The sequence below is a fragment of the Pollachius pollachius genome (genome assembly GCF_949987615.1).
Source record: "Pollachius pollachius genome assembly, chromosome: 10".
Taxonomy (NCBI): Eukaryota; Metazoa; Chordata; class Actinopteri; order Gadiformes; family Gadidae; genus Pollachius; species Pollachius pollachius.
This window is the reverse complement of record NC_136943.1, coordinates 13,388,517-13,445,730: the sequence shown is the minus strand read 5'-3', so window position 1 is coordinate 13,445,730 and position 57,214 is coordinate 13,388,517. Positions and strand designations below refer to the sequence as shown.

The window sequence follows — 57,214 nt, the reverse complement described above, 5'->3', positions numbered from 1 at the left end:
GATGTGTCAATTTCCAAAGCTTTCAATTGTCTACGATTCACTCTTTGGCTGCCTCTCTGTTGCATCTAAAATCAATAATCAGTTCAGATTGAAAAGTTGTTACCGCAACATTTAATAAAATCAGCATTTCCTTGATCGGATTCTGAACCTCGGGGTAGGCGATGTCGGACGTAATGTTATCAGAAAATGTGTCCGAATAGCTACCCTCCTGAGAGCTCCTGCATCAGTCAGTGAACATAATGATGGGACAAAAGCAGTCCCTGGGGACGAGCCGGAGAACATGGCTAGAGTCTGAGAAACCGCTATTTGGAGACCCTGCTCTCTGTCAAGACATTGAAGGTTCATAAGACTGGTGAGCCAATTTGAAGCCAGATGGCAACCTTTGTATTAATGGATGTAGCGTGTTACACACTTTTATATGCTGTTAAAGTGCTGTTTATTTTTTCATTTTTATGCTCTAATATTGAGATAGACAGGAGGGTATGTTAGATAGAGGGGAGCACACGCAGCAAGGAAACAAGGGCAGAAATCAAACCCGGGTCGATGTGATCGGAAGTAAGCCATAACGGTACGCATTGTAAGCGGTTAGCCACTGGGGCGCTTCTGTGGGGCTGTTCTTAGTGTTTAAATAGGTAAGTATTTCCTCTTTGCATCCTCTACACCTTTCCCTGCCTGGTAAGCAAAGTGCAGTGGATCAAGTTCACCATCCACAGTTGACATAACAATTAGAGATCCAGAACTCATGTTAATTCATTTTTGTAACTCTTTATTGGAAAAAGAAATGGCAAGCTTTTAAAATATAAAAGCCTTTTCTTCAAGTTACAATGCTGTGTAGATGTCCAAAAGTTACATAGAACTAAAAATCCTATCAGAAATGACGTGCAGTGATGTGCTTATTCAAGGCATGATGCCCGACTACATGGGCTTAACACTATTCACATTGACCATCTCAATAGAAGGTTACAAAATGCTTTACAAACAAAGCTAGTTCCACAAAAAGTGGGTTAGATATACATCATTATTAAACATTTTAAAATCAAGAAACAAAACAAAAAATGCCATTGCCGAATCATGGCAGACATGGTTAGCTAGTTGCATGAAGGAGCATCCGACCAATGAGGGTATTGATGAGTTACATGGTATAACAAGCCAATCAGTGGAAGGCATTCATTTTCATCTGAAACAAAAGTGTCTCAGGTGCTCCAAGGGTCCTGGCCTGTGTGCTCCTGAAAGACAATGCAAAAAGAAGAATTAGTTTCCATGGTACAGTAGAATTTGGGGTAACCTGATAAGCACATGAGGTCACAGGAGATCATGTACTTACAAGCTACAGATATATGAGATGATGTACTTACAAGATACTGATATTTGAAAAGATCATATATGTAACCACTCTGCTTACTGATTCGTAGCCGCATGGGAAGTAGAACTAATAATTGTGTGTCTGTAGTGCAATAATAAATGTACTTCTGGTAGTGTGAGGGGTGTCACCTTGTATCTCTGGTAGTGTGTGAGGGGTGTCACCTTGTATCTCTGGTAGTGTTTGAGGGGTGTCACCTTGTATCTCTGGTAGTGTGTGAGGGGTGTCACCTTGTATCTCTGGTAGTGTGTGAGGGGTGTCACCTTGTATCTCTGGTAGTGTGTGAGGGGTGTCACCTTGTATCTCTGGTAGTGTGTGAGGGGTGTCACCTTGTATGTCTGGTAGGGTGTGTGGGGTGTCACCTTGTATCTCTGGTAGTGTGTGAGGGGTGTCACCTTGTATCTCTGGTAGTGTGTGAGGGGTGTCACCTTGTATCTCTGGTAGTGTGTGAGGGGTGTCACCTTGTATCTCTGGTAGTGTGTGAGGGGTGTCACCTTGTATCTCTGGTAGTGTGTGAGGGGTGTCACCTTGTATCTCTGGTAGTGTGTGAGGGGTGTCACCTTGTATCTCTGGTAGTGTGTGAGGGGTGTCACCTTGTATCTCTGGTAGTGTGTGAGGGGTGTCCCCTTGTATCTCTGGTAGTGTGTGAGGGGTGTCACCTTGTATCTCTGGTAGTGTGTGAGGGGTGTCACCTTGTATCTCAGGTAGTGTGTGAGGGGTGTCACCTTGTATCTCTGGGAGTGTGTGAGGGGTGTCACCTTGTATCTCTGGTAGTGTGTGAGGCTGCTGCAGTGTTTGATCTTGGCCTCGTCTTCGTCCACGTAGATGACCTCACAGAGGTTACAGAAGTAGCCGACGACGGGACGGACGAACTCGGCACCTGTGGCTCACACGACGAGGAGAAGAAGGCCAGTTGGTTTTAGATCCGAGAATTGTGAATAAGGGAGAGCTGGGACAACGGTATCGCACCACAAAGGTTTAATTTGTGGCAAATTATCTTTACAATGATATTCACAATTTGAGTGAGGGTTTATTTCAAGCACAGCTATTTTTAAAGACCCAGATCAAGACCCTAACCCTTTTTAAGGGGCAATAATTGCATTTACCTAATACCAGGGAAAGATTGCCCACACATGGACTTACTGGTCACTGTTGAGAACATCACTGTATCTCCTTCTCCAACTACCAAAAACCTTGGTGTAGTGTTGGACAATCAGTTATGCTGCACCGCAAACATCACTGCGGTGGCCCGATCCTGCAGATTTGCACTTTACAACATCCGCAGGATCCGGCCCTTCCTCACAAGGGAAGCAGCTCAGCTTCTAGTCCAATCACTGGTCATCTCCCGCCTCGACTACTGCAACTCGCTCCTGGCTGGACTCCCTGCCTCTGCGATTAAACCCTTGCAGCGCATCCAGAATGCGGCAGCGCGCCTCGTGTTCAACCTACCAAAGTTCTCACATGTAACCCCCCTCTTCCGAGACCTCCACTGGCTCTCTGTAATAGCTCGCATCAGATTCAAGATGATGGTACTGGCATACAAGGCAGTCGATGGAACTGCCACTGCCTACCTCCAAGCATTAGTAAAGCCACACACCCCAGCTCGATCCCTCCGCTCAACTACCTCAGCTGGACGTCTGGTACCGCCATCGCTAAGAGCAAGCAAAGGTCGATCAGCGAAGTCACAACTTTTCTCTGTTTTGGGACCTCAGTGGTGGAACGAACTCCCTACCGATGTCAGGACCGCAGAGTCGCTCACCAGCTTCCGCAAACGACTCAAAACTCACCTGTTCAGAGTTCATCTCGACTCTGCATAGAAACCAATGCACAGCCACCATTGAATGTTGTACGTCCTGGCACTTGTACATTGCACTTATTCAAGGTACTTAATTGTGTAGCATCTACAGTAGCTGCTATCGCTGCTTTACACGGGGAATGGGTTAGCCTAGCGATTGTAATACTTGCACTTGGTTCTATGAACATCTTTACTGTACCGACAGCGATATATTGTTTCACTTCTTATGACAAATGTACTTATTGTAACAAATGCACTTATTGTAAGTCGCTTTGGATAAAAGCGTCTGCTAAATGCCCTAAATCTAAATCTAAATCACTACTAGAATCGAGTGACATGCCTGTATGTTAGAAATACCCCTTATTATTCTCACACTGTTAATTTCTGCAAAAGCAATTTCAGTGTCTTTCAAAAATGTTCTGCTTTGTATCATGTCGAATTAAGGCCCCCCTCCCGAGTAGCCCAGTCTGTTGTGATTTGTCGTAAAAAAATTGGAAATGCGTTCTTCTCGCCTTTATATTACTTTAATTTTCTAAAGCCCTCTATGAGTTCAACACGTGCTATTGCATGAGGTACCCCATTCACTCAGACATTCTGGTTACATCCCTCCCCCCAAATCTGATGGTCACTAGTGAGAGTAGCTTGTGCAAAAGCCAAAACCTGAACAGCAACATGGCCCTTCCCCTAAGTATCGGAAAAAAAGTACCAAAAGACGGCGAGAACGCATTTCCATTTCTTTTTATGTCGGGCGGAGACTAGCGCCAAGTTTCTCCTTCAAATAAACTTCAACATGCCAAAAGAGTTAAGCCTGTTTACAAATAAGGAAACGTAAAGGAGAGAAATGGCCCTTCCTCTATGTACTATTCGTACCGATGGGTTTGGTGAGTTTAGCAGGCTCCACGTCGCCCCCTGCAGGCCCTGGCTGGGGTTGACCCAACCTCTCCGCACAAGCTGCAGTCTGCTTGGTCTCCACAACTTCCAAGCAAACGCCCTCCGAGTTCTGTATTGAAACATGACCGTAGCATGCATGTTAATATCATGAGAATAATTGCATAGCCAGTAAAAAATATATATCTTCAAGGAACCAAATGTGACGTGAAGTATAATCAATTTAATATTGTTTATGACTGATAATTTATGCAGGTCTTCTTGGTTTGTCGACTCCCCTAACCCACATTCGGTGTCTTGTTAGTCATCACATCACTGTACCTCATCTGTCTGTGGCGTTTGTCCATCTGGAGTGAGTGTGGTCTTGTCCCTGCCGGCCTCGTCTGGTTGCTCCTGATCTTTACTTCCTGGTTCGGACGCCACATCTTCCGAGCCGTCCACTTCCTGTGTTGGAGTGTCTTCCCGGCGAGGCACTTCCACTTCCTGTTGCTCTGCAGAGGACTTCCTGGAGGAAGGCGGCGACTCCTCCTCCTCAGCGCTGATGTGGGAGGACTCCTCTGTCGACGCGGTGGGTGGTGGAGGCGGCGACGCTGCAGGGCCGGATGTAGTCTTGTCCAGCACCTCCTCCCCTGAGCTCCCTGAGTGGGAGCTGCTCCTCCTTCTCGTTCCCTCCGCCCTCTCCTCGTCTGGCCCAGAGTCTAACACCTTCCACCTGGGGGCAGAAGGAGAACCCACGAGCCCCTTTTATACCAGCAGTTTGCACTATTCATGTTATCTTCTATTTGTTATCTTACGTTACATATTGCACAGTGCAGGATGCCTGAAATTCAAGCCTTTGATTCCCATTAATGTCTTCGACTTGTTCTTTAATGTGCATATGCCGACGAAACAAAGCCAAAAGGAAAAGTCGGGCCCCTTCAATGCAGGTGTGTTGTGTTTGGGAGACAATGGATTTGATTTAAACGTTCACAAACAGAACTTCAACATGGATAGGACAGCCTTACCCTGCGGACACACTGGGATATGTGTTGGTCAGTGTTAAGTCCATCACAGAGCCTTTAAAGCTAGGGTTGTTCCCCAGCTCCCTGGAGGCCAGTATGGCTTCAGACCCGCTGGACATCTGGATGAAACCCTGCGATAGACAACCACCACCCCACTGGTTAAAAGACGGATGAGGAAATGCATGAATTCAGAGGGAAATTTCTTTCTCCTTCATTAAACCATCGAACTCTTCGCAAGAGGAGAGGGGCAGCTAACAAGAACAGGGGCAAAGAACAGAGACACAAGCGGGCAGAGGAGAGGGACACAATGTAAGCCACAGCCATCCTCACCTCTCGGCGATCAGGGACGAAGAAATACCGGACCGCCTTTCCTTGGTCTTTCACAAGATCCACAAACTCGCCGTCGGTGAAGCACGATGATGGGAGGTTCCTGAAGTAGATCACCTTGGGAACAAGACACATTTTTTCAATATTGCACGAACTGGAAGTAGCAGAATGAGCAGCAAAGACCCATTCCCCGTTCTCCTTTCCTCACCTTGGATTCCCCTTCCTCCTGCTTATCTGAAAAGCAAAAAACAACAAATGTCAACAGCAGCACCATTCCTACAGAGAGAACACATGATAAGAAAGCTTATTTGGCCTGAGGGCATCTGCAGTGATCCAGGTTGTAGATATGAAACGACTGCCTGCCTGTCACTTCTGGTAGTAGTACCTTCATAATTACACTCCTCTTCCTCCTTCTTCATCTCTTTCTCATTCTTCTCCTCTTCCTTGTCTTCTTCGCAGAGTTCATCGAGAGTGATGCAGTTCGCAAGGAGATCCATGAAGTTGGGCTCCTCCTCCTCCCCTTCCTGGAAAGATAAAAGACTTAAAGGAGACATATTACACCACCAGGTGTGAGTGTGAAAAGCCGTTTCAAAAATCGGCCCCATATGACATCACTAGTGGGCATGTCCACCTAGATCTGTGCTGGATAGATGAGCAACGTTTACTTCAGTCCACTGGGTAGGCTGGTAGACTGATCTATCCAGCACAGATCTAGGTGGACACGCCCACTAGTGATGTCATATGGAGAAGATTTTCGAAATGGCTTGTAAGGCTAATCACACTCACAACTGCTGTTATGATATGTCTCCTTTAAGAATCGAAAAGAAACATACTTTTCGTTAAACTGCTACTAGCTATTGACTTGATCAATAGATCAAATTTGATCAAATGATTCCAACAGTAGGGAAAAAACTATTACACATCAGAATTTCCACGACCAGAACGAGAATTCCCTATGATGTTTGATCTATCTTTGTGTGGTGACACTGTCCATGTCGCCAGAGTTAAATTCGACCAAATCGGACGCTGTCTTAATACAGGAATAATTCTGAAACCCCACCCAAGGCTAAATGAATACCTGGTGGCAGAGAGCTGAAAAAGGATAATAAAGTTGTTTGTACGACATTGATACTAAGCATAAATTACTACATCTAGAACAACAATAATTATTCACGGAAAATCTAATATAACAATACAATAACCTCATCCACCTCCTTCGGGTTCTTAAGCTCAGGTGCAGAGGCCGGCTCATTCTCCTCGCAGATCTGCGTCTCTTCTTCTGGTTCCTCCTTCACTTTGACTGAGGAAAAGCACGACATCACGTATTAGATTGGACTCTAGTGGTAAGTAAATTAATCCGTGTTTTCTTTACGTCTTATTTGTTTACATTGTTCGGGGGGACCGGATGTATCTGACGTGCCATCTCCATCGTCATCGGCAAGGCTCTCCCCGTCCTCTCCGATCACCGCCATCCCCTCGATGTCGCTCTCCTCCTCAGACATCCTGCAGCCCCCAGTGTACATCCGCTCTCTCAAATCAAGCTCCTAAGGTCTCCCAGCAGACGGGCTCCCGTCTGGGTCAACTGGAAGGTTCATATTCTTTCGCCTCGTTCGATTGGGGACTAGGGCTGAACGATTCATTGAATTCAAACCGACATCGCTATGTAATAGAAAATCTGAAAGGTTGCGATATATATATATATTTTTTGTGATATGTTGCCGTTACTGACTGGAGATCATTAGGATTAGTATTTATTTGTCAAAAGTTAAATAAAGATAAGATTATCAATTCCAGCATCAATTCATCTCAATACATAGGCCTGGCCTAAAGGAAAGAGCAGTTTATATGTTTACTGCTTCCAATGTTGTGGTGTTCATACTATAGAATGATTTATTGCTTGTGTTTAGTGAATAATTTACATGAGGAACTTTAAAAAGAAAAAAAGCACACTGAATCGCAATATCGGTCGAAATAATCGCAATTCGATTATTTCCCCAAATCGTTCAACCTTAACGGGGGTGGATATACATCAGGGGGTCCGACCCCCCATCTGATTCAAAGCATGCAAGGTTCTACTCAGCTTAAAGCCCGACGGTAGGGACAACTTACTCTGCCATGTCGTGAGTAGTCCCGGCTTCGTTGGTATCCGGATCAGATCCAGCTGGGATCCCGACCTCAGCCTCCGATCCTGGTTGTGCTAAAGCAAGAGGGGGCAAATACAAAAAAACGGCATGAACACTGACAAGTACGGTCCGTCCATCCTCTTTAAATTTCAACAGCAACAAATGATATGCTGACAAAAAAATAATAATCTGGTATCTGTGGTTGTTGCAGGCCTGGAATAAACCTGTCCAATCATTTAATTCAGGCCGAATCATTTAATTCGGCCTGAATTAAATGATTGACGTCACAGCACTGCCACCTGCCCGCACCCTGCCTTTGCAGTCACAAGGCTTGATAGACCTATTGCTAAAGCTAGCGAGCTCGTCACGTACTTTGGGGGAGAGGCTTTGGAGGGAGGCCTGAAGGGATGGGCGGGATTTATTCAGTGGAATACTTTCAAATTCTAGCTTAATTTACAAATTGCCTACTCTAGCTTCAACTGTAATTGATCATTAATTGTGAAATATGATTATTATCTCAAGCATTAAACCCCAACACACACATGAGGTTTGCCCTGCGAGGGCTTCCTTACCAGGGGGTGTGGCTGTGTCTACCCCCGCCTTCTCAGTAAGGGACACGGCGTCCGAGGCGCGGGACGGCTGATCGCTCCCCTGCCTCCTCTCTCGGAAGGGCGAGCTGCTCCTCCTCTTCTTCTTCTCCTCTTCCTCTCCGGCCGTTCTGCTCCTCTTGGGATGGCTCTCGTCTGCACCCGGGCTGCTCCCCTTCCTTGGGATCGGGCTCCCGGAACGCTTGGTAATGGAGGAGCCACCTCCTCCACCTCCTTCTGCTCCTTCCTCCTGCTCCTCGTACTTTTTGGCTGTGGACACTCGCCTGGGGGGGGGGGGGGGGGGGGGGGGGCAGTAGAGACACTGAGCTGTCTGCTTCTCTCTCGGGCTGTGTCTGAAGTCACTCCCTTGTTCTATCGTTCCCAAATCCTGTAAACTAATGGTGCTACCCATTTGTACGTCATGTGCTCTAGCGAGAACATGACGTCATTTCGTGGTTCGTAGCACCTTAAAGCGTTCTAGTTTCACATTGACGCCTTATTGTTAGCTAATATTAGCCTCTTTTAGCCTCTCTTTTTAACCAGCTCGAAAACAAACACAACTTTACATTGAATTGCACGCACAGCAAGGCCGTGCATTGCATACATTGGTGACCGGAATAAAGTAGCAATGTAATCAAGTGTGTAAGAGCATTTAGATCTACATTAAAATGACCAACGTGGTACAAATACAAAGAAAATAATTCTCTTTACAGGCGCAGCCATTTTTGTTGTTGAGTCGTACGATCAGCTTCACTGAACTCGGTCTACTATCAAAACATTGAGTGGGAAGGTTTGTACTACGATCAAAAGGGGCGTGCCTCTGTGAAATGCCACAAGAAAGCTGGGAGATTTACACCTTACGACTCGGCTGGTGTACCATATGTAGTGAACAGAATTAGGACACTACTTATTATGCACCTGAAATCTATTGGCGTGATGTGTATTGGTCACATAACAAGCAGAAACATGTTGGAGGCAGGAAGGAACTTACATGAGTGTGTTGTACTCTCCGGAGAAGCTGACCTTGATCTCTGCCCCGTTCACCTTCAGGCTGTTGGTGGCATAATAGTTGACCAGCTTCTGGGCTTCTGCCTCGATCTTCATCTCTATAAATGCCTGGTGAGACCAAAACCAAAGCTTGCATTACATTGAGCTGTATGACATTTGTAAACGGTATCCAACGAAGGGGAACTCCCACGCTAAGCCATTTTTGGAATATAAGGGTACTACATTGAGTTGTGAAAATAATTCACATTATGTGTGCTTCATAAACGCCGTCGGAAATAGCTGGGCCGCACGTGTTCCTCCCCTTTAAGTTAACACATGGTATCCTTTTGAGCCAGCTAAGAGTGGCAATCTCGAAGGTTTTCATGTAAATAAACGTCTGCCACTATCAATTGCCAAGTGAGGTAACAAAATGATTATTGTTCCTGTGGCCCACTATAGGCTTGTATCTGTTGTATCCTGAATGCTACAAACTGGCGGTCGGTGGCCACTCTAAAGGTGTTCAAATCACATGCGGCGCAGTAAGTGACTATTGGTTAATCCACCAGAGAGGATAGGGCTTGCTCCAGTCTAGATACACTTGCGGGTGAAGCTGCTTACTGACGTTTTGTCCGCCACAGGTGCGGCCAAAGCGGATGAAACCAAGACCTTGAAGGTAGCAGAGTTGTAACATTTTAGACGGCTTTAATACTGATAGTATCCATGAATGTCTCCTGTTCACCATGGTTGCTGAACTAAAGAGAAGGCAGCTGAAGGGGTTCCTCACCAGTGAGGGCAGGGCCAGTGTGTACAGGGGAGCCCCAAAGCGTTTCACTATATTGATGAGGTCCGAGAAGCCGTCCTCTCCCGGAGGAGCCGGCGTGAAGCTCAGCACCCGGGAACTCTGGGAGAGAACGGAGAATAGAGTTGAATAATGTCAAAATATAGAATATGTCTCATGTAGAACATTCAATACAGAACATAAGGGTGACACTGGATATAGACTTTGTATCTCTTTTTGATGTTATTGAGAGAAAATGAATTCCAATTTAAATATAAATGTACACGTCTCGCTCCCCTGTAACATCAGAGTCCAAACGTATTAATTATTCCATTTCATAATAATACAAACAAATGTACCTGCAGGAAGTTGAAGGTGGAGGAGAGCTCGAAGGTGACCTCTTTGCCCTGCACCGCGGCTGGGTTACTGCTGTAGTACTTCTCCAGGTCCCTGGCCTGGTAGTTGGAGCCCATCTCCACAAACGCCTGGGGGTCGGAGGAGAGGGGCGGATTAGCACCACGGTGAGCCCAGCCTGGCTGAAACGGTGGCTACAGAACGGGCTAGAGGCTACTGGGTAGGGCTGTGCAATTAATTGACATTTTGATAGTGATTTCAATTTTTTTTTAATGTAAGTATATTTATTCTATTCATTAAATGTTTTATAGAAATTGCAGAACAGCTGGATACATATTTGTCCATTATTTTCTATTTGAATATTTTGTGTATTTTTCAAGGGGAAATTTCAAAGTGTTTTTTTGGGAGAGAAATGCTGAATAAATGCATCATGTTTTCAAACTCAAAAAATAATCGTTTAAAAACTGGATTTCAATATTGACCACGATAATCATGATAATGATTTTTTCCATGATCGAGCAGCCCTACTGCTGGGTATAGCAAGGGCTGTAGGGGTTGGGTTTTGAGGACTAGAGGGAGCTCTAATGGCTTGCTGTAAGGGAGAAAACAAAGATATTGAATAACCATCAGCATCAATGTTTTTGGATGGAAATCAGTGTTTTTCTTTAAAAGACGGTACCTTATTATTCCCAGACAGGAAAATCAGGACGTTATTATTCACTGTATTTATATTTCACTTAAAAAAATACACTGAATATATAATCAGGTTTTTCCTGTATAAACACACATAAAGCGATATAAACAACATGCATTATATTAGAATAAAGTTTATAAAATTCAAGTTTTTAACTAGATAGCTAGCATTTTTCATTTCTTGCAGCTACTCCAATATTGACAGTAGGCTTTGATCTCAGCCTCACCTGTTTCACCGTCTCTTTGGATAAAGGCACACTGCTTAAAGCCTACATATAATGCATTGATGCACACATGGCAGGAGATTCATCAAACTTACCAAACAAGGGAACATCAGAACTTTGACTATCTTCCCGAAGGGTTCGATTAATGTCCTGAGGCACACTTCGTCAACGCCCTTGGCCTCAAATTTGGCACACACCACTTTGCTGTTCCCCCCCCCGGTCTAGAGAAACAAACAAGCAGTTTTATTTAGACTTTAGCGTAAAACAAACGGCACATAAACTACTATAAACAATCCAACTTTAAAGTTGGAAGCCTAACTAAGTGGTTTTAAATATTAGCTTGGTTACCTTTTTTGCCATCCTTTTATTCCTTTGGGGCCCTATGAGAGGATGCAGAGTTAGATAACTAGAGCAGCCAAATTATGACATGGAATCTAACACTGGATTTAGCCTTACCAGGTTCGTGGTTGGTTGTCTGAGGGCAAAGGGTGGGTCTTTCTTTATCTTTTGGCTTTTCTGGTTCATCATTAAACCTTAAGAGATTAAAAGTGTTTTGCTACATGCTTTCATACAAATGCTATTTTTATAAAATGTTAAATAGGTGATCATGTGTTTAACCAAAAAAACAAGTGTCATGTTCTCTTCAATATAAGTCTTGTTGAAACCCAACCCACACAATATTTTGGTCTTTCTCAGACAAGCGATAAGGTGAATGAGATAAAAAAGGTGGCACAGATGAGAACTAACCTTGATTTTCTTCCCATGCGACAATCCCAGTCAGGGTACCTTGAAGAGAAGACACAGCAGCGGACAACCATTTAAAAATTACACCGATAAGTGTAATACATAAGAGTAGGGTAAGTAAAAAATATATAAATACTAGGTTTCAAGATCACAAGAAAATTAAAAAAAATCTTCTTCTACAACATAAATCACAAAAATATAGTTATATTTCATAATCTCGCAGACCCTTGCATCCTATGTAACATTTTAGCTGTATTTCATTAATCAGTAGGTGCGGTCTATAGACAGACTGCGGACATGGGGGTTTGAACCCAGAACCTTTTCTGCTGTGATATCTTTTATTCCTCAAGTTGCACCCACACAATTATCAGGTGTATATTTGAGTAAGATTACCCCTGAGTGCAGACTATCTTGCTCCCATTTAGTATGCGTGTCGTCTAAATGCATTTCTCTGGAGCGAGAGAGAGAGCGGGCTACAGACCTCTGTAGGAGGGCCAGCTGTTTGTCGGCATGGTGGGATCCGTTGATGTGTTGAGTCCAAACCTGGAGAACCAAGCAAGCAGTTGGTTTGAATCAAGTTCCTAATAATAATAATAATAATAATACTAAGCGATCTTAAAAAGATCAAACATGGAATGTTTGCCAGTTCACGTTAGATCCATTCTACATCTTGTCGAAAAAAACTAGGAAGGAGGCATTGCAGGATATCCCCATGGCAACGACTTGGTATAATGGAAGATGTATGAAATGCGACACACACCGTGGCGTTATACTTCACGTGTCCGAGAAGCTTAACCCCCACTCGGACGCAGACATCAAAATAAGCCGCTGCTCAGAAGGAGTTTCACCATCCACACACACACACACCGTAGTGTTATGCTTAGGCGTCTGGGAAGCCTGACCCTCCGTTGGACTCGAACATCAAAATCAGCCGCTGCCCAGAACGAGCTCCACACATCCACAAGTCCATCCAGCACACACCGTGGGGTTATACGTGTCTGAGAAGCCAACCACTTCCCAGAGGGCTCTACATGCCCTTTACGGAAAAAAATCGCACCTGCGCTCGGAGCAGAGTGGAACATTCACAAACTGTTTGAAGCAGACCAAGTTGTACAGAGCTACATGAGAAAGAAATATTGACCTCATGCATTCTGATTGACTGAAGTAAATAAATGGAATTCTTGAAAGTAACGTACAATTTTGTAAGATAAGTGTGCACTAAAATATAACATTAGATAACTTGGTACAGAACATCATCAGCTCAGGTCCAACTCTCACAATCATGTGGCTCATGAATAAATCCCTCTGAGTCAAGCTATATCATTCCTGTCTTCTCTATTGGAGTCCATGGGGCACATAGACCACTATCAGTCTTTTAGTGTTGAGGCTTTACAATCCATTGATAATGAGTCCAGTAACTCCTTCAGCCAGTTATGTTTGTTATAGCTTTCCAATTTACAGTATTTTAAGTATTGCCCACTTCACAAAAGGAAAGGCTAGTGTGACAATACATTGTGTAGTTCTTCTTGCGTATCTATTTTCCAATATTTTTCCTAATAAACATACACCAGGGCATTGGGGAATATGAACATTCATCATCACCTGTAAAACGTAAATTATCTGAGTCCAGAATCATTGGACAGGACACAGCAAGAGTATCAATGCCCCCATAGCTACACCAGCCCAATTCAGAAGCATTTGGGTCCGTTTGTTGAACTTGTATGGTGTACTCTAAGCCCTTTGTATGACTTGTATGACTATAGTTTGGATAGTTTTATGTTTTACACAGTTGGACATAGATTTTGAGTGTTTCAATTTTGCTTCCTAATGACATTTTGTGGGGATAGTGCTGTCAGGGAGCAATAGACTAACTAAGTATAAAGTTGAGACCGTTCTTTGCTAGTAGCAACATCCCCAAGTTCCTTTCGTAATTTCAGCTTCTAATGTTGCAGCAATGCAGAAAGGTTTGGGCCCAACAGCTTTATAGACTCATGGAATGATAGAATATCCGGTTATAACCTGTCCAACCTGAGTGATTTTTGGTGTTGCCAAGTGCTGTTCACCAGTGTTGTACCGCTTGTTGTTCAGTGGATTATTCCATGTTGGACAGGAAGGTAGGGACAAGCCATTCATAAACAATTGTTTGTGTGTAGAACTACCTCTTAAAGACACCTCCTACGTTCTATTTGTCGAGGAAAACCACTCTCCTACAAATGGAGGCGACTCACAGCACTCACACCAGGTCTTCTTAATTAACAAGGGTGCTGTGGAGAAAATGGGATTCAACACAGGAAACAAAAAAAGAGAACCCTGCTGTTAGTCCATTCACATCTCTTACCTACCTGCCTTCCTTCCTTCCTGCTCTGGAGACGAGAGAACGAGGAAAAGAACAAAAGCTGTGGAATGAGGAAAAGGTGCCCTCCCCTCCCACCCCCACAGAGACCACTCGCGGTCAGGGTGAGCCCTGGGCAGCACCCGGGTCATGCAGGATGGATGTTACTTACCTTAGCTGAGAGGGCGAGGACATCGCACAGCGAGCAAGAGTACGGGAATGCTCCTGGTGGCGAGCCGTGGAAGTCCAGGGCCTCCTTCCTGGTGGGGGCTGCAGGGGCCGCGGGGGCCGGCCCGGCGCCAGCCCTGCAGTGGGGCAGAAGATCCCGCTGGGGCTCCGCCCGGGGCTGGGCCCTGTGGGGGTCCCTGGCGGGCCCTGAGCCGTAGCTACCTGCAGGGTCGGACTGAGGGTAGCGAGGAAGGGCCGTCCTTCCTGAGGCTGGCTGGCCGTGAGCGGGCCTATCGTACCTGTCAGCTCTCCCTTGCTTACCGTGAACCGCAGTCCTCCCCTGATGGCCATAGTCCAGCGTGTAACAAGAAGAGGTCGAGGGAGGCGGTAGGGGTTTCTCTGCGCCGGAGGGATGCTTGTTGGACCCTGCAGCAGGTGCCGGCCTGGGATTGGCCCGGTGGTCCTGCCGATCGCAAGAAAGCGGCTCAAAAGAACGACTCTTGGCCGCTGAGAGGATGTGCCCGAGCGGGTACTGGACCGGTTGGTTCCGGATCTGCGCCCACTGGTCATTGGCGGCGGGGGCGGAAGGAGCGGCGTGACGGGACGCACCAGGGTGACGAGAGGAGAGCGGAGCGATGGCGTTCGCCGGCGAGGGAGGAGGAGGCCCGCTGGGCGTCTCTCGCCTCTCCTTGAGCTGTCGGAGGAGGTGAGGGAGGCTGTCAAGGTTGAGCATCTCCTCGGGCAGCTCCGCCAAACGGGCCAGGTCGGTGGGATCCAGCCCGTAGCTCCGCAGGAGGCCCATGGCCACGTCCGAACCCTGGGCGGAGTGGGGGCTTTCAGTAGAGGAAGGAGACAGCTGCTGATGGGCCAAGGACCTGGTCGGCTGGGGCTGTCCATAAAAGTCAGACTCCCCCCCTGCTGGCCGGCGTGAATCATAGTCTGGTGGAGGCGTCTCCGTCTGAGCAGGAAATCTCCGGTAGGGGAAGTTGTGAGACATGATGAAGGGAAGCTAGAATGAAAGATGGGGGATGGTTCTCTGCAAGAAGAAGTTGCTGGAGAGGGAAAAAAGGCTTCTTGGGTGACTTTTGCATGAATTGGGTGATTTGAAGATGTTCACTTCTATAAACATGTCACCGAAATGAACACGGTACCATCACAGAAATAAGACTAACACATAGCCTTTGACAAATACATATTGCCACTGACATGATTACAATATGCCCAACAGTTAAACCAGTTGAATCTGGTTGAGTCAAAAAAACCAAGGACTAAAACGTAGGACTATACTCGATTGCAGAAAATTAGCAATTTTGTCATGTTTGTTTAATTTAGTTGTTAATAAAACGTTTATATTGTTGAAGAAGAGGTAAACCCTGATAACATCGATCTTTATTCAGTACTTACAAAAACATTTGACCAAGGCCGACGTTAACGTCATGGAAGTTGACTCTCTTTTATAGTGTTACAGAAGATGAAAATGCATTTGAGCGAAATTCAATACCCAGATCACCAAAGATGCTAGACCTGTTCCCAAATCCCTTTTTGTTATGATCCCGTTCCCGACCATACCTGATATCAGGTCCATAACAAATGTTCAACACTCTTTCAATACACTATGGGTTTATCTTGGTCTTACCTTTGATCGTAGACGTTAAATACAGGGATATTCCCTAATGGAAAGTAATAAGCAAGCATGGAGGTGCCTACAGGCATGGGTGTTTATCAGGGGATAAAATATCAAAGTATTTTCTGCATGTTTTTCACGGACGCGAACCATGAAGCACTTCCGGGTGAAGATGGTTGTGTTTGGTGCGAAAACTAACAGCGTCGGCAACAGCATGAATTAAAACTTGATAAAAAGTAGAACAGCGTTGATGTGATCTAAGGATTTAGAATATGGTACTTAGATTGAGTATTGCAACAGAATACGTTAGAAATTATATTTTAGGGCATTTATTCTGTAACTGAAACTAGTAGCTAGTTGTACTGTATAGTTGTTGTAAGTTTACTCTATGAAAGTAAGTATGTAGACTACATGAAAACAGTATGAGTTGTAAGGAGTAAAACATGGAAAGCAGTGAAACTACAATGACTTTCTTTATTAAACAAAGGTGCACAAAAAGTATGAAAATGAGATGTGAACTAGGGATGGGCAAAACGATTATTTTCCGGCAAACAGTTTTTTCGTTCACTATCACGATTCGTTCGTTTGATTCGTTCGTTAAGCCAGATGGTCTGTTACGTCTTATGCCAGGGAATCGGAAATTATGGAATAAATGTTAAGCAACATGCATGTAGCCTACTACTTTCTAATGTTCTGGCGAAATTACCCAGGTTAAGTGTAAATATTAAATATAAAGCACATACATGCCTTTTTTTCATAAATATCCTTAATACATAATGGGGTGCAGTAAGAATTAAATGGCGTCTTCCAAGTAGTGCTAATGAGCAGTGAAGCACGTTAGCAACTACACCAAACGAGACTCGTAATGGTAGGTAAAAACAATACTTTATTAAAGCATGCAATTGTGATGTAGAACAAAAGAAAAAGAAAACATAAAGTGCTTGCATGATATTGAAGCCTACAGCGATCGTTAGCCCCATGCAGCCCCGACCCCTGATGGGCCCGTCATGACCCCTTGGATGGGGCCGCATTGAGCCCATGATCCCCCATCCACGACCAGAACGCTTGCAACATACCCTAAGGGAAGGCCCCTACAAGCCAAGGACAATGGTCCGAGGTCCCTCCCCAGGCAAGAACCAGCTGTTCCAGGTCCAGAACAGAGAGTGGATTAAGATCAACAATAACAGGTTGAAAGGCCCGGGATGGGCGTTTAAGAACGGTTGCGGCCTCCGGCTGGGACCCCGAGGGTGGCCCCCAGTGGACGGGGACTACCAGTACATTTTGCCCCTTACCTCCATTACAGAAGCGGACCACCTGGTGCCGGCCTCCACTTTGATCGCCAGCTCCCCATCCCAGGAGGACACCCACAGGAGTCCAGCCCTGGGCATCATGCACATGGCCCGGAAACTGTTTCATCATAACCCCACAGGGAAGAAATTCTGTATCCTGGAAAGCAGCGATGGACAACACACCATCTATATTGAAAAACACAAAGCCCCTTACATATGGAATTGAACTCCGACTTCTGCACATATAAACAGAAAATAGTGACACCTCAACTCGAGTACCCTCAAACACGCACACAAGAGTACACAGATACACATACACTGGTACGGCGGAGGTGCACAGGAGGATGACGTGTGTCCCAAAAGGACCCACTGTATTGATGCACATAGCCCCTCCATAAACAATCATGAAAAGGACACAAAACCACGCTGTCAACAAAGGTTACCGCACATATATACTGTATGTGTGCCTTATATATCTTATATAAATCTTGGGTATCTTGTACATATATATATTATATATATGTATATATAGACACAATCTCAGTTATGGCTGAATAAGCTGAAGACTGAGATACAAAGTCTGTCTTTTTAGTTTGGCTAAGATCTGTTCCTTATTTGATCTTGCCTATCTTACATTTATCTTATCTTTATCTTAACAAGCACTCTCTCAATCTATACTCTATTGTTAAATATATTTTGTTTATTGGACCTAAATAAATCTACCTGACTACATTTGTAGTAGGTTAAATTACCCTTTGAGTCCTTTACCTGTCGACTCATCGGCCCGGCGAAGCAGACCGACTCGCTCTCCAAGCTGATCCCTCACGGTAAGGAGATCAGGAGAAGGAGAAGAGAGAGCAGCAGTGAAAGAGGAGGACTGCTACAGAAGGAGAGACGACGAGAGCAGCAGGAGGAGAAGGAGCAGAGGGGAGAGCAGCGAGAGAGGGAATAGCAAAGTGGTTTGGGAGCGGTTTGGAATAGACATCAGGGGGAGAGACAGTAGTACAGAAGGGAGCGCGAAGAGAAGAAGGAGCCGGGACGAGGGGGACAAGCATGGGAGAAAAACAGGAGAAAAGGGCCAGACGGGAAGAAGAAAGAAATAGAAGAACTACCGGTGGTAACAAGGACGGGGAGAACACACCAATCCAACTGGTGGCCAACACTGCCTCAGAAAGAGAACCAGAAGAGTCTAGAAGGGGAGAGTGGGAACAAGAAAGAGCGAGAGGGTTCCTCTCACCTCCCAAGGGAAGGGTTCCATACCACCCGAGAGAAGGTTTCCAACCCCATCGATGACATTGCAAAGAATAAGGACATCGGAGGAACCAAGGGAACCCAGAAGAGACATGAAGGGCAAGAAAAGGCGGTGAAATGCATGAATGCGGACACATCCCCCGGAGATGCCTCCCCCTGTGCCGAGTAAGGACCTGCATGGGGCGAGAACACAGGCAGAACAGGTCCCTAGCATGAATGAAGGTCACACAGGGACCGCGGCCAGGGAAAAGCTAAATGAGGAAACAATAGAAGAAGTAGAAGAGGCCGGAGAGAAGCCCATTCCCTCCGAGGAGCTGTGGCCAACTTCGATCGTGGATCGTGTCAGACCACTACATCGGCCGAACAACACGTGTGTAGAAACACAGATCCTGTGAAGAACATGCTAGACTCCTCCAACTGCACCAGGGCAGAGGAGGAGGAGGAGGAGGAGGAGGAGGTTAAGGAACAGGAACACAAGACGGCCAATTCAAAGAGCCCAGACCCAGGATCTGCTCAGAGCGTTATACCCAGAGATGACCGGCAGACTGGGTCAGATCTGGTCTCAGTTTCTGAGGCAGATCTACCTGCCAGCGGGTCAGAATCACAAAATGAGACCCCAGAGACACCCAGCAGACAGGGTTAATTGTAGACAGCAGAGATGTTTTTGTTATTTTCTTACTGAAGTTTATGTGTGTATTTCTATTTCGTCAGGCAGCGGAGGAATGCCTCGGCAGGCCCGGCAGTGGATCAGGTCCCCAGAACCACCAGGGGAAGCGCTCGGATCAAAGGTTCACCTCCACCAGAGCCAGACCCATAACCAGACCCCAGGGGGGCACTCCCTGAAGAGATGCCCACGGAGGAAGAGGGCTCTGGGGGGAGGGAAGCCAAGAAACACCCCTCTCCAGTGGGAAAACCTGCCTAAGAAGTAGTCTGAGGGACAGAAGTTAGTCCGGAAATCCTCTGATACTGAAACCGTGGGCCAGGCCAAGAATTGTGTTGATGATGATGATGATGAGGAGGCTCCAGACTCTGTGGTGGTGAAAAAGGCCTCAGCGGTAGACCCCACAAAGGAGCAAGGCACCATCAGGGGTACCAGGGGACAAAGCAGGAGATGCCCCCCGCCGGAGGGGAGCAAGAAGCCGGCAGCAAGGCAGACCAGTGATGGGATGTTTACGGCCAGGGAAGATCGTACTGAACGAAACACGAAGGACACACAGACCCATGAAGAAGCCTTTCAGGAAGAGAGGTTCAAGGCGAGGACAACATTGAGACTTTAGTGTTGAAGCAGGGCCCGCCTGACACCCCAGATCCCACTTCAACTGCTAACATAGTGGTAAAAACATCTCACCTCAGCTTGCATTTGCTGCTGTTACTCTCCTTTTAAAATATAGAATAGAAATAGAAGATGTTGAGGTAAACGCTTTTTGTCCAGGTTCGACAATGGTTATAATTTGTATCGTATTTTTGGTTGTATTTATTGTATTATACTGTAGTAAGTATAACTGAGGTCACATCTCATTGCTGTTGCACTATTGTAATCAGAGTGGTTTTACAGCTCAATGTTAGCAACCACAGTTAAAGGCTAACTATCTGATGGCCTATTGATTCTGATGACAGCAACTCTGACTGCCTGTGCATATAACATAAATTGAGATAAAAAAAATAGGCTATTTAATGGAATACTTATAAAATGCCCAAACATTGTAGCCAGCTCCAACGCTCTGCCCTAAAGCTGAAGGAATCTACGGAGGCCGCACCAACGAAGAAGACAATGACTGAGCCACCACTGGAGAAGCATCCAGAGTCTGAAGCAGGAAGGAACACTGCAGCCCACAAGGGGATCTATGGCTCCTCTGCTGCAGTAGACAGGGGTCAAGCTCAACCACCACAGACGATTGGGGAAATTATTTCACAGCTGGATAACCATGGGGAGGTATCTCAAGAGGAGAACAATAATCAAGCAAAGGAGAATGAGAAGGAAAGGGAGCCAGTGGAGTCCCACGAGGAGGAGGGGAATGAAACTGAGACATGTGACCTGGTCAAACCAGCTGGTAAGAACTAACAAATCTGACAACATTTTACTGCACTCCGTGCCCGCTTTACTATAATTATATGCTTCTGTATATTCTATACCAATGTATTTCTTCCTGCACCAGAGGAAGAAGAGGTTCCCGTGGAGAACTCTCTGGAACCCCAAGGGAAGAATCACAAATCTCAAGAGGAGGTTGTGGAACTAGGGACGGAACCGCCACAGCTCGGGCAGAAGTTAAAGCCACCAGAGCCAGCAAAAGAAGAACCCAAGGTGAAAGTTCTACATTCTCACTCTGAGCTTGTTGTAGAATTAGGGGAAGAGGTTCTAAAAACCAAAGAGAGTTCTAGAATCGAAGAAATCGGTCATGGAACTGGGGGCAGAGCCACAACAGCCAGGGGAGGAGCCACCACAGCCAGGCAAGGTGGAGCTGAAGATTGGACACGCACATCCGACAGAAGAGGAGGGGGGCTCTGCGGAACGTGACCTAGCCCTGACGGACCTCGGCGACCCAGTCAGTAGCACCAGAGAGGAAGGCGGTGTTCACAAGCGTCACAGATTAGGAACAACACAGTATGTGAAATTAAACAACAATAATAATGATATGTTTCTCTGGTGTTTTTCCAGGAACGGAGTTCATCCAGCCGGTGACAGGCTTCTACTGTAACTTGTGTCAGGTCACCTATTCCAGTGAGAGGGAGACCAAGGAGGGCCACCGCAGAAGACCCTCCCACCGCAGGGTGGTCCAGGTAGGCTGTGTGCTGTGTGTGTGTGTGTGTGTGTGTGTGTGTGTGTGTGTGTGTGTGTGTGTGTGTGTGTGGGCTGTATGTGAGTACTATGTGTGTATTTGTATTACTTTATTATTAAAATAGCTTAATTTGATTTTCAGATTTAATATTTTCCTTCAGGCAAGTGCTGGGTCCATGCTATGATGGTGCTGACCTAAGAGTCACCCCCCTGTATTGCTGAAGTCATCGGGGGCATGGTTGCTGATCAGCAATCAATCCTCCTCCTCCTCTAGAGCGGGGGCAGGGTCTCAGGTTGCCATGACTTCCTCTATGTGGTGGTTCGGGTCCTGGAATGGTGATTAACAAACAACTGTTGATCACAGAAAGAAACTCTAATACATAAAGATACTGGCAACATCACGTGTGAGCCTTCTTCATGTCCAGTCGACATTTTAGTTTAATTTTTGTTTTTTGAAGTTCTGTTGCTGTTATTTGTTTTCAGGATCCATTTTTATCTCTACTTTTATTGCACTTAAAAAGGGAACTTTGTTGAACTGTGTTTGTTCCAATTTATTTTACTACTGATATTAAAATATATTTATTTACTATATTTGTGTTATTTCTAACAGCTAATATGCCGTATGTATATATATTCATATATGCATTTTTCCATGCAGAACAGTTTCTGTAGTTCTACAATGTAGTTCGATTGAAATCATTTTGTTAAAAACACTTGCTAAATTACCAAATATATTAATTGAGCATACAATTTAATAACTGCAACAGAGGAACCAACAGCAATCTCCCCTTCAGGAAGCTATGCACCAAGGTGCCATGCTGTATTTAACCTATGGGGGCAGCACAACTTCTGCGCGTCCCGTAGTGGAAGCCTTGTGTCGTCACTTCCTTCCAAGTCGTTTCTATGGTAATCAGAGATGGCGTCCGGTAAGTATCTAAAATAAAAGTATTGAATGGTCTGATTTGAACCTAACCTTTTCGTAAACCAAATATTCTCACATCTGAAATACGTATTTTCTGCTACATGGTACTCAAGCTAACATAAACAACTTTGCTTTTTAATCCTTTTAGGGAGACCAATTGTATCCTTCAATGCAAATCACAACAGTATGTCCCTAAGTTAGCTGGTCAGACTTTATTAATGTATAAGTATTATTCAGATGGGGCTCCATTAAATACGATGCTTTCGGCAATAAATACGCCACGGTCTGATCATGTTAATATCAAGTGCTTGTGTTTTTTATTATTAGCATGTTTAGAAACGTTCAGGATTTCAAGTTTGTATAATCAGGTGGTTAATTGATCGCCTGTCGGGACGAGTTGTCATTAAATCGTATTTGCCGTTCTGTTTTTTTGCTGCTGCTGTCCGCAAGGTACAATAAAGATAACTTGCATATTAGACAAACATGAATCCAGCGTTATCGATTTTTATATTATTATTATATTTTTTTATCAGACACTCCTACTGTTTTGACAGACGTCAGTGAGGAGCATCTTTCTCAGGGATGCGTACAGGAAGGCAATGGGGTTTGAAACTCATGACCTTTCGGCTGTGATTCAAACACCCCGACACCTAGAAGAGCTGCTGCCCATCACGTCTGTAGGCCTACATTATTCTGTGTACAATGTGATAGTTATTCCTTAACTATCTCCAGTTATCGTCCACATCACTGCAAGTCCTCCTCTACCTCAACTGTTGGTACTTTGCAGCATACTTCCTGGCAGAGTCTCTCATGTTTGTCTACAAAGGTCAGACGTTTAACGTTCATGTGGGGATGGATGGATCGGTGTTGTTTAATGGTTGACAAATGCCATTAGGTAACACATACATCTTAAATGTTCTTGGAAATGTTCAATTTGACCTAAGAGTTGGTGACATAATCAACCCCAGTGCTTAAGATCTCAGCTTTAGTATGGTCTACTTATTAGTAACAAAATGTGCCTATAATAAGCTTATAGAAGTAATTTTGAAATCAATAAATCTAGGGTTCCTAGGTGACCAGTGCAAAAGCTTAAGTTGCAGTGTGTATGATTGAGCACCTTCCCAGTTGGTTCAGTTCAGCACAAAAACACTTCAGTTGCACAGCTAACAGTTCCCTGTTAGCTGTGCAAATGCTTGACGCAAACTAACATAGCTTGAGTTTTTATATAAAGATTCCTGTCAACAAAGTGAGAGGTACTAGCAAAGTTTACTACCTCTAGGCCAAGGCCAAGTTCAAGGCCAACATTTTCTATTTGGAGAATATATCAGTTCTAGGTTGGGTTTTAATTGATAATTCAACCATGTACATTAAAACCGGAGGATTTAAACTGTACCTTGTGCATTTTTTAGGCCTCTTACTGCCGTATCCATCAGATAATTTGATTCTGGACGTCGTTCTGCATATCCTGTTTCTCTGCCTAGAGAGCCTCAGGATCTTCTATGGTAGGTGTTTGGGGAGAAGAGAGGAGAGTGTAAACATACACATGTAAATGTTGCAGAGCTTTCTCTTTGGCTATGATTTCTCTCTCTCTCTCTCTCTCTCTCTCTCTCTCTCTCTCTCTCTCTCTCTCTCTCTCTCTCTCCTCTTTGCTCTATCTCTCTCTTCTTTCTCTGTCGTAATGATTGCGTCTACTGTATGGTTGATTATCTAAATGTCTCTCAACACACTGAATTGTCATACTGACCAATACTGTAATGGATTATAATAAACAAAAAAATGTAGGTTTTGTATTAGTGGCATACAAACAAATTGCATTACTGCCACCTTGTGGGCCTAAACCGATTTTCAGTCTGCTTGAAGGATACATTAGCACATTTTCTCTGCTTAATGGTTAAACTTAGGTTTTGCTAGTTAAGGCTTTATGACAGAATTAGCAGCCACAATTGCTGCATTTATTGTGTATAATGAGTGACCATTAGGCCATTGCTTCACCAAGAATAAACCAAAGTACATTCTTTATAACACCGTTTTATTCTGTCCCTGTCTCTAAATCAGTTGTTAAAAACTTGCCTCTTAGGTTGTGGCTATGAATCATTTCCCAAGCTGTTATATATGGGATCTTTACAGGGCCTATTTTTTTTAATCAAAAACACACCATCTAACATCCATAGCTTATAAAGCAGTAAAATCCCCCCCATGCCTCATTTGCATATCAGGTGACCCCAGTGGTATCCTAACCCACGGGTTGGGTACCTCTGTTATAAATGGTATTTGTATGGTTGTTGTCTAGGTTGGAAGGGGAATCTGTGTGAGCGATCCTTGGCCACCAGTGTGTCTCTGCTGCTCCTCCTACCCTGTCTGGCCCTCGCTGTCTACTTCCTCCTCCTCCAGACCTTCGTCCTGCGCTTGGGGTTCATTCTCACCGCCGTTCTCCTCTGCTTCTACGGCCTAGAGTTCCTTCTTGGCCTGGTCACCGTGTCTCTCTTCTCCAGGTATACAACACAGCTGGTGAATGAGAGTTGTGTTGCCGAGTAAGGGTTCAGACACAAGGGGTTTGCTGTGGTGTTTTTCTTACTGTTAGTAGTATGTGTTGTTGCTATTACTTCCAAACATCACCACTGTCAGGGTAACAAAAATGAATGTGTGTGCATGTGTGTTTGTCCACCTACAGGTCTAAAATGTACTGAAACCACATCAAACACAAAGAAGAGATTCTCCTGGATTCCTAGAATGAGCCCTTCTTTTCAACGCAGATGTACAGAAATCGACCTTGAATTTGTATAATAAAATATTATTTTTGTATTGGTAAGTAAATATCTGATCAATAGGCCTATGTATGAATTATGTATATATTTTTACTTTTTCAAGGTTAGAAATAAACGTAAAATATAAATACGGTTTTGTGTGGTTTTTCATTGTCATATATAAAATATGGGAATTGTCAATTATTTTTTATGTATATTTATCCAAGTACTTTTCAAATGTAGACTACTTTTGGAAGAATGTAGTCTACATTAGAACTACATAGTCCAGAATCAACCCGTGTGTTTGTTTGAGGAAGTGCAAACGGTCACGCAGATACAATAAGGAAAACAAGGACATGAATGCATGATTACGAGTCTCGCTGCCACTACTAAAATGCAGTTGTGTGTACTGTATCTCGTTTTACTTTTAAATGCCTGTTGCAGTTTTGTCTCCTGCTTGTACTTGTACATGGGACATACAGAGACAAAATGTTTTCTCCAAGACATTGCTAAGGAGATTAAAGTATTCGGTGAGCATATTGCACATTTATTTTATGTATTATTTGGGTAGATTGACGATGTATAATATTATTTTAAAAGTAACGTAAATATGGCGTCATGTTTATATTTTGTGTAGGCCGTCTTGTACAGTTGGGTAGACCTACTTTGGTTTACCTGTGTCGATTGACAGCTTGTAAACCTGCCCTAAATGGAGTGAAAACCATATAGGCTACAGGTAATTCGATTTAAGTTACGATCCTCACCCATCGTGGGTGAAGGCTTCTCAAAATCTCCGGGAGTCACTTTTCATCCCTATCTGATAAAAAAAGGGATAGTTTGTTATTGATGTTGTTGGCCCATGTTGAAGGCCTATGTGACATTTGACGTTGCGCGGAAACACGATAGGCTAGTTCCCAGTCGTTCTCACGAAAAAGAAAGTGACAGCAATACTTAACAGTTTTTTCATTCATATTTTGTACTTATTTACTTCATTTTATTGTTATTAACTATGTTTCAGGGAACTATAGGGCCCAGTTAAAAGGAGGCCACCTGCCTGCCCCACAGTTCTTGGGAATGTTGGTTGATGTCAAAGACACCGATAAAAAGGTAAACCAATGCGCGCGCGCGCACACACACACACACACACACACACACACACACACACACACACACACACACACACACACACACACACACACATGAAGTTTCGTTTTTAAGTTTTGCTTCAGATTATTTTGATTAAATTACGAGAAAATCATGTGTAAAATCATTGCTCAGAATTACAGGACAGTAAATAATGTTTTACTAACAACATGCACCCCATAAAACACATCAAATATAAGTAAATACATAGCTTAGCTAAGTGTGTGTGTGTGTGTGTGTGGGGGGGGGGGGGGGGGGGTTGTGTGTTTCCCCTAGGTGATTCTGTCCGGTCAGTACGGCTCTGAGGGAAGTTTCACCTTCATGTCCCAAACTTCTGGAAAACACCAGATCTGTCTCCGCTCCAACTCCTCGTTCGCCGTGTTCCCTGAAGCCATGCTGGTAGATAAACCCATATATAGGGAACATCTAGAATCCAAAGCTTACGGTCGTTGACATTACCCACCGCCATGAATAGCATTGTATTAACCTTTATCAATGTGGTTTAGAGTTTTTCACATTTTTTAATTTTGGAATTGAAATGTTTATAAAACATCATTTACATCATATATTCTAATATTCATTTTTCAACATACATTTCCACAGAACCTAAGTCAATTCAGTTCATGTATATAGGTTTCTCTACTTCAAAGCCCCCAGCCCCCTTGTTGGTTTCTGATTGGCTCCTTAACTGTGTTCCGCGGCAGTGGGTGCATCTAGACATCCATGTGGAGAAGAAGAGGCTCAAGGATAGGCTGAATGAACTGCAGCACAAGATTGAAATGCTAACGGAGCAGGTTAACCAGATAAATCTGGAAATTAACTACCAAAAGGTCAGTGACTCAAATGAGACACAACCACATCAATAGAGACAACAGTTAGAGCTAGAGTGAAGGGCAAGTATCCCATTGAGAGTGATTTGTCATTTATTCATTCTCCTCACAAAATGATACGCTGTGGCCTTTTATAGAGATTTAGTATAGAGGCTTTTCTGGCTCCTCTGTCCACCGGCTTAAAGCTCTCTACATTGAGATTCTACTTGCCTTTGACTCCCTGTGGTTGGTTTATTATTAAGTATTATAGTATATTATCATGGTCAAGTTCGTTTTTTGGTCTGTGTGTGCACATTCAATTATAAAAAATATTTTAAAATTGATTTGCGGCAAACTTTCCACACATTAGGATTAACCGTAGATGCCAAATGTATGTTGCTCTTTAATTGTATCAGGTTAGAAAACGTGAAATCTTGGCTTTATTCTCAGTACTCGTTCTGTATGCAGTTGCATGTGTGCTGCCAGGTAAGTCTGTTTGGTTTCTGTTAAGAGTCTGTTTAGAGTCTGTCTAGAGTTCTTTCCTGGCCTCACAAGTCCATGTGCGCTGCTGTGTTTTCAGTACCGTAAGGAGCGCTTCAAACAGACCAGTGAGAGCACCCTGAAGAGAGTGTGGTCCTCCATCCTTTGCACCCTCATGGGCATAGTGGCCCTTGCTGTCCTGAATTCGAGACAATTCAAAAGCAAGTAGCACCCTAGTCACGTGCTTTCCAACCTTGTTTTTTTACAGCATGTGTAGCCTTTTGCATGTTTTTAGGGACTAATTTGCCTTCCAGCCAACATAACGGTATATATTATCTTTCAGTATTTTAGATGTGTTGGCAAACATTAAAAACACACAGATTTAAATTAATTATTCTGAATGTATCGTACAAAATTACATGAACTGATTGTTTCTATCACTGACAAATAATACTGTGATACATATTTGGTGGATGTTATAACAGTTTTGATAATGTGTGTGTGTGTGTGTGTGTGTGTGTGTGTGTGTGTGTGTGTGTGTGTGTGTGTGTGTGTGTGCGCCCGCGGTTATAGGTCTAAACGTCATTGAACCCAAGGATTCTCAGACGTTTTTGAAACCCGACATTTTCATCAATCTCAAACCCAAGGGATTAATTATTCCAAAGTCTGCTTCTTCTCATGTTTCTTATTCCCGATTGTAATAAATTCAATTGAGCTTTGTTATTCAATAAAGGAAAAATATGTATATATATTTTATTTAGCCTTCATCAATTCATCATAATTACAACAATCTCAAACAATTGTTAAATATAGGTTGGAACACATTAATTTAGCCTGGCGAGAATTAAAATGTGCCATTGAAATATTGTACTATATACGGTACCAAGAATTCTTAAGCGAACTCTGATTGGACGAGGTTAAAGCGATGGGGTTACGTGGCATTGATGACTTCGCGCAGACTCAGACGAGAACTCTCCCGGCAGAGCAAGATGGTGGCCATTAAGATGCAATCGTGTGTGTTTTCCGTATTACTTTTAAGTGTATATTACAGCGCGGTTTCCCCACTGTACTTTCACATAGGGGAGACCGAGAAGAAATGCTTCATAGAGGAAATTCCAGACGAAACAATGATTATTGGTGAGTGATTACAAGTTAGATTGCTGCTTGCCCTGAGCTGGGTAGACAACTATTCGCTGATCGCATGGAAAGTATCGTTGAATACATAACAACATGAAAGATGTTTAATCATCGCTTTGGTAAGCTTTTTGCTAGGTTACATATAGTACAACGCATCCATCAACGTAGTTATGGGGAAGTCGTGGTTGGAGAGGTGATTTAGCAGAGCCATATGTAGAGTGGGCAAGTGTCACACAAGTATGTCCGGGTTGAGCTGCAGTCCAGTTGTAGTGAGTGGAGGAGTTGAAGGTATTGAGTAAACGAATGTCACTTGCATATTATTACTCGAATACCTAATTACCATGGATATTTCACACACAGCAGACACAGCAGAGTGTAATATGGATATTATTTCTATGTCATTATTGTCACGTATGAATTCAAATGGAGCAAGAACAGCGTTGAATGAGTAATCAATAATGAATGAAATCATGAATATTAATATTTATATTGCAAACATGAACTACTTTCAAGATACCCATCACTCTTTCAATGCCTGGCGTCAGTATAACCTAGTACACCGCCCTTGATGTGAACCACTGCTCAGGTCATTCTCAATTGCATTTGCACTCTGCCATTATTCACCCACTGAGGGAAGTAAAGTGAGGTGTAGACATTCATTAAGCTGACACTTTTTTCCAAAGCGGCATACAATATGTCCATTAAATTATGAAGGCACAACCCAGAAAATGCAGGAATCATTCGAGTACATCCAAAGAATAAAATAAGTGAACTGCTTTAAGTGCTACAATATAGGCAATTAACCCCAGCATGCAAAACCCAATGCCACTACCAATTAACCCCAAAAAGATAGTGCAGATTGCTTTGGAGGAAAGTGTTTGCTTATTGGCAATGTTGACAATTATTAAAGTTGTGTTTTTGGTTTGCCTAGCAGCATCCCCAAGTCTCTTCTGTCTCTGACCTCTTGTGTGTGTGTGTGTGTGTGTGTGTGTGTGTGTGTGTGTGTGTGTGTGTGTGTGTGTGTGTGTGTGTGTGTGTGTGTGTGTGTGTGTGTGCAGGAAATTACAGAACCCAGCTGTATGACAAGCAGAAGGAGGAGTACCTGCCTGCTACTCAGGGCCTGGGGATGTTCGTGGAGGTCAAAGACCCCGATGAGAAGGTACTCCACCACAGTCCACACACAGCTGAAGCAGTCTATATCGCAATCAGACATCAGGGACATGCAGAAAACACAATGAAATGCAGAAGATCCCAGAGTCGATAAATAGTGATTTTCAGCAGTCGAAGGACCCGTTAAAAGTATCCAATTGCTTCTACCTTTAAGTGATATCACCCTAGGGAGGAAGGCTGGGGGAAGAAACCATGGCATTGTGATATTTTGTGTGGAAATATTGTATAGGTACATGGGACCCCAAGTATCAATGTTCAATGTGTTTGATGACTTTAAATTGAGCTACCTTTGCTATATGGAACACTTCACTGTTATGCGTGTCTTTTATTGCAAACACAAGTTAAGATTTCTGGTACTAGATCAATCAAATAAATTGCCCTTTAGTCCACCATATGGTGCTGTTTCTTCTGGTGAGGTTAGAGGTCCTGATTGGTAGGAATTTGGTCAAGACAAAGATGTAGAAACTGAATGTACTTACTGAAATCAGAAAACTGCCTACATTTGAGTGTCTGACTACCAAGATGTATGATGGAAGGATCAGCCTACCAGCAAGCAGATTCCACTAGGTAGGCTGGTAGGCCGATCCATTCATCCTACATCTGGGTGGACCGACACTTGCCAGTAGGGTCTGTTTTTGAAAGGGCTTGTATTGACTGATCACTATCACACACCTGTGGTTCAAACGTGAGCCCTTTTACCGCTGGTACCAAGGGTAGTTAATGTGTGTGTGTGTGTGTGTGTGTGTGTGTGTGTGTGTGTGTGTGTGTGTGTGTGTGTGTGTGTGTGTGTGTGTGTGTGTGTGTGTGTGTGTGTGTGTGTGTGTCCCAGGTGATCCTGTCTCGTCAGTACGGCTCCGAGGGACGCTTCACCTTCACGTCACACACTCCTGGCGAGCACCAGATCTGCCTGCACTCCAACTCCTCCAAGTTCGCCCTGTTTGCAGGAGGCATGCTGGTAGGTACCGGGCTGCAGTCTAGTGGTAAGGGTGTTGGACTGGTCTGTACTGGAAGTCTTTGGGTTCCAACCCCAATGACCGGGGTCTGAAGCCTGTAGGTAACCTTGAGAAAGGTGCATCCCTTTCATTATTTGAAATGTTCTTTCAGCATTGAGAAAAGTTTATTTCTCCTACAAATTTTCAATCCCATCAAAATTATCTGATATTTTTTTCTATACAATATATTGCATCTGTTGTTTATTAAACCCAAAAATGTTCAGACATTTAGCCATTATCATTTGATTTGCATATTTTTTCAAACTTTATCCAGGTTACAGTTTTTTTACAAGCAATCTGGGTACTCTGCTTTAAAGTCCCACCCTCTAGCTTTCCTTTGATTGGCTCTCGCTCTGTGTTCTGTGTACAGCGGGTGCATCTCGACATCCAGGTGGGCGAACACACCAACAACTACGCTGAGATCGCTGCCAAGGACAAGCTGACGGAACTGCAGCTTCGCGTCCGACAGCTGGTAGAGCAGGTGGATCAGATCCAGAAGGAGCAGAACTACCAAAGGGTCAGTATATGGGGGTGTGGGTGGGGGGGTTTGTCTTAAATTCGAAATGTTTGAGGGACTCTATATATATATATATATATATATATATATAATATCTTGAGCTTTTATCTGTGTGCATGCAATCGTAGATCTGAGCGACGATAAGACTCGATTTTGGTGGCGGTGACCGTGATAGAAAATGATGAGACCACAAGCACAAATACAGAATAGTTCTTCCATGACCCAATCGGAGTAGTAGAAGTGGAGATGCAATAACAGGTGTGCCCCGAGGGGATTGACGTTATGTTGCGTCTGTGTTCCAGTACCGGGAGGAGCGCTTCAGGCAGACGAGTGAGAGTACCAACCAGCGTGTGCTGTGGTGGTCCATCGTCCAGACCCTCATCCTGGTGGCCATCGGCTTCTGGCAGATGAGGCATCTCAAGAGCTTCTTCGAGGCCAAGAAGCTGGTGTAAAGGCTCTGGTCTTGAGGACAGCGGTGGCTGTGAAGATGTTTATGATCCTGAACGTGTGTGTGTGTGTGTGTGCGCTTTTTTGTTAAGTGGGTAAAGTGAGCGATTTCAGTAATGACAGCCTCCCACCTCCCCCCCCTCTGATGCATCACACACACACACACACACACACACACACACACACACACACACACACACACACACACACACACACACACACACACACACACACACACACACACACACACACACACGGATGCTGGAGATGAAGATGAAGAGTAAATAGTTGGCAACTACACAGACAAATCCATCTCTGCGGTTTGGTTGGCTTTAGGGGGTTTTGTCATAGAATACGTTGTCTTTGTTTTTGTTTTCCTTACCGTCCTGATTGTTAAGATGTCCCTCATGTTTTTGACCAACAGGGTAGAGGCTTATCTTTATTTATTTAACTATTATTATCAACCCACAGCCACCAAAATAATGCTTTGCTGTCTTGGATTTTGACAATCTAAATTCCACATAGTATAATTTTTTTGTCCTGGATGGGCACAAACCCCGGCTCTTGCATTACATATTTCTTTTTTCTTCTTTTTTACACAAACTATCATTTTGCAGCACTGGGTTTTAAAGCCAATCGACCTACCAGGTTACTCTACCCATTTAAAACACATTAACCATTCATTTGTTACTCTTTTCGTAGTTGATTACATGTCCTGTTACTGGCCAATAGAGATCCTCCATGCTCTGGAGGGAAGACATGGAGCCGGTTTGGTCCCCGTCAGGTGGGAGTCTTTGGCAAATGCAATTGGTTTTCCTAATAAGAGTTACAGAGACATGGGTGCAATTTATATCTACTGCAACTGTTTCTGGTGTTCACTGATCGCAGTTCAGAATGATATTGCTATCGCACATACATTCTTTATTCAAGAGGTGGGGGGAAATGCAGATCATAATTTCTACGGGTATTTGATCTAACCTGAAATAGGTTTTATTTGTTTTATCCTTCATTTATTAATTTGGTAAATTAGGAAACTCCAGTGTGAGTGTTTCAGCACTGCGGTCAGGGCCCTATTAAAACATCTTCCAACTGTCACTTGAAGCTGAATTTCCAATGACTTTGTGTTGGACTGCATATGCCAGTTGCATTTATTGAATAAACCCATCTCGCTGGAAGACCACCTGATGATGATGATAAATATTTTTAAGTTGTATGTTATGTCAGCCTTGCGTTATCTGGCCATAATTGAATGTGTGTTTCTAACTGTCTAGGCGTGGGCTTTTCTGGGTTCTTGGAATCATCTAAACTATCCTAGATTAATTTACTGATCAGAATGTTTTTTTATTCATGAGTCTACTAATAAAAAACAAAGTTAATTAAAAGTGTCCGCAGTGTGGTCTAGGCACATATGGTTGCGCGTTTGTGCAGCCTGTGGCTTGATGAACTCTCTAAACGGTATTTTAACTTGAATCCTGCTACTAAATAGACTAAAGCAATAGGGTTTGTTGTGAAAAATTACAATCATCCCACAGAATAGTTAATATTCAACAGAACGAACAGATCGAATTCCCATTCTGCAGCGTTATCGTTCGAGTCTATCCACTTTAGGATGTCTGAAGCCATTTTGAAGGCTTATTGGCTAATCATTTCGATTTGGTATTTCTAGTAAAAACAAGAAGTTATATGAAACTTTTACATTTTATGCGACCAGACATATGCAAACTTTTGTACTATTAATATTGAACTTGTGTTCTACCAGATCATGTTTTATTTGTTTAACATATATTTGTATTTAGAAGCAACAATCATAAACCATAGTGGTCCAAAACTTAAGCTGTTGATATTTGTGGCTAAAGCATAATAGAATGTACAAATGGATAATTATTTTGTTTCTGTGATTGCCTTCCAGCCTCGGGGCAGAAGTGTTTTTGTCATGGAGCTTTCAACTTTGATTGAAAATAAAGAGATTATATATTAAGGTGAGGTTCATGTGATCATGCAGTAGTTATTACTTAAATTGTATTTTATAATTCATACTGAATGTACCGGTATTTCCGCTTGTGCGCTGTTGAACTCAAGAGTAGGAACCTTTATTTAGTCGACCTGTTCAATCGGGAGTGATTAAACGAGGGTACCTTAATACTTCTATGGCTTTAACACGACTGTGCGAATATCCTCAATATATAGATATTTTTTAAGGACTGTCGATTTTTCTAAATGACAAACTGAAATTAAACCATCGCAAAGCGTTGTCTTGGGAGGGAAGCGACGCTATGTGGTCCGTCTAGCGTCCATCTAGCAGCGCAATGCTACGTGTACAGTGTCGGCTGAGTGTGACGCCAGAGAGCAAACACACAAGATGTAGAAGATGGAAAGGACTACAAGGGTGTCCACATTTGTTTTGAGTTGCTCTAAATCGCACACGGATGCATCTTTTCGTCTGCAACGACATGTTTGTCACGAACGATGCTTGTTTTGCGAACCGCTTTTTTAATTGGCCTAAAGAGAGTCTCTACTTCACCGACATGATCAAGATGAAACGCTGACATTATGTATATTGGCTCGGGCAAACCGAAAACATCCAGTACTAAAACCAATTTCTGAGGAATACCCTAAACTAAGCTCAGTTCGAGTTTGAAAATGATGTATTCATCGAGGAGGAAGCCTGTTCTCTACTTCAAAGAGGAAAGAAGGTAAGAACTTCGTTTTTTGTCTAGGTTTCCTGAAAAACATGTAGTTCTGCTTAATGTATTGCTTAACAAAACCTGTCGTTATTCGTATGTATTGAATGTACTATGGGTTTCACGAGACTATATTACTTAAAACCATCCACATAACGCCTTCCTCGACCACACAAGAAATGAGATCCCCAGACAGCCTCTTCCAGAGAAGACTTGGCTCTCTGAGTGAGTAAACAGCGTGTTTCTGTGGCTGTGAATGGACCTCTCAGTTCATTGTACAAGGAACTGCTGAGGTTGCAGTGACTTACTGACTGGCATGGAAGTGCTATACAAAATCCAGTTGAGTGACTCTTGCAGCTAGTTACACACTAGTAGACAGAAATATGACCTCTTTATGCCAGAAGTGGCTGATGTGCTTGCTGATAAATTCCTCAGCCCAGAGGCATATGAGAGACTAATATTTAGTTATGTAGTCTGCGACTTGTACTCACTAGCCTAAGCCCAAATTACTTTTTTTGTGTCAAGGCAATAATTTACTTTTGCTGCATGCAAATGTGACATTATTTTAACAAGCACGCTTAAGCATTTGAATCTAACATTAATCGTTTATGGCCTAGTTGCTTGGGGAAACTTTTTGCATATCTATTTTAATAAATAATATTATTTTCTTGAATGCTTTTAACTGAACCATTGTACCTGTATTGGTGAATACTCATAACTCAACTTCCTTAAATCTCCTTATATAAAATATGTTGGTCTGATATTGTTGGTACAATATATTACATTTGCATTTTGGAAGAACTTGTATCAAACGCTGCTTACTGCGTTATTGACACAACAACCGTTAAAGATATCTGACTCAAGCTTTCCCAAACTGCTTTTATGAAATAAGTAGAATTTAAAGTGCCCCCTGTTTGCTTTCTCCACCAGGTTCCTCTCTGGGAAGTTTACGGTCTACAAACTGTTTGGGCTCTGCATGGTCTTAGGGCTTGTCTCCCTCATCCTGCTCCAGCTCAGCTGCTCAGGGGACATGTCCTACATTAGCAGTGGCGCGGTGGCCGGCGCACGCTCCTCCCATCAGCAGCAGCCCTGTCCGCCGGACACCCAGGCAGCCCCCGCTGCCTCTGTGGATGACCCCACCTGGGGACCTCACAAGCTCGCCCTGATCATCCCCTTCAGAGAGCGCTTTGAGGAGCTGCTGGTCTTTGTTCCCTTCATGCACGCCTTTCTCAACAAGAAAAAGATCCGCCACCGCATCTTCGTGATCAACCAGGTGGACCACTACAGGTGAGCTTGTGTGTATTGGTAATTCACCACCATCAAAGCCTGCCCAGCTGAACTTGTGTGTTCTCCCATGCTCACAACCATACTCAACCTTGACTGTAATAAAGAACAGTCATACAGTCATACATGCTGTCTCCACCCTTTGCCAACGCATTTTTACAATCGTCTTACCCGACTCGTTTTACAGTCACTGATATAAATATGAAGTCCCTTTTGTCTGTGTCTATTTTGGCGTCAAATATGCTTTTCCATCTACACACCATTACAAAGTCCTCATATTTGGAACAAGGTGAAGTACGGTATCATAGCCTCCTGTGAAAGCAGCAAAGTATAAATCCGACTCAGTGGAGTGACGGTGAGTTCTGTCAATGCATCTAAAGCTTTTCTCGACTACCCCAGGTTCAACCGTGCATCCCTGATCAACGTGGGCTACATGGAGAGCGGTAACGACACCGACTACCTGGCCATGCACGACGTGGACCTGCTGCCGCTCAACCCGGCCCTGGACTACGGCTTCCCGGAGGAGGGCCCCTTCCATGTGGCCTCCCCTGAGCTCCACCCACTCTATCACTACAAAACCTACGTGGGTGGCATTCTGCTGCTCACCAAGAAGCACTACAACATGGTAAAAAAATACTGTAATAACATGCTACTGCTAGAGTGTGATCACACGAGCGCCGTCAAAGCGTAACACGTAACGCGTATTCTGTTCCCCTAGTGTAACGGCATGTCGAACCGCTTCTGGGGCTGGGGAAGGGAGGATGACGAGTTCTACCGAAGACTGAGGAAGGCTGGGTTACAGGTAAAACCCCTTTTGATTTTATTGGTTTGAATGAGGCCATGCATTGATGGTTATTTAAATATGAATATATAAAAAGATTGTCGTGCTTAATCAATCATTCTTATTCAATGTATATATGACGATATTTGATCGCATCAGTCATACATCCCACCTGCCGTCTTACGATGCATGTTCTTCCCTCTCTTCTGTACCTGACTTTCCTTTCTCTCTTCAACTGTATTTAAAATCCTAATCAAAAAAATGTGAAGTAGTAAAAAAAAAAAAATCCTAATCAAAATCATTTGTTTTAAAGTATATTATTTTTAAAGTGTAGAATTTGTTTTCAAATGGTTTTGTTTGTCCCTGGTCAGTTGTTCAGGCCCAGCGGAATCACAACGGCCTACAAGACCTTCAGACACATCCATGATCCGGCCTGGAGGAAGAGAGACCAGAAGAGGATCGCCTCGCAGAAACAGGTGCCCCTCATCATAGCAGCGGCCTGTTGCCCTATTTTTACACCTGGAAATCCTGCTTCAACCAATCAAAATCTGCCCATAATATCAAGTCTGCATATTGCACCACACTCCCGAGGGATGAGTGGGGATTTATGAGGCCGAGCCAGGCAGACTATTCTCAAACTTTCACTATTACTTCTGTAAGAGTGTCACGTGCAGTGGGTGTTGCTGAAATGCACAAGTCGCCGGGGGTGTCAATATCACTGTTCATATTATTATTAAATTATAAAATTGCCGTTTTATTTTCTAATTTTTTCGTAAAAATTATTATCAAGGGTCAATATCACTGTTTCATGTAACGCCGGATGCAACTACTCCTTTCTACTACTTTCAGTTGATTTCATTGAAGCCGTCTGGTCAACCTCTGACCATTCAACACACACACGTAACCCATTCATTTTTCAACCGTTGACCTTCGTTCAAACCATTGAACGAATCTACACACTTATATCTTCAATAATATCTAAACACAATTTCGATAGCTTTTATACTTTTTTCAGAATCACAGTTCTAGTTTCTTACCGGCCTAGTTTTCAGTTGCTCTCATTGATTTCCTTTGACGCCAGAGCATGAGGACGTTCAGGCACACGCACACAGGCAATAGCTCCGCCACATAGCCGCGTTTACACGGCCACTTCTGATCAAATGAGAAGTTGAGGAACAGCTCAATCTGAATAAAAAATTATCATATATACGCCTCAGTCAGAATACAATTCTCTGATCGGAATATAATTCCATGCGGAATAGAATAGGTGGTGTAGTCCGCTATAATCGACATGTATACGCTTATTCCGATTGGTTTGGGGTGGGTGCGGCTACTTTTTAACTTGGAGCAGCTGTAGTAGTTTGCAATTGGTCTGTTTGTACTTGTATGCACACCGAAATGTATACTATAATGTATCCCTTACATATATCATCCAAGTAAGTCCAGGCCAACATAACGGTTGTACACGAGAGACATATGGACATGCACTTACCACTTTTGTAAATGCCATATATACAGTACATTCGGATTGCATGATAGGAATAGATGTATTCTGATTAGAAATCTAATCGGATCAGAAGTGTCTCTGCCATTGTCTTAAGACACACACACACACACACACACACACACACACACACACACACACACACACACACAGGCCCGGTGCTACATAATATGACGCCCTAGGCGGGATCGCCGAGCGCGGAGGGGGGGGATTGGTCTCGTAGCCCTACAAGCTTCGGTGAAGATTACAATTCAATAACTGTTGATCCCCCGTTCACCCCATTCTCTGTTCCATTTCAAAACGTGTTTAGAAAACATGCTTTATTTCGTAAGGGTGGGAATCTCTTGGCACCTCACGATTCGATTCCGATTATGAGGTCAACGATTCGATTCTAAAACGATTATCGATGCATCTCGATGCAACAATTCTTTTTATTTACATTTCCATGTGTGGTTTTCGAAGTTTGAATTAACTTATCTAATATTTTATTAGAGAAAAAGCTTTTGTCACAAATATGACTTTCTATGAACAATGCAATAATCAATCAGCTTGCATTACAAAACATATGAAAGTATGTAAAAAAAATAAAAGGAAAAAAAATAGGGCTCAGTTTTCTTTTCTTTCTAATCTTTCTTTTCTATGTCATTAAAGAAAAAGCTGCTCTTAAATTAGGAGTTCTTGTGTCTGGCTGTGAGTTTGCGTGCATTCTATGCGTTGACTGAATCGCAATCGTGTCAAGACAAATCCGATTAGCCAATACACACTGAAGATAAATGAAATAATTTAAAAATTACTAAAATCATCCCTCTGGTGAACAGAATTTTTAATTTTTTTTATTAAAATCCTGATTAATTATCTGCATCGAGACGGAATCGTTCTAGAGAGAATCGCGATGCATCGAAGAATCGATTATTTTTCCCACCCCTATTATTTCGCTTATTTCATTAAAATTCATTCATTAATTAAGGCTGCCACCAGGGGGCGCCCCCAACGCTTTTGCCGCCCCAACGCATTTGCAGCCCTAGGCGATTGCCTAGCGCCACACACACACACACACACACACACACACACACACACACACACACACACACACACACACACACACACACACACACACACAAAGTTTTTCAAAGTAACATGCAGCGGAGTGTGGTGTCATTTCGCCGTGCGAGCAGATCGGTAGGTTTCGAGCCCCTCTCCTCTCCTCTCGTAGCAGTGACTGAATACGACAAGGCACAAAATTTGAAATCGATGTTACTTATCGACTCAATATATGACACTCTTTCAATACAGATTCATGCCTCCACCGATTAAGTATTCCTTTAGTGCGACATTATACAAAACAGAACGTTTTTGAAAGCTGCTGAACTTGGTTTTGCAGGAATGAAAAGTGTGAGAATAATAAGGGGTATTTTAACATACAGTCATGTCACCCTATTCCTGTAGTACCCCCAAATGCAATTATTAACCCTAAAAAAGCATGATATTGGCTCTCTAAAATGTCACATAAGGATGTGACTTGTCCCCAATGTTGGGAAACACTTGTGGGTCCGTCTCTCGTGTCGTTCTCTCTCACTGCCTCTCCCCCTCCCCCTCCCAGGAGCAGTTTAAGGTGGACCCCGAGGGGGGGCTGACCAACCTGCTGTACCAGGTGGACTCCAGACAGGAGGTGACCATCAGTGGAGCCCCCTGCACCATCGTCAACACGAAGCTGGATTGCGACCAGAACCTCACACCCTGGTGCCTCATGGCCTAGAACCTAGTCAGACCCACCTAGAACAACCAAAACCCAGCCAAAACCGCCAAGACCCCCCCCACCCCCACACCCACCCCACCCAGCAGAACATGGAGGATGGAGTAGACGCACAACAAGCTTGTTGCGGCCTGCTGAAAAGTCTGTGTTTTTCCTTGATCTGCAGTCCTTCAGCAGTGGGTCTGGACTACAGCAGCACTGGCTTCCAGCAACAGGTCCTCTTGTATGTGGGTCTGCAGTGATGGAAGGAGTGTTTCTCAGGGCAGGGGGGGGGATCCCGCCCGATGCCTCTGCCTACAAACTTCCAAACTTCCACCTTTGCGGGGAAAAGTCCTGCGTTCACCCAAGGCTAGACGACTAGACTTGAGTATTCTTGAAATGCAAACAGAACTGTTGGTTTGGTTGGATGTGCACCAAAGATGGACCTCTTGGTACCCTGGTTACGGGGCCTAGTCGCCCTGGTAACGGTCATTCTAAGGCGCTCCTCTGAAAACCCAGAGTCTTCCCAGGACCTGAACTATGCTGACCCAACCATGCAGCATCTCAAATCTGCCCGGACTCCAGAACCATGACAGACTGAGTGTTGGCATGGTACCTTTTACGAGCAGAAACAAACCGAACGGGGACGATGTGATAAGCACTGCGGCGTGCCTCAGATGTGCTCACACGTGACATGCTTTATTCGGTTTTGCTGTTTCATTTTATATTTTGTTGGTGCAAATGCATGACAGATCTTCGGCAAGTGATCTGACATTTTACCTGCCACGAAGTCAGCATGTTGACGGATATATAAGTGGCTCGATATGAGCCAGATACAAACAGGAGAACACGCTGATGTTTGTACTTTTATTTGTAAATATGCTGAGCCTAAATGTAACCCACATTTCGGTTGATTTGGTTCATCACCATACAGTATTCCAGACATCAGGCAAGACAACTCAGTGTTTTTGTATAGTGTATTTCATAAAGTTTGTCGCTGACGACTTCTGATGGATAACTCTGAGCCCTGAGCCTTGAGGCCTCATTATCAATGAAAAAATACTTAATACAGGGAGACTTAAAAGAACATGCAAGCTGACAACTGTCCTCTCCAGCTTTCTCCTCTGCGTCACTTTGTCCCACAGCGTTTTTTTACGGTTCCCTGCTGGAACAACCTGTCTTGAGCTGCCTGGTGCGACGTGGTTCAAACCACCACCATCTGCCTTGTATTCCGCGCATGTACGACAGAACATTAGGGTTTAGGTTAAAGCAAAACATTTGGTATTTAATGTGTTGTTGAATAACTGGTGATTTGAATGGTTACGTTAAAACTAAGGGTAATACAGGATAGAAACGGGAAGCTGATGGTGCTAAAGTGCAAGTGATGGGTACGCTATAGGGAAGGTAAGATGGAATACTGGAATGTATTTATAAAATACTTCGAATTTCACTGGTTTTTTTATTTGTGTGTGTGTGTTTATCAACAATCGGGCTCCAGTTTTTAAATACCATCATTTACAGAAGGCTCCACCAACTTCTTACTGTTTTACTTGTTAAAAACAGCCGTAAACGAATGACTGCTGGGTCAACAACATAACTTATTATATATTACTTATTATATATTATATTGTAGTACAATACCCCATCGGTAATGTCGTAGGCCTACTGGCATATGTGTAGAGCCAATAAAGTATTGGGATCAAGCCTTCAACAATGTGATCATTTTATCTTCCAAGAGGACACATGCGCATCTCACTAATCGCGTGTTCGTGCAGGCTACATTTGACTATGTGCTTTAATGATTCATACAAACCATGTTTTATAAGACATTTGGGTTTCTCCCTAGGGAATATTGCGCATTATTCTCCCGGCAAATTTCGCAGAGGTTGTGTTGCGGTCTTCGCGGTGTTTCTCTGCCAGCCCCACAACACTTTGAAGTGACCTGGAATATGTGGCCCGGGGAGATCCCGCGGACTCTGCCGCGGGAGATAGGGGTGTTTTGCCGCGCGGTGTGATGGATGAGCGGGCTTTAGTTGGCACATTAGGGGACAAACCATGGGCTTTTAAAGCCAGTTAGCCTGTCATCCCAGGTGTCTGTCGGCTAATGACCCTGTGAAGTGAAGACCGGCCAATGAAGACTTTCTACACACAGGACTCGGGTTCCCAGGCGCACCGAGATCACGTTTCCAGGGGTCTGTCGCAACACTAGGCTAGCTTTTAGATTCACCTATCGTTGCCCCGGGTCTTAAATCGATCGAGGTCCTGTCCAAGAGCAATTTAGCCTCGAACAATTTGCATAACATTTACTTAAGTAAAAAAACAAATATTTAAATGGTTTTGCAGTTCACAGATGGGTGGGCATTTTGACTAAAGAGAACATAAGAGTTATTGGCCGGCAGCAGCCTTAACCGCTGGGTCATGTTGTCAGCCTTAATTCCCTCTACGGATCATATTATGTGAGACCACGTCAGGTCCCGGTGGAGCCATTAGCTGAAGATGAACCACGGCCTCCCTACCACCGATCCACTACCGAGAACCTCGGCTGGGTCGACGCTGATCTTGCTCGTGTTAAGTCTTATCTTATTGTTCCCGCCGGGATCACGGCGCTGCAGTCAATTGTTTTTTTTTGTTAGTTTCCCTGGCCTGATTTATTCAGAAAGCACACGACATGTTGAGTCCCAAAGCAACGCTCCCACAGGAATGAGGACAACGCCGCCTTCTGCACCGGTTTCTCTCGTAATCGCGGGCTTTTATGAAACGGATCAATGGATGTTGGCACCAAACAACACTTGTTTTGTTCAGTTGGCCTATAGCGCTGTTTAGAAACCATAATGCAGAATAAATGAGTTTCCTCACCATTGACTCTTTGCGTAGCCACCGTCCGTCGTGACTTCATTTCAGCATCATTTGGAATGAGGATGAGTCAAGTTTTTGGTGGTCAACTTTAATGTCCAATGGGCTATTGATTATACTAAGTTTCCAAATGTTGTTTCAGTGTAGGCATACTCTTGAGATAAACCAGAGTATAGGTCTAAAGGCCTACACTCAATTCAAATAATAACCGATGTGGTCTACTTACTATTTTAGAATACATTGAAGCATCAAAACAGTTGGTCTCGTCTCTAAATAGCGTCAAGCCGTCATATTATAACATGTAAAATATTAATTATTTATGTCAATTATATTGAATTTATATTATTTCTAGTCGGCAAAACGCATAAACCATCGCATATTGTTAATAAAAGCCAACATGCAGCTGCCATAATAATGGAAAATAAAAAACCAAAGCTCACTAATTAACTAATAACATAACATTCCTTCCTGAAGCTGAACATAACGCCACATGACGCCCGTCTCCAACACGCGCCTAAGTCCTGTCCCTGGGTGCCTTATTAACCACGCCGACTTCTTTCCCTTCCACTTTATACGTTTTTGTTAATTATTTCTTAATAGAACAATCATCCCTATATCCATTAACAACCGCCGAAAATAATGTGTTAATGTAACATCTGCTCCGGTGTATTCGTCTATTCAATAGGTGTGAGCTGCTAATGTCGACTTCCTTATTTTTTACAGTACACTTAACATTATTTTATTATGGAAAAGATAACCCGTTTTAATCACCATATTGGGATTTAGAGTTGAACTCAAACCGCTCGTAGGAGTGCAGGTTACTGCTATTCGTGGCAGGGAGGTGTTTTTTTCTGACGCGCGTTGTTTGAACAAAAAGGTGAAAATTGCACCCTGGGGGAAACAGCTTTGAGGGCGAAAGGTGCAGTGACAGTCTCTCTTTCTCACTCGTTCTTTCTCTTGTGTGTGTGTGTGTGTGTGTGTTTGTGTCTTTATTTATTTTTCTTCCTCTGTGTTGGTGTTGTAGGCCTATAGCCTACCCGATAAGACAATCCGCCTGCGAAAGTGGCAGATAATGGACTCGTGGCTGCATTTCTTCGGGGGTACCCGTGTGTAGCCTGTATTTTGTGTTATAATTTTTTTTTTTTGAAGATATTATAACGGGACAAAACTAGGCAAAGGTTTCCGAACTCCCCTATTAGGCCTATGCGTTGCGTATTTTTGTAAGCCATCACAGCATCGACCTGCGTTCTTCTTATTGCCTAATATTTGGCTTCCAGTTGATGCATCGTAGTCCGTCCTTCAGGCAGGGGATGTTGAGATCGCCAAACCCCAAAGGCCCGTGGTGGTGTTCAGGGTATACAGATGGCCTGCTGGCTCCCTCGTCCTGCCACACCCCATATGTGCCCCAGCTTTGCAGCTGTTGTTGATGTGTGTTCAATTCAACATGTTAAATGTTCGATTATTTTTGAGGCAAATATACGTTTAGGTTTCGCATTTATTTTTCATTATGTTATTCCTGTTGGATTCAAATCATCGGGTGTTCTAAATGTAGACGACGGTATTGCCTTGGTCTCTTCCCTATTCTCCCTCGTTTAGTTGAATCACATCCAAAATCTCATCCAGTTACGCCTGTATTGTGCCGCTAGAGGTCACTGTGTTCATTCTAAAGCCAATTTCGGCAGACTGCAAAGTTCTGATTCGTTTCTCATTCAAATGACGCCGATGGAGCGTCCCAGGGCAGTAGCGTGGTGCCCTTTGCTGTCCCGAGCGCCTCTCTAGGCCCTTGACCCACGGAATTCTCCCTCTGCTCATCTCTGGTTGTCCTAGATGTGTAGGGGCAAGACGTAAAATACACTACAGGGATAACCTATAAAACAGAACAAAATAATTGGAAATTAATATGAAATAAAAAAATATTTGATAGGCATTATGAGATGTAATAAGAAGGAATAGGCCTATTGCAGAAAATTCTTCAAAACGAACCAAAAAATCGAAATGTGACTGAATAACATACAGGAGATGCTGATGAATCTAATGACAATATGTAAAAGTTTGACGTTAGTGAATGAGATGCTGAGCCGAGTAACATGGAAGGTGTAGAGGACGACAGCCAAAAACGTTCCCTCTCTGGTCCTCAGTAGAGTTCATGAAAATCAATTTATTGATAACGAGTTCAGGAACAAAAAAGTCTAGTGACTACAATTCCATTGATATGCCACTAAATTTATTATCAAATGGATCGCGAATCCGTCGAGACATATTCCATCTTCCCTATCTGGCAATATCCACACAAAATGAAAACAGCTTTCCTGTCGACAAGAATGGAGATAGGCCTATACCTTTTATTTTCAAATTGCAGACAGCTCGGTTTCCCCAATGTTCCAAAATATTGGATTTTTCTGCCTACTACACAATTTAATTATGGTCAGTGAAAAGCTTGAAGCAACTTTAGAATGTTGAAGGGAAAAAAGAGTATACGAAAACAAAAAAAGAGCCATTTATGAATAAGGCAAGACCAAACCAACCCATTATTTGTGAACTCAAATGTATGGACATGGTCGATTTTAAAATTAAAGTAGCCTATTCCAATTTAGACTTTAAAAGTTAGAAAAAAAGAGTTTAAAGATAAATGAGAAAAATGTGAAAGATGTGAAAGTCAAAGGGGTTAAACCATGGGAATAAATACATTTGGAAGATATATAAGATGTGACTTAAGAGAAATGCCTGACAATTATGTTCTGTCTCTGTGTCTGTGTTGTGCTCTTGTGTTTCTTTATTTTATATTTATTTTTTGTCTGTTTTGTTTATTTGGGGTTGGGTAATGCTTGGTTTAGTACAGGCACAATAAGCTTCAGTTTACATCTGTTTTTCGTTCAGGAAAACACATGAGCATAAACCGGCCCAACCACCCGGCCCCAACATACGCGTGGTCTCGCGTTAGACAACGCGTGGCATCGCCACAACACACGCTCTAGTGGCTGCATGCGGGAGTTTACCAATTTGTCGATGGAAGTGCTTAAAACCAGGAAATTAAATTCCAACAAGAGTCCGTATGGTCCGCCAGTACTCATTAATGTTGATTGTCCAATTGTTCAAGTTTCATTAAGTTAACTGAAGTTCAACTTTTGTCCTCACCCATCAACGTGCCGCATCCTCCAGCCGTTTCCCACAAGCGCTTGCCCGACTCGATAACTCGTCCAATACAAAGTGAGTATGGTGTCAAACGTGAGACCACACGTTTGAGGGGACGGCCCTTAATCAATGAACTGCTACAGCGACGAGCAGCAAAATGTTAAGATTACGTAACAAATTCAGGTCTATTTTTATGCGCATCGACCCGTCCCTTAAAGGTCCCATGGCATGCTACTTTATGGATGATTTAATATAGGTATTAGTGGGCCCTTAACACAGTATTTGAAGACGTTCCCGAAATTCAGCGGTGGTGCAGAATTACAGCCACGACAGAGCCGGTCGCACATTGAGCTTTCCCCAAACGCGCCGTTTCAGTGTCTGTAGCTTTAATCCAAATGAGGAAGAGAGAGTCGGGTCAAGGATGGGGGTGGAGATGTGGCCCTGAGCAGCTTGCGGCCACGGTACCATGCGCTATGTTTACGGTGGATGTATGCAATGGCGAGGCGCACACAGCCTTTGGCCGTGTTCTGTAAATATTCTAGAACACTCTGGGTGCTCTGGCGGGAGTCCTGGAGCTCTATATCTAAATAATTGTATATCATACATAGATATCTACATCATATAATATATATTATCACGGCCAACATCTGTGTGAGCTACATCAATCTGAAGTAGACTGCAACGAGACATGGAAGAGAAAGGGATTGTTGCCCGCGATTGTCTCCCGCCAGAGCCCCACTGCCTGCTGACAAGGCACCACCGCCTCGGGAGCGGTCAGCGTCCCTCGCGGCGGTGGTGCCTCATGGCGGCGGGCAGCGGGGCTCCAGCGGGAGACAATCGCGGGCCACAATCCCTTTCTCCTCCATGTCACGGTTCAGTCTACCTCAGATTGATATGGAAGTGGAAAAAACGTTTGAGATTCAAAATATCGTCTGGAGGCGCAGACAGCTTTTGGCCGTAATAATATAGATATCTATTTATAATATAGATATTGAGATATAGAGCTCCAGGACTCTCGCCGGAGCACCCGGTGTGTTCTAGAATATTTACAGAACACGGCCAAAGGCTGTGTGCGCCTCGCCATTGCGATACATCCACTGTAGACAGAGCGCATGGTACCGTGGCCGCAAGCTGCTCAGGGCCACACCCCCACCCTCCTCCTTGACCCGCCTCTCTCCTCCTCATTTGGATTAAAGCTACAGACACCGAAACGGCGCGTTTGGGGAAAGCTCAATTAGGGTCCCACTAATATCTTTATTAAAGCATCCATAAAGTAGCATGCCAAGGGACCTTTAATGTATAAACATGTAAATTAATAAAATAATAAATGGATTAGTAACAGTAATTGTATATTGAAGGGGGATAAATGCCCTTTTGGTAAAATTTGTTGATAAATATCTTTAATAGTAGTCGCATTCCTTCATACAATTGCATTGCAGTCCGGCCAAACCATCGGGTGGGTGGGTGGGGGGGGGGGGGGGGCTGCATCAGATCGCACCATAGGGAGCATGTGGGCGGAGGACAACATTTACGTCGCCCTCGTAGACAAGCGGGCGCAGAAAGTATGAAAAGCCGCCAGTTATTTGGCATTAATTGGCGTCACCAAATGTGTGACCTCGCATTAGGCGGTGCCTCCCACTCACTTTGTGTGTATCGTGCGGGGCACGGGATTGCGGGGAGGCCAGATCACGCGGGACCACGCGGTTGGTGGGCCCCGAGCCGTGAGCCTTCACGGAGTGTGAGGAACACCCGGTGGCAAACCCACGTGAGCACAGGGACACCATACAAACTCCAGCCCCAAAGGGTTTGTGTGAACATAATACATGTCAATAATCAAGAGTGTTGGGGGATAACTTTTAGAGCTTTTCAATACAAATATTACTCTGGAGGGAATCGAGCATAAAAAAAGCTGATAAACTCTGGTGACGCGGTAGGCCCTAGGTGGGTAGTCGGTCTGAGCGGCGGTCTGAGCAGCAAGGTGTTTCCCGCCAAACCAGTGACCTGGTGTTTGACCATGCGCGACCCCACAGCCTTTCCAGTGGCTGCTTGTGAGCGTTTACCCACTCGGTTGACGGAAGTGCTTCAAACCAGGAAATGAAATGCAACAAGAGTCTTCATGGTCCGCCAGTCCTCCCTGAAATGACTATGCTCCCATTTGCAAATTCAACTTTTTGTACTGCCCCCTTCAACGCAGTCCCTTGTCCCATGCGATAACACGTCCAATACAAACTTAATGGAAGGCATTGCCAAACGCCAGGCCAGGGGGTTGGTGGGTCCGGCCCATTGTCTGCTCAGAGCCACCCCTCTATGGTTAGTAATGATGCATTATAGCATTGGTCCTCCACTGGCCATCCTAGCCTCAGGGTCCACATGTGTAATTTTAAGACATGATAAAGCAAATAACTAATATTGGTGTTATCTACAATGCCTACATGTGGCTACTGTTAAAAACATAGAGGAAACATAAATCTGCAGCCATTAGGGCTAAATAGAAAGGCATTGAAACATGAGTAAACATTTGACCATTTGTTAATTCTAGGGCTTCTTAAGGTTTGGTATATGCTCTGCTGCCCACTCAGCAAACACTGTGAATCTCTGCGCTACAGTACCCAGATTTCTTGGCCATTCCCTGCCAAAGTTTTAACCTTTTTTCAAGGACGCTTAACATGTAATCTTTGATGTGAGTGTATGAGTTAAGATAAATTGTCAAATGAGATGAATACGATGTAACGATTCACATCTAGAACATTTAAGATTCTGAAGTGATGGCATAATGGAAATGTATACTGTAGATAGTATACATTTAGGCTTATATTGTATAACTGAACTTGTACTGTAGTACATTGATCTGTATATTCTGGTAACTTGAAATGGAAAATAATCCCTCCTGTGTACCAGAAAATGCAGGGCAATGTTATACAGTATAACTAAGTGATGTATAGTTTTACTATATATTGTAATACACTGGAATTTGATAATTGGTTAATGAACTTAACCTTTCCTTCTACTTCTGTAAAGTCTCTCTATCTCTCAAAAAGACAGTGTCTGTCTCGCTTGCTATGTAAAAATACAGTGTCTCTCGTACACTCTCTCTATATATATATTTATATATGTATAGATATATAAATATATGTAAATATAAAAACAATCTACAAAGACAGTCTCTCTCTCTTTCTCTCTCTCTCTCTCTCTCTCTCTCATTCTCTCGCTCTCTCTCTCTCTCTCTCTCTCTCTCTCTCTGCTCTCTCTCTTGCTGTCTCTCTCTCTCTCTCTCTCTCTCTCTCTCTCTCTCTCTCTCTCTCTCTCTCTCTCTCTCTCTCTCTCTCTCTCTCTCTATAAAGGTGTCTTGTAGCCCAGGGGGCATTGCAGTGCTCATACCTGTCATAGCTGCCATGCAGGCAGGAACACGTCGGTCGGACGCTGCGTTTAGCTAATGACTTGCCTCCTGCAGCAATTTGTCCTCGACTACAGCACATAAATAAGCGCTTAGGGGGAAGGCTCGGTGCCCAACAACACTCACTAACCTATTGGGTCGACCGTGGAAGGCATCGATGTGCGCTCACACACACCTCTACTCACACACACACAGACACACGAACACACGGCATTTGAGAGTCTGGTTACTTCTACACTCAAACCTGTGTGTGAGAAAGCTATGTTTAAGCCCTGATTGGCCTTGTTGCCTTGTTTTTCATCTTGGCCGGATTCTTTTTTATTAGAAAGACGTGTTATTGCAATACATGACATGTAAAAATTGCAGATTCCAATACTAAATGTTAAATATGGTTGTGTAATAATAATGAATATGTAATTATTCAATGTTTTTGAAGCAATCTCTGAGCAAACATAGACACAGTGTTACAAAGAAGATACTAGCGCTCCTTCCAAACCAGTGTTTAAGGCCCCTGATTAGATAAGGCATGATAGTTCCTGCATTCAATCCCAAATGTCCATGACTTAACCCTGGAGACATCCTTGGGCAAGATTCCCTTACTCCCTTAACCTCCTGGATCCCTAACAACGTACAGTTTAAATAACAAAGGTGTTTTGGAGAAAAGCATCTGCCAAGTAAATTTTCAACCTTGGTTCCTTATGAACCTTGTTCATGGGGAACCATAAGAGCAGATAGAAAATAGAGCAAAGGCCTTGTTGAACCCAGATCCATCATTCCGAGAACACGGGTCAGGAGATGAGAGAAGGGGCATGGAAAGAGGAGAGTGGACAAGGGAAAGCATGGCATCAGTGGTTCTGCTAATCACACCAGCCCTCACGCCAAATTTGACTAGATCCGTCCTGATGGAAAGAGACGACCGCGGGCTTGCCCACCACGCTAACAACTACATATTGAAATATCCAATTTTACACAGTGAGTGCCAGGTCAAGTCAAGGCAGGATGGCAATCAGTCATGCTATAAAACACCTTGCGATGCATCACATGCATATAGATATACCGACTTGTATTTCATCTACTATCTGTTTTCTTTAGGTAATACACTTGCATCTAAAGAAAACACATCTGTTATTCCGTCTTCTGTAGTTCCGCTCACATCAGTTCACCAACCAGAGATCATGGATCCACGCAAGTATACATGCATACACACGCACATGCACACGCACACAAATGCATGCACACACATACACAAATGTGGTCAAAGATGCACTTGGAAAAATCAGAGTCAATGGTTTCCTTCTGCATTTAAGCGTACACCGCCACAAACACATCGTTATTAATTGCACAAATTGACAGTCGCTCACGCAATGTACAAAAAAAATGTTTGCAAATGTTTGTGTTCTTATCTCCTATGCTTGTGTGGAATACACAATCACACACACACGCACACAAACACACACTAGTTTACTGTAACCATGTCAGACTGATTGAGCATCAACTTGGCAGGTGCTTTCATCTGACAAGTCCTCACATTCCTGTCAGAGAGGAGGATATGGCAGCAACACCTTATTCAAGCACTGCTCTCACCCCCGGGGCCATAATGCTGCTAGTATTCCACTTGTAGTTTTGGGGGTTTGTAGTGTTGTCACTGTCTGTGGGCTAACTGACTTTATAGTTATGGCAGTGGTTATAATGTGGTTGTGATAGTTGCATTGATTATTAGTTATTTAGTCATGGTTATGACCACAGTATGTGGTTATGATCCTCAATATGGTTGCGATAACTGGTAATTGTTTATGATCCTGCTGATAGTTGTGGTTATTTGGTTTAGTTGTGGTTTTTGATTATGATAATTTAATTGATTATGATTGTGCTTTTCGTGACATTGGTTATGATTAGGGTATTGCAACGATACACACAATACGATTTTCAACAAAACAAATAAAAAAATGTATGAACTGGGCAAAACAATCTATGCATCCTAGTAAACAGTGAAACTGAAATTTTAATTGATCTTATCTCTTATTTAAAAAAATATGCCACATCAAAATAAAAAAATGGAAAAAAATAATCTCTTCAAATAAATAAACTAAGACCTACTTGTGCTGCCTGAAATGTTCATGCTTTTCTTAAGGAAATTCAACATGTCAACATTCTCAGGACGAAGCTGAGATCTCTGCAAAGTCACAATGTCCACTGCAGTTGAAAAAAACCTTTCACTAGGGACAGAGGTGGCTGTTGTGGTGAGGTATGCCTCTTCTAGAGGCGAATTCAGCAGGTACATCTTACCATTCTCCTTCCACCACTTGAGTGGACATCTTGAAATAGGTGTTTCACTCCTATATCTAACTGTTGGAGTGTGTGTGGACGATGTTTGAGCAGCCTTACCTGGCCGAGTCTGACTGGACTCTGGGGCTCTGTGAGGCTGCACACCTGTTGCACATTGAGTTATCAGTGTGCACAGGCTAAACCAGTCATCTCGACATGCACTGGGGATATCTCCTGGATGGCAGTGGAGCAACCTTTTCCATGTTCAGTATCAAACCATTTCAATAAACCAGATTTTAAACACCACCCCCCTTTGTCCTTGGTCTGGAGGAGCCCAACATAAGAAACCTAGGCGGAATGTGGCAGCCAACCAGGTGGCGTCTAGTTATGGACATTTGTGAACAATTTCTGCCTCAATCCCACTCATGTAACTGATCTGTGCTGCCCCTGCAGGATCATTGAAAGTCCCTTCTAGATCATCTTCCAGCGCTGTCTTCTTGGGAAGGTGTTGTTGCAGCTCAGCTTCTGATGTGCCTGGTCAGCCGGCTGCTCTGGGGGCACTGGTACCGGTGCCTCCCTCATCTGTTTCCTCCACAAGGAAGTCGGTCGTGTAAGCAGCTTTCTCCTTCAGCCTGTGTAACACACCATGGCGCTGGCCTTCCTTTAGATTTAGTTGAGTGGAGAATCTCGGGTCTAATGCAGTGCACTTGTGTTCCCCAACATACTTGATAGGTTATTGAAGATTGCTTTCTTCATGAGACTCACTGTAGGGGAGTCTTCTTTATCGGCTGCCGTGCTCTGCTCCATCATGTCCATCCATCTTTATGGGCACAATGACGGACACAGTTGGGCCTTTTTCGTCACTCATCACGGTGGTGGCTGCTTCAGAGTTTCACAATGTCCTCAGCATCACGGATGTCAGAATTATCCATTGTGTCGATTTCACGTGCATTTGGTCGGACATACGTATGTTCCAGCGTGTTACGATGTCCATGATTAGCTTGTGCTCGTTAACATTCTGGTTGAGTGGTGCTTTCTGTTTTGGATTCAAACACATTGGTGGCTGTGGGGCTCCAGTGACTGTGGGTGTTCCCCGTTATGACGCAGGGAACACTCACAGTTGCTTGGGTTGCTCGACGTGTGGGAAAAACCCTTGATATGGGGCGGCAGTCCGGCCTCCCTCACCGCAAAGTCTGTGTTTCTCGCATTGTCTGGGATGTTCCGTGTTGAGCCCTTTCCAGCTCCCACTCCGTCAAAAATCCTCTTTCCTAACTTCAGTAATGTTGGCCCTACCGTGTGTTTCAGAACGAGGGCGAGTTTGAAGAACAAAGCTAACCCTTTCCCAGAAGGCAGCTGTGATGTAATATAACTTGGCGTGACCCTGGAGGTCCAGCCGTCTGTTGCGATAGATATCTGCCTCTCTAAGACCCTGAACCGCCTTTGCTTTGATTTCCCTGTAAAGCTCTGGCATCACCGTTCAGCTAAAATGCAGAGGGTGATGGGATGTAGTATTTTGGCTCCAGTGTATTGACCAACAGACAAAAAAAAAAAAAAGCCTTCCTTTTTCGACAACAGAAAATTGTCGAGGCTTATTGTCTTTTGCCATTAATACACTAATGTACCTCGTAATCTCCTCGGCCCTTGCACTGGTTGGTGTGAGTGGAGTTGCAAATCTGCTTGTCAGTGTGGTTTGTCCTCTTGGCAATTTTCGCGCAGACGCTGGCAAATTGAGCTGTCTCACTATGGTGCCGGTTGACATGCTGTAACATGTTGGTTGTGCTATTTGTGTAGGTCATCAGCCTCGTGGAATATTGTGTACGCTGTTTTGGTCATCACTGTGTTTTTCTCCCCGTTTTCATTTGTAAACACAGGGAAGACAAAATGCTGCCACTCTGCTGACTTAAAGCCAGTCGACGCATCCTCTGTTTCATAATGACTCACTATGTCTCTCGATTCGTCTGAACAACCAACCCACAGCGGAATGTGACGTTGGACGTCGAACCCGTGCAAACAAATTTGATTATACCCTCTGCCACATTTTTTTTATTGGAATTCATTTTGTATCTCAACCCGTTTTAATACACACATTTTAATCGATTTCTAACAGATTCACGATGCATCGTTACATCCCAAGTTATGATTATTGATCATAGTCTGCTTGATGAATAATCATAACTTGTGCTTATTATAAAGTTATTACTATTGGTTGTCAGGCCTCTCTTAACTTCAACTCGTCACAGGAAACAGCCTTAGTTTTTTACCTCTTTTCACTTTTCCTCCTTCCTCCTTGTTTACGTTCCGTTCTTCTCTGTTGCCCCCGCCAACAGCATTCCAAACAAATCACACACAAACCCACCTGTGTGTGCGTGTGTGTGTGTTGACCTGCCTGTGTTTTTGTGCATGTGTGCGTGTGTGTGTCCGGACATTGCCGTGTCCACTCAGCCTGGTTAGGAACAGCATCAGAAGACACAGAGGACAGCGGATCTGCGAAAGGGCGGGCGAGAGAGCTTGCAAACAAACAGTGGTGAGCGGGGAGCTGTTTAGGAGCTAATTGTCTTCACTGGGGAGTCGTTTGGCCTGGTTAAAGCTTCAGCGTCCCTAGGCCCTGGGGCGTGCAGGGAGTGTGTGTGTGTGTGTGTGTGTGTGTGTGTGTAGGGGGGAGACGGGGAAGTAAAAGCCTACACCATCACCACAGGAAGAGCCCGAGGGCACTGGATATGCCCCTTTCCCCTCCCTCCTTTTCCCCAACCCCACACCCTTGAAACACACACACACACACACACACACACACACACACACACACACACACACACACACACACACACACACACACACACACACACACACACACATACACACCCACACACCCACACACCCACACACACATACTCCCCACAATGTGTCTTGCTCTTCCTGTATTATTCTCTCACACACACACACACACACACACACACACACACACACACACACACACACACACACACACACAAGCGTAAGCACACACACGCACCCACACACATTGGCTCACACAAACACATACATATATACATACTCTACATTCTCATGAATCTGTACTTTAAGACATAGGGATTGGTTTTCAGTCATATGCGTAGGGGCACAATATATGACAAAAATGCAGTCAAGAAAAAGACACCTCCCACCCCAACACACGCGCACACACACAGACACACTCCCTCAGAACAGCTGTCATAAAGGTGTAGAGTAAATAAGCCTCCAGCAGCTTAGCCTGCAGATCAAAGACCAGGGCTGACAGGTAAACTCACTCTTCACTTCCCACAGCCTCCAAGGACGAACCCCACCGAGCCCGAGTCTACCATGCTAAACCACACCAGACACAAAACTACAGAACCCTGCCAAGCCCTGATGAACCAACGCCTAGCCAAATCCTCCTAAATAAGACCAAACCAAACCAAACCATATACAAACCAGGCCATTCAAAACCAAACAAGCTTAAGCATACTCACATAACATACCAAACTACATCCAAACATGCAACACAAGGCTGAACCAAACCACAATGCCATGCCAAACCAAACCATGAACAACCAAACCCAATAGAGGCAAATCAAAACACACCAAGCTAGAGCACTCCAGATCAAACCGCACCAAGCCAAACCAAACCACACCACGCGAGGCCAAATCACACCAAGCCTAGCCAAGGCAGACCAAACCACACTAGACCACACCAAGCCAGGCCAAACCACACCAAGCGGCCATCTTATATTAAACAAATTGTGTTGTCCTTGTTAGACACTTTCTATTGCTGTTTTTCACAAGTGCATGAGGTTTAACTTGGATTAACTCTCTCTCTCTTTCTCTCTCTCCCTCTCTCTCATCTCTCTCTCTCTCTCTCTCTCTCTCCCCTCTCTCTCGCACTCTCTGTCTCCCCCCCCCCTCTCTCTGTCTCTCTCCCCTCTCTCTCCCTCTCTCTGTCTCCCCCCCCCCCCCCCCCCTCTCTCTCTGTCTCTCTTTCGCTCTCTCTCCCCCCCTCTCCTTCCTGTGCTGTGAGTGGAGCCTGCAGCAGTGCGACAGCCGGTCTGGGCTGCATCACTAACTGTGGAGGGGAGTGACTGTTACTAAGCAGGTAATATATCTCCCTGGATGCCACAGGTGTCTTCCTAAAGTGGTCTGGATCAGATAAGCAGCAGACACGCCCTCAAACCCTACAACCCCTTACAACACCTCATCTACCAACCACTTCCTCAAACACTTCCTCCAGAGAGAGAGAGAGAGAGAGAGAGAGGGGGTCCCATAAAGAAAGTATGGGGCCAAGAGGATGCCGCAGTTGCCCCCTGATTGAAGTGTTCCTGAAGGGGAGAGCCTCCCTAATGATTCAACCAGGGGGCATGTTGAAGGAGGCTAACAGTCACTTCCCTACCCAACCGAACAGCACCGGCTGTCTCTGATGTGAAGGAAGGGGGCTTGTAAACATCATGCCTGATGTGGGGATGAGACGCATGAAACAGAGAGAATACATGTGACATAGAGAGACATAACATAGAATGGATATAACAGAACATAGAACAATAGAGGGACCATATGGCATGAGAGCATGGCGAGGACATAGAGAGAGAGAGAACATTTCAGAATGTAAGAACAAAGAGGGAATATAAGAACATAGAAATACCTGAGAGGCAACCTAACAACATGGAAAAAACATAGTTAAACACAAGAACATGAAGAGACCATAGAGAGTACATAGGAAGAACATGGAGAGAACATAGAGAGTACATAGGAAGAACATGGAGAGAACATAGAGAGTACAAAGGAAGAACATGGAGAGAACATAGAGAGTACATAGGAAGAACATGGAGAGAACATAGAGAGTACATAAGAAGAACATGGAGAGAACATAGAGAGAACAAAAAGAGAACCTTAGAAGATAAAGAGGTCATATGAAGACCATGGAGAGAACGTAGAGGGAACATAATGCCTAGATGAGCCAACAAGACAGACAGATCTGTAAGTACAACAGGTATACAGGTATTTAGGCAGACAGACAGACCTACAGGTATTCAGGTTGACAGGTTTATAGGTATGTACAGTATGTGGGCAGACAGACAGCTGAAGGTAGGGTGGCTTGTTTATTTATCTGAGGAGAGCAGAAATAGCCAACGTGGAGGAGCAGAGGGGGAGGACGAGGAGAAGGAGGGAGGTGGAGGAGAAGGAGGAGGTGGAGGAGAGGGAGGAGGAGAAGGAGGAGGAGGAGAGGGAGGAGGAGGAGGAGAAGGAGGAGGAGGAGGAGGTGGAGGAGGAGGACGGGGAGGAGGAGGAGGAGAAGGAGGAGGAGGTGGAGGAGGAAGACGGGGAGGAGGAGGTGGAGGAGGAGGAGGACGGGGAGGAGAATGAGGAGATCAGGCTTCATACCTGGGAGGATAATGACTGGCATTTAGGCAGCAGATGAGTGTGTGTGACTGCAACTTGAGGTGTGTTTGGTGTATGTGTGTGTGGATCAACTAGTCATGACAGGTGGCTTTGAATTATTTCCGTCTGTTTCCATTAGACATGTAATCAGGCCCATTGAATCACTGATACCACCTACAATAACATTAAAGAGCTTTCACACAGCAGTGTGTGTTTAACGATGTGTTTATTATCTGACGATTCAGACTTACCCCCCTGTCTATATATGTGTGTGTGTGTGTGTGTGTGTGTGTGTGTGTGTGTGTGTGTGTGTGTGTGCGTGTGTGTGCGTGTGCATGTGTGTGTGTGGGTATGTGCATGATTATGTGTGTGTTTGAGCAAATGTGTGTGTGTGTGTGTGTGTGTGTGTGTCTGTGTGTGTGGGGGGGTGTGTGTGTGTGTGTGTGTGTGTGTGTGTGTGACGTGTGTGGGCACAAGTGTATCTGTGTGTTTGTGCATACAGTTATCTATCATATGGGTGTGTGCGAGTCTGAGTGTTTGT

General features: G+C 44.1%; 5 protein-coding genes across 6 annotated transcripts; 4 read left to right on the top strand and 1 right to left on the bottom strand.

The window, feature by feature from the left end:
- Positions 1-749: 749 nt before the first annotated feature.
- matr3l1.1 (matrin 3-like 1.1) lies at positions 750-16,125 on the bottom strand. Of its 2 annotated transcripts, none has more exons than XM_079745123.1 (22): positions 15,998-16,125; positions 14,366-15,413; positions 12,343-12,404; positions 11,865-11,903; positions 11,574-11,650; positions 11,466-11,497; positions 11,213-11,338; positions 10,206-10,331; positions 9,853-9,969; positions 9,073-9,197; positions 8,067-8,365; positions 7,481-7,568; positions 6,759-6,874; positions 6,574-6,671; positions 5,757-5,895; positions 5,580-5,605; positions 5,375-5,488; positions 5,048-5,175; positions 4,365-4,755; positions 4,026-4,155; positions 2,119-2,240; positions 750-1,226 (listed from the first exon to the last, which is right to left on the bottom strand). In XM_079745123.1, exons 2-22 carry the CDS (start codon positions 15,356-15,358, stop codon positions 1,194-1,196), a joined length of 3,381 nt encoding a protein of 1,126 aa, XP_079601249.1. In that variant the 5' UTR covers positions 15,359-15,413; positions 15,998-16,125; the 3' UTR covers positions 750-1,193. The 2 variants fall into 2 exon arrangements, with proteins under 2 accessions (XP_079601249.1, XP_079601250.1); XM_079745124.1 differs by having other exon boundaries at positions 6,583-6,671.
- Positions 16,126-20,921: 4,796 nt separating this feature from the next.
- tmem216 (transmembrane protein 216) lies at positions 20,922-25,011 on the top strand (the record flags this gene model as incomplete). The annotated part of the gene is made up of 6 exons (XM_079744913.1): positions 20,922-21,072; positions 21,182-21,303; positions 22,956-23,049; positions 23,633-23,725; positions 24,514-24,715; positions 24,895-25,011. The coding sequence occupies 6 exons, from the start codon at positions 20,922-20,924 to the stop codon at positions 24,908-24,910; spliced, it is 678 nt and encodes a 225-aa protein (XP_079601039.1). The 3' UTR covers positions 24,911-25,011.
- A 285-nt stretch (positions 25,012-25,296) lies between these two features.
- On the top strand, positions 25,297-28,155 carry LOC307081795 (transmembrane emp24 domain-containing protein 9-like). The gene is made up of 6 exons (XM_079745129.1): positions 25,297-25,497; positions 25,986-26,074; positions 26,387-26,509; positions 26,815-26,940; positions 27,500-27,620; positions 27,973-28,155. The coding sequence occupies exons 1-6, from the start codon at positions 25,332-25,334 to the stop codon at positions 28,098-28,100; spliced, it is 753 nt and encodes a 250-aa protein (XP_079601255.1). The 5' UTR covers positions 25,297-25,331; the 3' UTR covers positions 28,101-28,155.
- A 46-nt stretch (positions 28,156-28,201) lies between these two features.
- On the top strand, positions 28,202-33,640 carry LOC307081796 (transmembrane emp24 domain-containing protein 9-like). Its single transcript, XM_079745130.1, has 5 exons — positions 28,202-28,536; positions 29,595-29,695; positions 30,536-30,661; positions 31,069-31,215; positions 31,518-33,640. Exons 1-5 carry the CDS (start codon positions 28,344-28,346, stop codon positions 31,665-31,667), a joined length of 717 nt encoding a protein of 238 aa, XP_079601256.1. The 5' UTR covers positions 28,202-28,343; the 3' UTR covers positions 31,668-33,640.
- A 148-nt stretch (positions 33,641-33,788) lies between these two features.
- b4galt7 (xylosylprotein beta 1,4-galactosyltransferase, polypeptide 7 (galactosyltransferase I)) lies at positions 33,789-41,342 on the top strand. Its single transcript, XM_079745128.1, has 6 exons — positions 33,789-34,355; positions 35,274-35,630; positions 36,027-36,252; positions 36,346-36,429; positions 36,780-36,884; positions 39,513-41,342. Exons 1-6 carry the CDS (start codon positions 34,303-34,305, stop codon positions 39,666-39,668), a joined length of 981 nt encoding a protein of 326 aa, XP_079601254.1. The 5' UTR covers positions 33,789-34,302; the 3' UTR covers positions 39,669-41,342.
- Positions 41,343-57,214: the final 15,872 nt, after the last annotated feature.

Coding starts and splice junctions, on each gene's coding strand:
- matr3l1.1 (XM_079745123.1), bottom strand. CDS start 15,358: ATGTCTCACAACTTCCCCTACCGGAGATTTCCTGCTCAGACGGAGACG. Junction 12,405..14,365: donor TCCTCGCCCTCTCAGCTAAG/GTAAGTAACATC, acceptor TTGGTTCTCCAG/GTTTGGACTCAACACATCAA. Junction 5,896..6,573: donor ACCCGAAGGAGGTGGATGAG/GTTATTGTATTG, acceptor TTATCTTTCCAG/GAAGGGGAGGAGGAGGAGCC.
- LOC307081795 (XM_079745129.1), top strand. CDS start 25,332: ATGATTACGAGTCTCGCTGCCACTACTAAAATGCAGTTGTGTGTACTG. Junction 26,075..26,386: donor TCAAAGACACCGATAAAAAG/GTAAACCAATGC, acceptor TGTTTCCCCTAG/GTGATTCTGTCCGGTCAGTA. Junction 27,621..27,972: donor GAATTCGAGACAATTCAAAA/GCAAGTAGCACC, acceptor CCGCGGTTATAG/GTCTAAACGTCATTGAACCC.
- LOC307081796 (XM_079745130.1), top strand. CDS start 28,344: ATGACTTCGCGCAGACTCAGACGAGAACTCTCCCGGCAGAGCAAGATG. Junction 29,696..30,535: donor TCAAAGACCCCGATGAGAAG/GTACTCCACCAC, acceptor TGTGTGTCCCAG/GTGATCCTGTCTCGTCAGTA. Junction 30,662..31,068: donor TGTTTGCAGGAGGCATGCTG/GTAGGTACCGGG, acceptor TTCTGTGTACAG/CGGGTGCATCTCGACATCCA.
- b4galt7 (XM_079745128.1), top strand. CDS start 34,303: ATGATGTATTCATCGAGGAGGAAGCCTGTTCTCTACTTCAAAGAGGAA. Junction 36,253..36,345: donor CCAAGAAGCACTACAACATG/GTAAAAAAATAC, acceptor CTGTTCCCCTAG/TGTAACGGCATGTCGAACCG. Junction 36,885..39,512: donor GGATCGCCTCGCAGAAACAG/GTGCCCCTCATC, acceptor TCCCCCTCCCAG/GAGCAGTTTAAGGTGGACCC.